This window comes from Dromaius novaehollandiae, unplaced genomic scaffold (assembly GCF_036370855.1).
Source record: "Dromaius novaehollandiae isolate bDroNov1 unplaced genomic scaffold, bDroNov1.hap1 HAP1_SCAFFOLD_41, whole genome shotgun sequence".
In the NCBI taxonomy this organism is placed as follows: domain Eukaryota; kingdom Metazoa; phylum Chordata; class Aves; order Casuariiformes; family Dromaiidae; genus Dromaius; species Dromaius novaehollandiae.
Genome location: NW_026991492.1, coordinates 1,562,164 through 1,632,368, shown reverse-complemented (window position 1 = coordinate 1,632,368; position 70,205 = coordinate 1,562,164). Strand labels below are relative to the sequence as shown.

General features: G+C 53.0%; 3 protein-coding genes across 3 annotated transcripts; 1 reads left to right on the top strand and 2 right to left on the bottom strand.

Moving 5' to 3' along the window:
* Positions 1 to 10,885: 10,885 nt before the first annotated feature.
* LOC135326949 (olfactory receptor 14A16-like) lies at positions 10,886 to 33,460 on the top strand. The gene is made up of 2 exons (XM_064504591.1): positions 10,886 to 11,633; positions 33,396 to 33,460. The coding sequence occupies exons 1-2, from the start codon at positions 10,886 to 10,888 to the stop codon at positions 33,458 to 33,460; spliced, it is 813 nt and encodes a 270-aa protein (XP_064360661.1).
* A 7,683-nt stretch (positions 33,461 to 41,143) lies between these two features.
* Positions 41,144 to 41,698, bottom strand: LOC135326948 (olfactory receptor 14A16-like; the record flags this gene model as incomplete). The annotated part of the gene is made up of 1 exon (XM_064504590.1): positions 41,144 to 41,698. A coding segment is annotated over one exon (555 nt), but the record flags the coding sequence as incomplete, so codon positions are not given.
* Positions 41,699 to 58,452: 16,754 nt separating this feature from the next.
* LOC135326947 (olfactory receptor 14C36-like) lies at positions 58,453 to 63,402 on the bottom strand (the record flags this gene model as incomplete). The annotated part of the gene is made up of 2 exons (XM_064504589.1): positions 58,453 to 58,635; positions 62,881 to 63,402. Coding segments are annotated over 2 exons (705 nt in total), but the record flags the coding sequence as incomplete, so codon positions are not given.
* Between the last annotated feature and the right edge of the window lie 6,803 nt (positions 63,403 to 70,205).

The following is a 70,205-nucleotide window of genomic DNA, read 5'->3' as shown; positions in this document are numbered from 1 at the left end:
CCCTTTAGCTCCCAGTTATGTTCCAAAACTTGCTTTTAAATCCTTCAGGAACATCTCTCGATGGTGCCAAAGGCTGTGAAATATTTAAAATGAGGCACTGGAGAGGTCACTTCTGTGCCCCTGCACCGACAGGGCTCTGCACTGGGCAGACCTGTTTAGGAAGCTGGGGTTTGGGGGGTTGGCATTTTTCAAGCAGAGGATCAAAGTCACGTGGCATCTCACATGACAGCACAAAGCATGACCATGCGCTGAGATACTCTGGTGAGCCTCAAAACTGGTATCTACTGTGGGCCACTCTTTTTGTAGCAGTAGGATGTAGGACAGTATGGGACAGGATGCAGCCTTCCTCCTTGAGGCACCAGACCAGGCTCTTAGCTCTTCAAAGTCCTCAGCAAGTTTTCTCGGTCTATGGCGATGGCACCCCCACCTGTTCCCAAGCTGCTCCCCCAAACAGGCTGTCTTTTGGGTGCAGAGCTCTGACCCCCATTTGCAGGAGGACAGGGGCTGTGGCCACCTGAGGACAACATCTCTGAGCCCAAAACATTCTCTGCCAAGTTGGCAGCATGAAAGGATGCAGGGGGAAGGAAGAGAGGTTCTCCCAAACAAGTATATGCTTTGGGTTTATTACAGGGTGAAGGGTTCATTTCCCATGTGGGCATTTCCAGCAGGCTCTTGAGAGCCCCACGGGGGCTGCAGGACACCGCAGCCTTGAGGACACAGGACCCCTTTCCTGACAGAGCCAGATCCCAGAGGGGGACCCACTCCCAGGGAAACGTGGGTCATGGATTGCCTCCTGCCATGAGGGGGTGTAGCCAGCCCCACAGGAGCCTTGGTGCTCAGGGCAGCCCCATCCCCAGGCCCCAGGAGTCCTGCCTGCCATGTTGTCCCCTAAGCTAGGCAGGACACTCAGGCAGGGCTCTTATGGCAGCCCCCACCCTGTCCAGCCACCCTCACAGCCCAGGATCTGCAGACATTTTTGCAGTTAACAGTCTCTGTGTGACTCATCAGCAAGGAGCTCCTGAAGCCCTTACCCTTGGTGCAGAGCTGCAGGAGTACTGCAAACAAGGAACTGCGTTCTGGGCTGATGGTCTTGGTCCAGCAGTCCCCCATCTCACTTGCCCACTTGCCCTCACCTCTTCTGTCCATCCAGGGAAAAAGGATGCTCTTTCCGTCTTGTCAAGCAAAACCCTTCTTCAAGCTGCTCCTCTGCCTTTCAGCGAGGGGCCCCAAGGCAGCCCGCTGCCTCCTGTCCCCATGCCTTGCCATGGAGCAGCTCCAAAGAGCAGCAGTGGGGAGTGCATGGGCAGTGCCCAGCAGCTCCTGGCCCTCACAGGGAAGTGAGGACACTGCTGCGGCACCAGGGAGACCTCCCTGTGATGCAGCACATCCCACTGTGACCTCAGCTCGTGTTATCTGGGAGCTCAGTAGGTCACTGCCATGGAGATGGCACAGCCAGGGAGAGAGCAGACAGATTTTCCCTCCCCTCCCCTTCCTTCACCCCAGGTATTTTCCAAAAACTTGCTGATAAATTCTCCAGGAATTTCTCCAGATAGTGCCAGAGGCTGTGATATATCTAAAAGGGGGGCACTGCAGAGGTCACTTCTGCAGCCCTGCACTGTTAGATCTCTGCACTGGGCAGACCTGTGTGGGAAGCTGGGGTGTGGGGGTTGGTTTAGGGTTTGGCATCTTTCAAAGACGAGATCAAAGTCCTGTGCGTTGAAACAGCACAAAGTGTGACCACAAACTGAGATGCTTTGGTGAGCTTCAAAACTGGTTTCTACAGTGAGTTGCTCTTTTTGTAGAAGCAGGATGTAGGACAGTATGGGGAGAGGATACAGCCTTCCTCCTTGAGGCACCAAAGCAGCCTCTTTGTTTTTAAAAGTCCTCAGCAAGGTGTCCCGGTCTGTGGTGCTTAAGATAGAGATGAGATGCCAGAAAAGAGCAAACGTGCCCTGAACACACCTCATCCTGAGAGCTTTATCTGGGACCCTGGTTCCTGCCATGCTTCATAGCTGCAGTTACTGTAACGCATGAACATGATGCTGCCAATTAATAAGAAAGAAAAAAATATATATGGAAGTGGTAAAAATGTGTGAAGTTATTGAAAAGAGGATTTTTTTGTCAATTATCACATTGAGTTATTTCTTGAGAGGATTTCAGCTTATGGCTAGAATCTCCTTTTGGGGCTTGATTCATCTGACCACATAGAGAGGCTGCTGCTGCCTGAGATGCCCTGGGATGGCTGTGTTCCCACGTGGTGCTGGAGATTTTGGAGGTGGCTCCTATGGGACCTTTGCTTGTCATTAGGAAATGTATCTTAAAACAACTCAGTTGAGAAAATCTGTTTCCCTCCATTGACTAGGAAGGAAAGTCCCGACAACTGGGTTAGACAGAGACATCTGCACTGGCGGGTTCTGGCATGGAGTGAGATCAGCCTCCTCCCTGTTGTCCCCTAAAATGAAGTCACACTTCACTGACTGTGCAGGGAATGAAAAGGGCGTGTGGCTAAATGTTTTAGGGACTGCTTTAAAACATCACAGTAACACAGGTATGTTGAGATTTGTGCAAATTTGGTCATCCAGAAACGGACGAAGCTGATCACCTTGCTTTCCTCATCAGTCGAGAGAGCCTGACACCTCAGAGTGTGATGTGCTCTGTGCAAAGAGTGAGGAGTGGCATGGACAGCTGTGGACAGGGGTAGTTTTCTGAGCACTGGGCTTTGTGTGAGACACAAAAATATCTTGTTTAGTGGTGCAGGCCTGATTATAGCAGAACTGTTTAGAAAATGACATTAAAAATGAAACAAGAAAGAAATTAGGACAAAGATTCAAAGTAAAGAAATGTGTTGTCATACTTTCCAGTTTTTCTTTTTTTTGTGTGTTCTTATTGCCTTTCTTCATTTGTTCTGTTTCAGTATACTAGTCTTCTGGGGTGATTATACGTTTTCTTTTTATCTGAAAAGGAAAGAGATTTGTCAGAACTGGGCTTGGATGCAGTCACAGGGTCATGGATTTCAGGTGCCCTGGTCCCCTCTGCCCAGCCTCCCTCTGCAGCTCCCAGGGGCTCCGGTCTCCTGCAGGTCCCCTGTGAGAGCTGCCAGGCCCAGACAGGTCCCTCAGAGACACCGGGGCCTCTCCAAGTGCCACTGGGTGCTTGTGGTTGGACACCTGAGCTGGGCCTGGAAAGGAGAAGAACTGTTCTCAACATTTAAAAAAAATATATATATGAAAACATTTTCATCAGCTGGGATGACTGAATAATTTTAATAAAATGTCAATGTTTTCCCGTGATGACATAATGGAAACTTTAAGGAAGGGCGTGAATCTTGGGAGAAAAATGTTGATCTGCCCCCTAACTTGTGTTACCACTGCTCTGTCTGTTATGCTGCGGTTTTAACCTCACTAATCTTTCACCTGTTTCCACGTGCCCTGATGAAATTGATCATTTCTAAAGTCAATTTTGCATCAGATCATCTGGGCATATGCACTTTCCATAGTTTCCCAGTCTTCCTCCTCCCCTTGCTCTTTATCATTCAGATACTTCTCTACTCTCCAGTTGCTGCTTTAAGCTTCTGGGAGTCTAAAGTTTGCATCATCTTTCAGCAGTCTAATTGTCTCTTCAACCAACTCCTTCATTGTGTGTCTGTCCAGCCTTTCCTATCTGTTTGTGAAGAATGTTTCAAGGAAGGTTGCCCCTTGTAGACTGTGGACCTCACTGGAGGCAACTTAGTTTGGTCGCAATTAAGACAAATCCTTCTGTGTCTGTTTACAGCCAGTTCACTACTGAAAGCAGGTGGGAATTGGTGCACATGAGCTGTAACATTCAGCTACACCCTTGAGTGGAAAAAGGTTAGATTTTTAACAAGGGTGATCCAAGTCCCCAGTGGCTGGTGAGAGAAATGGCAGGGCTGGGGAGGTGGAGAGGAGTATTTCCCATGGATGTCTGCCCTCAAGGATGCTGCTTTTCCTCCATGTCCAGACAGCATTAGGAGCCACTCTGGATCAATCTCAGTTGGAGAATGTGGATATCACTCTGTTCTGTAAGGTGAAAAATAAGGAAAACTTTAAAAGCAGGCATCTTTTTTTTTTTTTTTTTTTTTTTTTTGATGCTCATTGAAATCTTTCTCTTGTCAATACACTCCTGAAACCTCTCCAATTAGCTACACAAGACTTGAAGAGCTGAAGAAAATTATGGAAAGAGGCATGGCTCCTTAGGGATTTTTGCATTTTAATGAGCCCCATGGTGTATTTGGTGCTGAGCCCATGAACCTCCGATGCTGAGACTGAGCAGACTTCTCAAGAATTCAAGTCAGAAGTCAAGTTTCCAAGTTTCTTGGAGTGTTAATGGGTCCCACTGAGGCCCATTACCAAGAAAGCCTCCCCAGGGGCTGATTACAGCACAAACTTGAAGGCCCTGATTGCAGGCAGGCAAAGGCAATGTGCAGGTGGCTCTGATGCCAAGTCAACCTGGATATGTGTTATCAAGCAGAATGGCCAAGCCCCACGGCCAGTCCCAGCGTAGGGTGATGCTTTCCCTCCCATGCTGCTCAGGGCTCTTGCTGAGGGCACTGTCAGGGTAGGGGAGGTGCGCAATGCCTAGTACAGGACACAATACAGCTCCGTGGAGGCGAGGAGGCAGCAAGGCCTCAGTGCTGTAAGGAAACGTCATCTTCTCATTGGCCACAGTGGCAGAGACACTAGCCATAGCAAGGGGGACAAAGACCTCAGTTCTTTCGGAGGCTTTCAGCCTTGGCATTGCACTCTGTCATCTCCACCACAGACTGTCCAAAGCTGTGCCAAAGCTGTACCTGTTTCCCTGCAGCCTGTAGACACCCAAAATTCTTCCCCACCTTGCTTTCACTGCAGGATCTTCCCACCTTTACTGAGACCCCTCTGTCCTTGCTGGCTGCTCCTTGAAACACAAAGCCAGGGGCTGATCACAGAGTCCCTCTGGGTGTCCTGTTGTAGCACAGCACTACCCTACAGGTGACATTCTTGTTACCTGAAGGGCAGTCTGAACCTCTCAAGATGCAGTTTGTGGCTTTCCCCTTCTCATGCTGCTTCCCACTACCAAGAAAAGCTCCAGCATCTCTGAAACCACCCTTCAAGCAGTCACAGGCAACTACTGTACTGGCCTTATCCTCCCCTTCACCAGGCTAAAGCATGCCAGGTCCCTCAGCCTCTCCATACAGGCCATGTGCTTCATAAGCACAACCCCATCTTGGAAGACCTCCTCTGGATCCTCTCCAGTTGCGCCCCATTCCTCCTGCACTGGGCAGTCCACACTGGGACACACTGTTCCAGACATGGCCACACCAGTGCTGAGTCGAGGGGTGTAAGAACTGCCCTTGCCTGGGTGGCCATGCTCTTCCTAATGCAGTCCTGTATGCAGCTGGCCTCATTTGTGGTGAGCACGCATCACTGGCTGATTTGGCATCACTCGTAAGGTCCAGGGCCTTCTCCTCACGGTCACTCCTCCGCTGGTCAGGTCTCTGCCTGTCCTGATGCATGTGTTGTTCTGCCCCACTGAGGAGCCTTTCAAACAGGACAGGATGTGGGGTATACCTCTGCATATCCCACCTTTACCTGGCTTCCCAGTAAAGCATGACCCCTTCATGAAAACCCTCGGAACTCCATCATCCAACCAGCTTTTTGCCCATCTGGATGTCTACTGCACATCCACTACTCTCCTTTCCTCCACAAGTGCAGGTCTTTCATCACAGAAGGCAATCAGGTGGGTCAGGAATGATTTACCTCCAGGAAATCCATGCTGACTGTTGCCAGGCACCTTCTTCATGTGCTCAGAAATGTGATCAGAGAGGATTTGCTCCATGACACACTCCTCACCAGAGTGAGTGTGAATGGCCTGCAGCTCCCTGGTTTGTCCTTGGGGCCTTTTTTGAAGATGGGCACAGCATATTCCTTTTTCTGCTCACTGGGACCTCCCCTGATCTCCACAACCTTTCCAAGATGACAGAGAGCAGTCTTCCTGTCATAGCAGCCAGCTCTCTCCATGTCCATGGATGCCAGCCTTCCAGTCCCAGAGACTTCTATGGGATGACTTCTAGAGACTTAGGCACTGCAGGTTGGTTTTCTCCTCAGGACTCCTGACTTGAGCCCACAACAGCTGACAACAGCTCAGGAGACCTTGTTGGTGAAGGCTGAAGCCAGCAAGGACTTGACTTCCCCAGACCTATCTACCTCTGCTTTTGCTAGGATCCCTGCCCCATTCTGCAGTGAGCCCACATCTCCTTGTTGATTCTTTTACTGTCACTGAAGCAGTAGCAGCTCTTCTTCCTGTCCTTCCCATCCCCTGCAAGTGTCTCTGTCCCAGGGGAGCTTTGGCTTCCTTAACACCATCCCTACTTTGCTGGACAATATTTCTAAACTCCTCCTTTGCAGCCTCTGCCTTCTTCCCCTTTCTGTATGCTGCCTTATTGCCCTGGAGCTCACGTGTGAGCTCCCTGTTTAGCCAAGCTGGGGTCCAGAGATGTCTACCAGCTTTACAAACTGTTCAGGTAGAGCATTCTTGTGCCTGATGGATGTTGTCCTTACCTGCTGGCTTTCCTGAGCTCCTCAGCCCTTCAGAGCTGCCTCCCTTGGTCCATCCCATGGAAGAACTCCATACATCCAAGATGCCCCTTCACACATAGGGAACCCCCTCCTCGACTTCCCTGGTGGTCTCTCCTGAAGAACTTGCACCCTGCCATTGAAGGACTCCATCATGTGAGTGGTCCCACCACATCTCTGGTATTCCAACAATGTGGCAGTTCTGTGATAGCATAAACATCTCCATTTGCTTCTGCCTGCACCCCAGGCTGCATGTCTTTGCATATGTGTTGGCTTCAGCACCTCAGCTGTGGTGCCTGCTGAAGATTTGTCTCAGGAAACATGTTACCAAGGACCTCATGTATGCAAAGGCTTTGATTGCAAGTGGTGACATGCTGGCATGGATAGCAGGTGGCAATGTAGTGGTGAAAGGAGGTTCCTACTGAGAGAGCAAACTCTGCAGTGCCCGAGGCAGGGAGAAGCAGAGCTGGGCTATGCAGCCCTGGCAGGAGAGGGCTTTGCTGCCTGAGCTGACTCTGCAGCACTTTGGGGCCTGTGACAGAGGTGAGCTGATCTCCAGGCAGGACAAGATGCAACTGAAAAAGCCCCTGGGCCTGGGCAGCCTGTGATCCAGCCACCCTGAGGACACCGTGAGCCCAGTGCCTGTTCTTATCATATTGAGGAGTGAGGAGACATTCAGGGGGAGGAGAGCTAGAAGGCTTTGAGAGGGTAGAGACTAGAGTGGAGACCTTGGTGTGATGGGCCTCTCCCATTTATGAAGTGCACTTGGATGCAGGCAGTGCAGATTTTGACTAAAGACAGTGGTGGGATTCATTTGCTTGGGCACAGGCAGGAAACCTGAGATGCCCTGGGACACTGGCCCAGCAACCACTCTGAAGGGGCATCGTTTTCCTGTAGGTCCCATGCTGTATCTAGTAGGAACATGTGGTTGTCCTGGACACCCCAAGCATCTGAAATGGCCCCGCAGGCCTATTTCTGTGTCATTAAATCAAGTGTCTGCACTGAACCACAATAGCTGTTTTTAGCATTGGGATCTTCAGATGTCTCAGCTCCCCAGTGAGATGAGCTTTAGTTGTAGTAGGCATCCAGGGTCATTTGAGACGACCAAGAAGATTCCCCAGCTGGCCCCCACCTCATGCTCCAGAAGGATGTGGGTCTCCCAGTCACTCCATCAGAGCAAGCAGAATCTGGCACATGCCTGGGACCACCTCTGTCTCTTCCAATGTCCCCAGGTGTTTGTGTGTGAGCAGTTGACTCCCACCCTCCATCTCCAGTGATTCCAGTGGGAGCTTAGACAAGGAGGCTCCCATGCAGACACCTCTGTTGTGCTCACTTTGGCTTGATAAGGGGAATCTCACCTTCAGTATGTTTGTGGGGTTCACAGGAGGGATCTGAATCCCACTGCATCCCAGGGGCTTCTAAACTGGCATGAGATGCCCAGATTGACTCATCTGAAACAACACCTGAACCCTGTGTCCATGAGCTCCCTTCTTGTCCCTTTTCTAGGTGTCCTGCCTAACTAACAGACAGGAATAGGGGCTTCCAGAGTGGGACGTTTCCACTTATCACAGATAGCCATCCTCTGATGAAATAAATTGCAATGTTGGAATCTGTCTTTCTCCACTCTTTACTAAAGGAGAATAAGTGATTATTTTAGTCTACTTCAGTGAGCATTTCCCAGGAGGAGGGAGCACAAGGGACAGAGAAATTCAGGCCTTCAGCTGGGCCTCTGCTCCTGAGTGGGGCCAGGCTCCTGGGATGGAGGGAGCTCATGGCAACCTGGCAGCACTGCCCAGACACAGCTGTGTGCAGGAGCAGCTCCTCTGCAAGGAGCAGCAGGGCTGCGGGCACTGCCTGCTGCTGCTGACATGAGCTGAGAGAAGGCAGCGAGAAGTGCAAGGCAGTGTGGAGTGGGAGGACAGAGGAGAGCTGCTTGTGGGAGAAATCTTCACAGCCCTTGACACGGTAAGTCTCTGGCTGCAGAGCAATGCTACTGCGGTTCCTGGAGGGGTCTTCTGAATGCAGTCCATCCTATAATTGGTAGATTGAGTCATGAATTCAGTGACCTCTGGCAGGACAAGTTCATTCTCCTGTCAAGAAGGCCATGCATGGGTCAGAGGTGCCACCAGCTTGAACTCATGCACAGGTTATGTCCAAAGAGTCTTTTCAGAGGACGATCAAAAAAAGGCTAATTGAAAGGGAAGGAGTTTTCCTTCTAGTAAAAGCTCATTAGTACTACTAAAACTAGAAAGAATACATCCTAGTTCTGGCAGGGAGAAAAGAGAAAAGAACTTTCTGGTTTGGCAAGGAACATGGACTCCCAAACCTTCACTCTCAGAGATCAATAGGTCTGTGAGAAACTCCAGCAAACCCCTTCAGCCCCACCTCAGCCTACAGATAGCACCGGCAGCACCTTTATTGCCTTATAAGAGTTTTTCTGACCTGCTCCTTAGGACCTGTGAGAACAGAGATACCTGTGCCCAGTGCCCTGTCCTAGGTGGTTTCTGTAGGGCAGAACTGAGCATGCTGAGGGTGGGATGGGGTCTGTGAGCACTGACTGGGAAAGGATGCTGGGACAGAGAAAGAGCTGCCAGCAGGGACAACAGTGCCAGGCAGCAGAGATGGGCAGGGAATGGGAGGGAACTGCCAACAGAATCGTCATGGGAGAATGGATTTGAGCAAGTCTTGGTCAGTCCCTGCAAGGCAGACAGCTTCCTCTGAGCAAGCCTCCCATGTCTCCTCTCCCACCCAGCAGACCCTCTGCCCTGACAGCCATGGGGTCCAGGCCATGAGCCGCCTCCTCTGCAGCCAGACCTCCAGCAGAGGAGAGGGGCCTCTCTGCTGCCACGGGCCTGTTTACTGCTGCCCAACAAAGGGGCTGAGAGCGACTGCCCTGCGATGTCACCGTCTGTGAGGTGGCATGTCCAGCTGGGTAAGGTGAAGGCTTTCCTGAGTGCCCATCTGCCTCTCTCTCCTTGCCTGCCTTGGCAGCAGGATCATGATGTTGCTCCATGCTGCTCCTGTTTTTCTCTCGGGCTCCTTGGGGTCACTCCCTGGGGGGGGTGGGGTTCAGCTGCAGTTCTGACACCTGTCTGCAAGTTGTGCAAGAGAGGGGTCTGCTTGGGAGTGAGGTGTCCGCAGCCTCCTTCTAACCTGTGTGACTCCAGCAAATGCAGTCTGTGGGGCTGGGAACTGAGCTGACTCTCCCTTAAGGAGAGCCCATCCTCAGTCCTGATGGTCCTTTGACCATTCCCCTGTCATGTCCTGCCAGACTTTGAGCTGCCCTCCAGAAGGACACCGCTGTTTCATAGCATCTCTGTGATGTCCGAGAGACCCCTGAAGAATCTGTAGAGATCCTGAGAGTATGGAAATGGTGTTGGGAAACTGCATACAGGCAGCTGAAAAGAGCCCTGTGTGTCCTTGCCTAGAAGGGGAGTGTGGAGACCTCCCCCTGGTGCCCTGAGAAAGGGAGAAATGGTTGGACAGCTGTGGTTTTGAAACTGGACTCCTCTGCTCCTAGCAGTGGCTGGGGTTTTTTTTAGGGCAATGTATGAGAGTGATGGTCCTCCAGCTCAAAGCAGTATGAGCACAGGACAGCTGGGAACAAGGCTAGCAGACAGACAAGCTGTCCTCACTCTGTACCAAGTGGCAGTGAATCTTTTTGTTTTCAAGACTAACAGTAGAAATGCTGAGAATTTCTGCCTTTGAGGAACACTCCCAGGGGGGACAGGGACATCTCAGAGAAAATAAACATTATTAAAACTTCCCTAAAACTCTGTTCCTCAGCTGTCATTCTTTAGGGCAGGTAGTGAAGACACTGAAAAGCCATTCCACATGACGAATAGATTTTATTTGACAGAAATTATGAGTGTCAGAGCTGTTGACCCCTGTTCCCATGTTCCCACTACTGTGCAGAAGGACTGAGTGCTCTGCAGCCCATGGGCAGAGGCTTCTGCTCCTCACAGCACACTCAGCCAGCATAAACCAGAGCTCAAGCAAGGTGCCTGCTCAGTGATCCTCCCCAGAAAAGAGAGAAGTGATGTGGTGTTTTCAAAGAGAAATGTTACTTTCTTTTTCCTGGGAAGATCTCTCCTAACTTTTCAATGTCGTTTCCTCCTTAAACAGTCCCGAAAGCCCAGTGGGACCAAATGACCAACGGCAGCTCCTTCAACGAGTTCCTCCTCCTGGCGTTTGCAGACACACAGCAGCTGCAGCTCTTGCACTTCTCGCTCTTCCTGGGCATCTACCTGGCTGCCCTCCTGGGCAACGGCCTCATCATCACAGCCATAGCCTGCGACCACCATCTCCACACCCCCATGTACTTCTTCCTCCTCAACCTCTCCCTCCTGGACCTGGGCTCTGTCTCCACCACTGTCCCCAAATCCATGGCCAATTCCCTGAGGGACACCAGGGCCATTTCCTACCCGGGATGTGCTGCCCAGGTCTTTTTCTTCTTTTTCTTATGTTCAGCTGAGTTTTCTCTCCTTACAGTCATGGCCTATGACCGCTTTGTGGCCATCTGCAGACCCCTGCACTACGGGACCATCATGGGCAGCAGAGCTTGTGTCCAAATGGCAGCAGCTGCCTGGGGCACTGGTTTTCTCAATGCTCTCCTGCACACTGCTAACACCTTTTCCATACCACTCTGCCAAGGCAATGTGGTGGAGCAGTTCTTCTGTGAAATCCCCCAGATCCTCAAGCTCTCCTGCTCAGACTCCTACCTCAGGGAGGTAGGGCTTCTGGTGGTTAGTGGCTGTTTAGGCTTTGGGTGTTTCATTTTCATTGTGGTGTCCTACGTGCAGATCTTCACTGCTGTGCTGAGGATCCCCTCTGAGCAGGGCCGGCACAAAGCCTTTTCCATGTGCCTCCCGCACCTGGCCGTGGTCTCCCTGTTTCTCAGCACTGGCACATTTGCCTACCTGAAGCCCCCCTCCCTCTCCTCCCCAGCTCTGGATCTGGTGGTGGCTGTTCTGTACTCGGTGGTGCCTCCAGCAGTGAACCCCCTTCATCTACAGCAGGAGGAACAAGGAGCTCAGGGAGGCACTGAGGAAAGTGATCCAACGGGTACAAGGTCAGCACCAGTAGCTGTCCCACATTCATTCACTCACCAGGATATCTGGCATCAAGGATGTGTGTTGTGCATTTATTTCTTTCTTACTTTTCTCTTTTACATCTACAGTAAAAAACAAAGAAAACTATCCAGTTCATGTCATGTCTGCTCTGGAATCTCTCCTTTGAATCTGACCCAGAGACCATGTTGAAACAGGAAGCCAGGCTTCCCCCTTCATCAGCAGAGGTGGGGGAACCTCAGAGCCCAGTGGTTTGAGCTCCCTCGGATGCCCCCAGTGCAATGGGTTTCCCTTTGCAGTGTCTCTTTCAGCACTGACACCAAGGATGCTCAGAGGCCCAGAGCCAGGCTCAGATGAGCACTGACAGGGTGAGACCAGAAGTCCGATGTCCATTAGGAGAGCCCAGATCTCCTAGCCACACTCAGGGTGTGACCTCACACCCTTCTCCTGCGAGGGTGGCAGAGAGCTGTCACCATGGGCTGGTCCTTTCCCTCTTCAGTGCTCCAATATTCACAGTGGAGTGGGAGCAGAAGGGAGGAGAGTCTGGACGCGGCTTGTGGCGACAGACCCTCTGCTCCTCAGGACCATCCCTACTACTCCCTACATCCCTACTGCCACAGCAGGCATATCCTTGCTGTAGCTTTGGAGTGGGGGCTGCAGCTTTCCTGGAGAGTCGTCCACCAACAGCAGCAGGACTTTCTCTTTTCAAGGCTGTTCTCCTAATTTCCACACTGTCCTGCTGTGCTCTCGTGTGTGTACGTGGCCTAAGGACTCCTGTGACATGGTGCTTCCTTGTGCATTTCTGTGAGCTCAGGCAGGACCAGGCCCTGGGCACCCTTATGCCACACCTGGCCTCCAGAATAACATTTCCATAGTAAAGGGGGTTCTCCTGTGTGACGTGCCTGAAGTCTGGCGTTTCTTCAGAAGATGGAGTCAAAAATATGTTCAAGGGATTGCACCACTGCAGGGTCTGGTGTTCTGCTTGCGAACTCTGTGGCCTCTGGGGAATGAGCTCAGAGTCCCTGGGTGATCTGTTAGGGACCGAGGGTTGGATTCAGAGCTTGTTTCTCGGTGACCAGTGCCAGTGGAGATGGGGAATGGTCTCTGAATCGCCTGTGCCAGGCTGTCCCACAGCTGACAGTGCTGATGAGAGATGCCCATCCTTCTGGAGGGCAATCTGAGCCCCCAGGAGAGCTCACGGGGTCTCCAGGGACAGTGTGTGCCTGGGGGTGGGCAGTGAGTGGAGCCTCACAAAGTGAGGGATGGTCCACAGTGGAGTAACCAGAAGGTAAAGCACTAAATCCAGGTATGTAGGGGGAAACGAGGGCTCTGCAATCGCTAGAGAGGTGGTGGGGACCCAGGAGGCCCAGGGAAGGGGCACTGGAGAGTGATTCCTGCAGCCTCAGTGAAACACCACAGGCTGGAGCTAGTGCCCACCCAAGCACATCTCCTGCCATTGCAGGTGCCCTGGGGTCACTCTGAGCACCATCCATGAGCACAGACAGGTGCCAGCAGTATCAGTGGTGGTGATCCCTGTCCAGCTGGGTCTGATTCCTGCCCTGACCAGCATGGCCAGAGCTGAGTCAGGAGTCACCCCGTGGCCCCACAGCTCACTCACTCTGCAGAGCAGCACCACCAGCCTGGGGCCCTGCAGGGAGCACAAGGCAGGGGTGCAGGAACCACCAGGCCAGCATGGACACACTGACCTGGGGAAAGGCTCTCTGGGAAGCAGGGATGCCCCAGGAGAAGAGCAGGGCAGCATTCAGAGATAGAAAACGAGAAGGAGAAACAGGTTTCTCTGGTCACCAGCCCAAAGCAGGCTGCTGTGTCCCTGGGGCAGCAGGAGTTGCTGGAGAGGTTGCAGGCAGACAGGGAGGGAGATCTGCTGGGCACAAGAGCAGGGGAGGCAGAGAATGTCCTGCCTCATTGCAAGGCCTCGTCCCCCTTGCCAGGGAGATGCTGCCCTTGTCCTTGGGCCTGACCTGAGTTATGCCGTGGACAGGCCTGTGCCTGGCCCTGCAGCTCTTGGATCCTGACCTGACCCTGTGCCCATCCCGCTGACCTGACTCCTCATCTTTACCTTGCACCTGCCTCCAGACTACAGTCAGGGAAGCCCTGGCAAGGGAAGCTGGGATTGAGCAGATCCCAGAGAAGGCTGTAGGTACAGAAGGTGACTATATATGCCCACAGCAGCAACCCTTGCCTGACAGCCAATTTAAAGGTGCTCCATATGGGAAGCAGAGGCAGGAGCCGAGGGTGCTGGCAAGGCAGGCAAGGCAGAGCCCCACCGACGGGAGATGCCATTTCCCAGTGCCAGCAAAAAAAACAGCAGAGCAGGTTTGGGGATGGTACCCGGTGTCAGGCACAGTCCAGCGATCACCAGACAAGACTGTAGGGCTCCAACCCGCCCTGCTTGGTGCGGGAAGTTGGGTGGAGACCTCCAAAGGTCCCTTCCCACTGAAACTCCTCTGTGACTCCATGAATTCTTGTTCCTCAACCTCTGCTCTGGCATGTCTGGCAGGGGGATGAGAGCTACTAGAGCAGGGCAGAATGAGCCCAGCTGGGAGAGTGTCGGGGGGAAGATCCAAAGGTGCCTGGCTCAGCCCCGGCTTTGGAAAACTCCCTCATGCATCGGGAGAGGGTCCATCTGCCTCTTCCACCCTGCCCTGTGCTCCCCTCCCCTCAGCCAAGGTGGAGTCCAGCATCGCCTGGGGACTCTCTTCCCCATGAAGAGGAGAGGGAGGGCCTTCCCCAGCCCCACACTGCCTTTCCCACCCCCAGCCTTTGCAGTTGCATGTGCCTGGCTCTGCCCACTTGCTTTCACCACAGTCACGGCTGCACTGGAAGCCCATGAAAATCCCGGAGCTCCACTCCTGTCCAGTGCCCCAGCCATGCAGCCAAGGGCAGGGGTCCTTGCTCAAATTTCCCTGCTCCTCCCCATGCTCTGGGCACCATTCATGCATGGGAGCTGCCTGCTGGCATTTTGCCTCTTCCAGGCCCTTTCCAGCACAGCCCAGACCCTCCCCAGCTCTCCCCACCTCCCCTGCCCTCTCCCCAGCCCACCCAGCAGAGCAGCCCAGGCTGGGGTGGCCCCACAGCAGTGCCTGTGGCAGGGGGCTGCAGAGCTCTGGGCACTCACCCCACAGCCCCAGCCCCTCTGACGGGCACAGCAGCTGCTGGGGGGACAGGGAGGGGTGTCAGCCTCCCCATCAGCCCCACACCTGGGGACCAGCAATGGCACAAGGAAATGGAGGCCAGGCACTCCATGTCTCCACTGCTCTCGTGACCAGAGATCCTTGACCCTGGCTGCCTGCAGCCCCTCTGGGCAGCCCCTCTCCCCAGCACAGCACTCACTGCCCACTCCAGGCACACGCTGGCCCTGGAGATTTCCTGTGCTCCCTGGGTGGCTCCATATCCCTTTCCAGCAGCATGGGCATCTCTCACCAGCCCTGTAATATTTGAGACAGTCCCCAGCAGAGACCTCTTGACCACTCACCGCCCTCAGGGTCACTGGGCCCCCACAGGGGAGGGCTGAATCCAGCCCACATTCCCTAACACATCACCCTATGAGCACATCCTCCTTAGCCCATGGAAAACCCAGGCACAGCAACAAGGTAGTAGAAGGATGGAGTGGACGACAGAAGCAACAGTGACTCTTCTCTCATAGACTACTTCTAAGTGGGGATCTCATTTGTGGGAAGTAGTAAGTCAGCTAAATAAGCAACAAACTCCCACAGGAAGTCCCATAGATAAGGGGTTTGTGTCAGCAGCTGCATGAATTCCTGTTAAAACAGAAAGAAAACCCTATCAAAGTCCTGGAGATGAGGCTGTGGTTAAACATCCAACTCAGGGATCAATATGGGTGACAGTGCTCTTTTACCATGGAAAAGGAGGATGGGATGCTGTAGACACCGAAGGGAGTGAGTTAGCCATAAGTGAAGCTTGGATTATGTCCAAGACCTAGTTGTCTACTCTTGCAGGGAAGTGTGGTGTTACCTGCTAACCGTGGGAACACTGATACCTGGAAAAAAACACCTGAAACGTGTCTCTAACAGGTTCTCTCTTTTCACGTTGCCCATGGGACAACCTGGTTATTGAAGATCAGTCACAACTCATCTTTAAAACTATAGTTACAAGAGAAATACCATCTGTAATAGCACGAGGTCAAGGACTGATAGCCATAACATTACACTGACCCTAAGATCTAAAGTTGGTCTAAATGTAGCTATATGTAATCACACACGGGATGGGAAGCTGCACCTGGTCATGACAACAGAGTGAGATGGGTACTACAGACATGGAAGGCAACAAAAGCCATTGTAATGTGACCTATGTTTTTGACCAAATCACCACACAAGTTACTGGTTAACTTCTCACATGACTGAACAAATGATGGCTTTTTTTGGATCCATCTAATAAATCAGTACCACTTGGAGTAACCTTCCATCAACTTGACAGCTTTCTCAGACAAAACACCAAGGTTACTCAACATCTGTTGGAAACTGGAAAACACTTGGAAAGGGAAGGAACGATGAAATATGATACAATGAACTGATTTGGTTAGTAAACGTGTCCAGGGACAGAGCAGCCTGCCCTGAGCTGACACACATAGAAGCAGGTTTTCATTTATTCCTCCCTGCAAGCCTACAATTGTTCCTTTGCTCTTCTCGAGAGACGTCCCTGTTCTCCAGAGAGCCTCTCCTCAGATCAGTGTGTCTGTGCTGGCCTCGCCGGCCGTTCCTGCACCCCTCTGCTGTGCTCCCCAGGCTGGCGGTGCTGCTCTGCAGAGTGAGCAGCTGTGGGGCCCCGGGGTGACTCCACACTGGTCGTGCTGGTCAGGGTAGACCCGGCTGGCCCAGCATCACTGCACCTGACAAACCCTCCCCAGGTGTCTGTGGCTGTGGAGGATGCTCAGAGCAATCACAGGGCATCTCAAATGGCTCAGGATGGGGTCAGGTGTGTCATTAGATCCAGCCATGGGTTTTCACTGTAGGTGACATGAACTTCTCCTGAGGCTGCCTTCCCTGTGCCGGATGAGCCCCCACTGCCTCTCCTGAGACTGCAGAGCCCTGATGTGGTGCATTCCTCGGTTTGGCCCTTCACCTTTGGGTGACTCCACTTTGTTTTGGGAGTCTCCACTCACTGCCCATCGCAGGCACGTGCTGTCCCTGGAGATCCCCTGTGCTCTCCGGGTGGCTCCATGTTCCCTTCCAGAAGGATGGGCATCTCTCACCAGCCCTCTAATATGTGGGACAGTCCCCAGCAGACACCACTTGGGCACTCACCCTCTCCAGGGCCACTGGGCACCCACAAGGGACAGCTGAATCCAGCCCTCATTCCCTCACACATAACCCCAGAAGAGTTAGTGCGCCTTAGGCTATGGAAAACAAAAAGCACAGCAACAGGGCCTTTTCAGGTGCAATTCCCTGAGCACATTCTTGGTTCCAGCTTTGGAAGAAAAGCCCAACCTTCGGTCACTGTGCTGATGAAATCCCCTTTTATTACAGAGATGCTGCAAGGGAGGCCAGCTCTGACACAGTGGTAGGCAGATTTACAGAAAGCCTCTGGGTCAGACAGATGGGGTTTGTGCCTCTGGAGAAGAGAGATGAATTCAGACATTGCTGAACAAACACATTTATCACAGATAGAATGCCCAAACCACAAATGTTCCCTGAGATCTCTTGGAAATCACTTGTGAAGAGAGATGGGCAGCTTATTGCTGATGAACTAGTACCACTTGAATCAGTTTCCTCAGTGCCTCCTTGAGCTCCTTGTTCTTCATGCTGTAGATGAGGGGGTTCACTGCTGGAGGCACCACCGAGTACAGAACAGCCACCACCAGATCCAGAGCTGGGGAGGAGATGGAGGGGGGCTTCAGGTAGGCAAACGTGCCAGTGCTGATGAACAGGGAGACCACGGCCAGGTGCGGGAGGCACATGGAAAAGGCTTTGTGCCGGCCCTGCTCAGAGGGGATCCTCAGCACAGCAGTGAAGATCTGCACGTAGGACACCACAATGAAAATGAAACACCCCAAAGCTAAACAAAGACTAACCACAAGAAGTCTGACTTCCCTGAGGTAGGCGTCTGAGCAGGAGAGCTTGAGGATCTGTGGCACTTCACAGAAGAACTGGCCCAGGGCATTGCCTTGGCAGAGTGGTATTGAAAATGTGTTCCCAGTGTGCAGCACAGCATTGAGAAAACCACCGCCCCAGGCGGCTGCTGCCATTTTGACACAAGCTCTGCTGCCCATGATGGTCCCGTAGTGCAGGGGTCTGCAGATTGCAACAAAGCGGTCATACGCCATGACTGTGAGGAGATAATACTCTGCTACAAATAAAAAAAAGAAGCAAAAGACCTGGGCAGCACATCCCGAGTAGGAAATGGCCCTGGTGTCCCACAGGGAATTGGCCATGGATTTGGGGACAATGGTGGAGATGGTGCCCAGGTCGAGGAGGGAGAGGTTGAGGAGGAAGAAGTACATGGGGGTGTGGAGGTGGTGGTCACAGGCTATGGCTGTGATGATGAGGCTGTTGCCCAGGAGGGCAGCCAGGTAGATGCCCAGGAAGAGCGAGAAGTGCAAGAGCTGCAGCTCCTGTGTGTCTGCAAATGGCAGGAGGAGGAACTCGTTGAAGGAGCTGCTGTTGGACATTTGATCCCACTGGGCTTTCAGGACTGTCTAAGGAGGAAAAGACATTGACAAGTTAGGAGAGATCTTCCAAGGAAAAAAAAGTAGCATTTCTCTTTGAAAACACTGGACTGCCTCTCTCCTTTTTGGGGAGGATCACTGGGCAGGTACCTTGCTTGAGCTCTGGTTTGTGCTGCCTGAGTGTGCTGTGAGGAGCAGAAGCCTCTGCCCATTGACATGCAGAGGAGTCAGTCCTTCTGTACAGTAGGGGGAACATGGGAACAGGGGTAAACAGCTCTGGCACTCATAATTTCTGTCAAATAAAATCTGTTTGTCATACGGAATGGCTTTTCAGTGGAGGGCAGAACTGAGCACACAGAGGGTGGGATGGGGCCTGTGAGCACTGACTGGGAAAAGCTGTTTGGACAGAGAAACAGCTCCCAGCAGGGACAGCTCCAGGCAGCAGAGATGGGCAGGCAATGAGAGGGAACTGCTAACAGAAACATTGTGGGCGGATGGAGTTGAGCAAGTCATGGTCAGTCCCTGCAGTGCCGACACCTCCCTCAGTGAGCTCAGTTCTGCCCTGCAGAAACCTACCAGCAGCAGGACACTGTCCAGGGGCATCCCCATGTTTGCAGGTGCTAAGGAGCAGGTCAGCTAAACCCTGATGAGGGCAGCAAAGGGGAAGCTGGTGCTGTCTATGGACTAAGGGATGGGTGAAGGGACCTTCAGAAGTTCCTAGCACACACACTAGCTGCTCTTTGAAACTGTTAACGAGTCTCAGTCTGTTGTCCAAGCCTGACAGCTCCATTCCCATTTTCCCCTTGCCAGGTGGTAGCAAAGTTAAGGCATCATCTCAGGAAATTGGCTTCTCTTTCAGGAAATCCCTGCCTTCACCTTCCTTTTGAAAAGTCCCCTCTGAAATGTCCTGTGCATGAGCTAGAGCTATGAGCAGCCCTGACCCATGCAGCACCCTCTCAATAGGAGAATGAACCTGCCCTGATGGGGATTGATCCTCTCAGCCAGAGCTTCTCCCTACTGTGTTGTGAGAAGTTCCCTGGGCAGGCTGAAATGCTGACCCTCGCAGGTGACAGTCACTGCCCTGGCAATGCAGAACTCTGGGTCGCAGGGACACTGCTCTGACTTACAGCCCTGGGCAGACCTGGGTGCACACTCCAGCTTCTCACACCTGCAGCTTCCCTGGAAGAAGGGAGCAGGATGCCCTGTCCCTGAAATGGTGTGGCAGGGAATCCCTGCTCTGAAACACCTCCTCCCCCTGCTCTGCTGCAATGGACAAGCCAGGAGAGATAAGCTAAAAATCCTCTCAGTCATGGGATGGAATGGGTTTAGAAGATCCCTCCAGGAACCTCAGTAGTATCACCCTGCAGCCAGAGACTTACCGTGTCAAGGGCTGTGAAGATTTCTCCCACAATCAGCTCTCCTCTGTCCTCCCACTCCACACTGCCTTGCACTTCTCTGTCTTCTCTCTTCTTATGTCAGAAAAAGCAGGCAGAGCCCACAGCCCTGCTGCTCTTTGCAGAGGAGCTGCTCCCGGACGGAGTTGTCTCTCAGCAGTGCTGCCAGGTTGCCATAACCCCTTTCGGTCCGAAGAGCCTGGGTCCGCTCAGGAGCAGGGGCCCAGTTGCAAGCACGAATTTCTCTGTCCCTTGTGCTCCCTCCTCCTGGGAAATGCTCACTGCAGTAGACTAAATAATCACCTACGCTCCCTCTCTGAACACTGAAGGGAGACTGATTCCAGCATTGCAATTTGTCTCATCAGAGCATGGTTATCTACAAGAGGAGGAAACATCCCACTCTGGAAGCCTCTATCCCTATCCCTTACCTAGGCAGGACACCTAGAAAAGGGGCACTAAGGGAGTTCATTTACCTATGATTTAGGTGTTGATTCAGATAAGTCAGTCTGGGCACCTTAGGCCATGTTAGATACCCCTGAGGTGGAGTGGGATTCAGATCCTTCCTGTGAACTCCACAAAACACAGAAGGTGGGATTACCCTTACCAAAGCTGAAGTGCGCACAACACAGGTGTCTGCATGCGAGATCCTTGTCTAAGCTTTACTCACACACAAACACCTGGTGAGATTCGAAGAGACAGAGGGGGTCCAAGACATGTGCCAGTGCCTGCTTGTTCTTATGGAGAAACTATTAGACCCTCCATCCTTTTAGAGCATCAGGTGGGGGCCAGGTGAGGAATTTCCTTGGCCATCTGAAATGATCGTCGATGCCTCCTGCAACTAGAGCTCCACTCACTAGGAAGCTGAGACACAAGCAGATCCACACAATGCAGACAGCTAATGTAATTCAGCGCAGACCTTTGATTCAGTGACATGAAGAGAGGACACAGGCAAGGCCATGTGTGAAGCCTGGGGTGTCCACCACAACTACATGTCCCTAGCAAATGTGGCATGGAACCCACAGGAAAGCCATGTCCTTTTGGAGCGGTTGCTGGGAAAGCACCCCCGGGCCTCTCCGGTTTCCTACCTGTACCCAAATGACTGAATCTCACCACTGCCTTTAGGCCAAGTCCATCCCATCTACATCCAAGCATGCTGCATAGACGGGAGGCACATCCCGTCAAGGCCTCCACTCCACTCTCTGCACTCTCAAACACTTCTGACTGTTCTCTCTGTGAACAACTTCTCACTCCCAGATGATATGAACAGGGATTGTGCTAATGATGACCTTAGGGTGGCTGCATCGCAGGCTGTCCAGGCCCCAGAACTTCTTCAGAGGCACCTTGTCCTTCTTGGAGATCAGTTCACCTCTGTCACTGGTCCCAAGGTGCTGCAGAGTCAGCTCAGGCAGCAAACCCCTCTCCTGGCATTCCTGCACAGCCCAGCTCTGTTTCTCCCTGGCCTTGGACACTGCAGGGTTTGCTCTCTTAGTGGGAACCTCCTTTCACCATCACATTGCCACCTGCTATCCATGCCAGCACATCTCTGCTCTGAAGTGGGGCCACTGCACACATGGTGCCTTTGGCTCTTGACGACATGTTTCACCATGACCAGTCTGCGCTCTGTGCCACAGCTGAGGCTCTGCAACCCAAATATACACAAATACATGGAGCCTGGGGCACAGACAGGAGCAGATGGAGATGCACAAGCCAGATGGGCAATAAGGGTGATGCTTTCCTGGATCTGGAAATTACAAACAAGGGGGAACTGATCAGGGATGGGATAGTGTCAGCCTTGCCTACAGCTACCATGAGAAAGTGGAGTCCCAGATCCTGAAGGGAGAGGGGAAGGACAGTAGCAGAGTACAGACCCTGGACTTCAGAGACTTTGGCCTCTTCAGGGGGCTGGTGGGGCGTCTCATGGGAGTCAGCTCTGAGGGGCACAGGAGAAAAAAGAAAAAAAAAAAAAGAAGAAGAAGGAATCATACAAATCACAAAAATCCCCCTCCCCCAAAGACCAGCATATTAAAAGAAAACAAAACCAAGAAGGGTAAAATGAACACAAGGCATTGTAAAAGTTGAAAAGTGTAACAAAACATTTTCTTTGTATTGGATCATGTTCTCAATTCCTTTCTTTTTCAATTTTTATTGACATTTTCTAAATATGTCTTCTGTAATCAAGACTATACCATGACAGAGTTATTCTGTGTCTCGCACAACATCCAGTGCCCCTGAAACAACTCCCTCCCCAGGGCTGTCCATGCCACCCCTCACTCTGGACAGAGCATGTTGCACCCTGAGGCATTGAGCTCTCTCAACTGACAGAGGAAAGCACGGTGACCATCTTCAGTGAAATGATCTATTTTTGGATGACCAAATTTGCACAAATCTCAACATACCTGTGTTACAGTGACATCTTAAAGGAGTCCCTGATCATCTAGCTACACTCCCTTTTCATTCCCAGCAGGGCAAATGAAATGTGGTTCTGTCTGAGGTGACAACAGGGATGAGACTGATCTCACCCAAAGCCAGACCCCATCAGTGCAGATACCTATGTCTAATCCAGTTCTCTGGACTTCCCTTTCCAGTCAAGGGAGAGAAATAAAGTATCTCACTGTAATGGAAATTAGGCTAACCGGCCACCATAACAGGGCCTGACCCCAGGTTCCCGCAGAAAAGTTCAGAGCCAAATCAAAGCAAATTAAATAATTAATTTTTAATGATGCGTGTGCAGTAGTTACAGCTCGAGCTGGGTGCCTCCAAAGAGGGACCCCGAACAAAGAAATACCTGAGCAATTATAGCTTTTTCCAATTAAGTTTCCCACCCCTCATGTGGTAGTTCAGACCAATAGTAATTTTTAGGTCTGGGGTCTCCTGCTCCTTATTGGGTCTCATCGTTGTCCCTAGGCAGGCTGTTTTTCTCCCTTATCTTTACTGTTGTGGTTTCTGCAGACGGTTGTACCTCTGTTCTTGTTGGGTCTTACTGTTGTCTCTCAAGGTCCTGAGGAGGAGGAGGAGGTGATTCCAAATCATTACAATGAACACTGCCCCAGCAGTGAGCTGAGGCTTTGTCCCTCAAGGTCCTGATGCCCTGCACTGGTCTTATTTCAAAACCTTGACACCCTCCCTTTCGGAGTGTGAGACGCAGGAATGCAGACTGCTTGTAACTTCCTTATCTTCCCAGCTGGAACCAGCTCTGAGGCCCTTTTCTTCCTGGACTAAGTAAAAGTGCATTATTTTATCTGAGTGCGGCCTAAGGCTTCAGCAAATTTAGCTTCTCATGCTAAGCAAGTTTTATAGAAGTTGTGCTAAGCGGCTACCTCTAGACAGTTTCAGTTCGCTATTCCTTAACAGCACCGCACATGGTGGCAGCCAGGGCACCCCCAAAGGCCCCAAAACACACACACAGACCAACTCTCCAGCCCTTCCATCCCTTTCCAGTCCTCCAAGGCCTTGCAACAGGCCCTTCCTCTCAATAGCCAGGCACAGCCCTGCACTGCTCACTTCTCACCTCCAGGAATCAAAGGAGACAGATGTCCTTCAGATCTGAGAGAAAAATCTCACAAGCCCCCTGGTATTTTGGTGGGACAGAATTTTCTGCAGCACACAGACACGGGAAATCAGATTACTGATCTCACTGCTCACACCAGCACTTCATTCATTTAGCAGCATAAAAATTGTAGGTGGACTCCTTCATCCACCAGTAGCAGGCTGTAAACCTATACTTAGCAAGAAGCACAAAGTCAAACTCCATGTCTACATTTACCAGAGAACATCATCCACATTTTAAATGTAGCATTACTAATTCACCATGATGGAGTGGAATAAGATTTGTATCAGACGGTGTGGAATTTTATTGTCTACTTCTGCTTGATTGATCAGTTGCATTTCTATATTGCTGTAGAGCTCCGCAGGTGTCAACCCCTCCTCCCGGCACACTCACCAAACCCAGAAGTGACCTCACTGCCAACATCCAAGCCATGGGCCTTCTCCTGGCCTATCAGCTGCTCAGATAGAAGTGACCTCACAAGTCCATACCCCAACCAGGTGCCTGCTGATGGCCTATGGGCTTCAGAGGCAGAAGCTGCCTTGAAATAACATGCCCTGCCATGAACATGCTGCTGCCCTGCCAGGTACTCTGACCCAGGAGACCTCACAATCTGCTTCCACACCCATCTACCTGCTGCTGCCCTACCAGGGACTCAGGCAGAAGTGACCTCACAGGAAAATACCCAAGCCATTAGCCAAGTGTGAGCCCTGCAGAGACAAGTGACCTCATAGCGACTCTCCCAGCAAGGTGCCTCCACACAGTCTACCAGGCACTGAGACAGAGCTGAGCTCACAAACGTCTCTTCACCACGTGCCTGCTGCTGGCCTCCCTGCTGCTCTGGAGGAAAAGACCTCCAAGTCAGTTCCCAGCAAACGGCTTGCTACTGGCCTATCACAGACGGACACACAACTGATCTCACCAGCACATTCTCCACTTCACAGCCTGCTGCTGGCCTATCGGCTTCTCACCCAGAAGGCACCTCACAGGCACCTTTACAGCCAGGCGCCTGCTGCAGCCCCAGAGGCTGCTGGGACAGGAGGGACCTCCGAGTCAGTTCCCAGCCAGGTGCCAGCTGCTGCCTGCCAGCTGCTCTGTCTGCAGTGACCTCTCAAGGCACTTCCCAGGCAGGGCCCTGCTGCTGGCCTATCAGGGACTCAGAAGGAGATGACCTCACAGTCCCCTTCACAGCCATGTGCCTGTCCCTGGCCTACAAGCCTCTGAGACAGCAGCTACCTCACGATAACTTCCCCAGCCATGCGCCAGGTCCTGGCTTATCAGCTGCTCAGGCAGAAGTGAGCTCCAAAGCCCAGAGCAAAGCCACGGGCCTCCTGCTGCCTGTCAGCTACTGACCAAGAGCTGATTTGACACTGGGGATCTCCTGGCCCAGCTCTCGCAGACAGTCATGACCTGAATGGCCTCCCTGATTCACCTTGTGGCCTCACAACGATCACAGTGCAGCAAAACACCCACAATGCACCAGTTACTGCCTGCCCCAAGAGCACATCAGCTCCTGCCTAGGTAGCACCTACACCTGGCCCGGGAAAATTAGCAATTGCAGAAAGGCCTGCAAGTAATTCTGGGCAACATCTCCTAACAGGAGGATTGCATGGGAGCAGCAACCATGGAGCTGGAGACAGCAGGGCCTCACGTCCCAGGCAGAGGCAGAAGCCTTCCCGCAACTCCCATGTCTGGTTCCTGCCCCAGTGCTGAACACACCCAGCAAATCCTCCACACCCCCAGGACAACAAGCACTCTCCTGCTTGGGGCCCTGACACTCTGAGACACGGGCAAGGACTGCGGCCAGGGCATCTCAGCGGGGGAAACCAGCAGAGCCGGGATTCAGCAGCTCTGCAGCCCAGCCTGGGAGCAGGGCTAATGGCACCAGCCAGGGCAGCACTGGCCGCCCAGCAGCTGCCAAGGCCCTGCAGGAGCCCAGCAGCTCCCAGCACAGAGCTGCTCTGCAAACACCCTCCCGGCTGCTGCCAGGGCCGCAGGGCTGCGGCCCAGCAAGAGGCCCGGAGCAGCCGCAGCGGCTGGGGCCCAGCGGGACCCGCAGGGACAGCCTCTCTGCGAGCCCTGGGAAACGCCCTGTTCAGGCCAAAAGCAAGCCTGGGGCAGGGTCCTGGGGAGGCCACCAGCAGCCTGCTGCACTCCCATTGGCTGATGGAGCCATCAGTCCAACCCAACCCGCCCTCCTCCCCTTGCTGGCCAACAGGAGGACAGCACTGGGGGCGATGCCATGGCAACGCTGCAGCCCTGTGTGACCCAGCGGGCAGCTCCTCCCCTTCCCTTCCTTTCCCTCCCCTCCCCCCACCCCCACAGTGGGGCGCCATGTTGTGGGCAGCAGCGCGGGGTGTGGTGGGGCATGGTGGGGCCTGGGGGCAGCCAGGCGCCGCTGTGCCCGGGCAGTGCGGGGCCCCGGGGCCTGGCCGCTGCCCAACAGGGGCTGGGCACTGTCGCAGGGGCCCCGCGGGGCTTCTGGCTGCCCTGCGCCCGGGGGCCGTGCCGGGTGCAGGGAAGCAGCCCTGGGGCTGGTGCTGGTGCGGGGGCCCTGGGCATGGCTGGGGTGCCGGAGCCTGCAGGCAGCATCTGGCAGGGCAGGGCCCTCTGTCCCCTGGGGCCCTGGCCCCCTGCCTGCAGCAGCCCTGGGGGTCAGCAGCTCTCGCGCTGTGCCCGGCAGGGCTGGGCCACGGCCAGGCAGGGGCTGCTCTCTGCGGGGCTGGGCTGGGCCCTGGCATGTTGCTCCACAGGGCTCAGGATCCTATGGGGGCACAGAGCAGTGATGGGGGGCAGCAATGGGGAGAGCAGCTCTGGGCCTGCTGGTGGTGTAAGGCCTGGAGGAGGGGTCAGGTAGATGGCCCTGTTGGACCCCCCCCCCCCCCCAGCACTGCCCACTATGACTCAAAGAAGAATGCTTGGGATCAGCCAGGACTTGTGGGGTGGCAATGGCACCCCCACCTGTTTCCAAGCTGCTCTCCCAAGCATGTTTTCTTCTGGGTGCAGAGGTTTGATGGCAGTTTGTGGGACGACAGAGGCTGTGACCATCTGAAGATGGCACCTCTGAGGCCAAAACATTCTCTGCCAAGCTGCAGGCAGAAGAGGCTCCATGGGGAAGAACAGAGGTTCTCCCAAACAAGTAGGCTACTAGGATTTATTACAAGGTGAAGGATCCATTTCCAGCAAGGGCATTTCCAGCAGGCTCTTGAGAGCCCCACAGAACTGCAGGACACCCCAGCCTCTGGATTGCAGCACACCTTTCCTCTCAGAGCCAGATCCCAAAGGGGGACCCACTCCCAGGGAAACCCAGACATGGATTGTCCCCACCCCCACAGGATCATTGGGGGTCAGGGCTGAGCCCCAAGACCCCAGGAGTCCTGGCTGCCACATTGTCCCCCCAGCCAGTCAGGACTCTACAACAAGGCTCTCTTGGCAGCCCCCACCCTGTGCAGCCAGCCCCACAGCCCAGGATCCACAGCCCTTTTTACAGTTAACAATCTCTGTGCGACCCCTCAGGAAGGAGCTCCCAAAGCCCTTACCCTCATTGGAGAACCGCAGGAGCACTGGGAACAAGGAGCTGTGGTCTGGGCTGGTGGTCATGGACCATCAATCCTCCATCTTGCTTGTCCCCTTGTCCTTGGCTCGCTTCTCCAGACGAGGAGGAAGGACGCTCTTCCCATCTCATTACACAACACTCTCTGATGTGCCCTTGCTCCTCTGCCTGTCAGTGAGGGGCCCCAGCATGGCTCCCATCCTCTCTCCTTGCCACAGAGTGGCTCCAAAGGGCAGTGGCAGGCAGCACATGAGCGGTGCCCAGCAGTGACCAGGCCTTGCAGGGAAGTGAGGGTACCCCTGTGGCACCATCAGGGAGACCTCTGTGTGAGGTGGCACATCCCACTGTGACCTCAGCTCATGTCATCAGGGGGCTCAGGAGGTCCTTGCCATGGAGATGGCACAGCCAGGGAGAGAGCAGACAGATTTCCCCTCATATCCTTGAAAGCAGTCACCTCCCTTCACCCCAGTTATTTTCCAGAACTTGCTGATAAATCCTTCAGGGATGTCTCCAGATGGTGTCAAAGGCTGTGAAATATCTATAATGGCACAGTGGAGAAGTCACTTCTGCACCCCTGCACTAACAAGTCTCTGCCCTGGGCAGACCTGTGCGGGAACCCAGGGCTTCAGGGCTGGTTTAAGGTTTGGCATTTTTCAAAGCCAGGATCAAAGTCATGTAGGATGAAAAAGCACAAAGCGTGGCCACGGGCTGAGATGCTTTGGTGAGCCTCAAAACTGGTTTCTGCTGTTGATTGGTCTTTTTGTCGAAGTAGGTTGTAGGACAATATGGGTGAGGACATGGCCTTCCTCCTTTAGGCACCAAAGCAGGCTTTTTGTTTTAAAAGTCCTCAGCAAGGTTTCTCCATCTGCAGTGCTTAAGATGAAGATGATAGGGCAGAGAAGAGTCAATGTGCCCTTAACACCCATCATCTGGAGGGCCAGCCCAGGGAGCAAATCTGGGGAAGTTTTCCCTTTTCCCATGCATTTTGCCCAGCTTTCCTTCTGGCTGAGCCTAGGGAAAGCCATTTCTCCTGCCTCAGCCTCAGCTGGACCTTGGGCTTTTCAGTGTCACCTCAAAGCAGTGCTTCTTGCCTGGGGGTCACTAAGGCTTCTGGCACCCTGGACATATCTAGCTGCCACCCAAGCTCTCCTGGGGGTCTGTACAACCCTGGCACCCTGGATCTCCCACAGTTATGACCCTGGCCATCTCAGGACATGCCCACACACTGCAGGGCTGCTGTCCAGGCTCCAGTGCAGAGCCTGTCAGGCAGTGCAATGCCTCAGGACCTGCAATTGGGATCATTCAGAAGTTGGTGAGTTGACCAGCTCCCACCTCAGCAGCTGCTGAAGCTTGAGAACGTCCCTACAACCAACCTTCCTGCTCTTCCTAGTCTCTGCACAGTCCCAGGGTGACTCTTGCAGAAGGGAGACTCCATCCCCCTTGAATACTGTCAGAGACAGGGCTTTCCAAGTCACTGCCAAAGGAAGGACTCCTTTACTTCTTTGGGTTGCTCATCCAGCCTGTGACACCTCCTCTGTGACGCTGTGAGCCCAGCTGTGCACCCTGAGGTCTCTGCCCTGTCTCCTCGGTGTCTGCCTAAAGTGTTGCCAGTGCACCAGGGCCATGGGAAGTGTTGCTTTAGAGAGCTCACTTGAAGCTGTGACATGTTGTGGAGCTGAAGGCCTGACAGAGGCTAGCCTGGGATGTGGCCATGCCCCCATGCTCCCTCCTGCTCCTGTCCCGAGGACCCAGGAAGGTCCCAGAATTGAGAGCAGTGGGTTTGGTGTGGGTGGGCTGGGTTTCCCTTGACATGCCTGAGTCCTGCCTGGGTTGCTCTGAGGGCCCAGTAAAATCCCTCTTCTCTAGGGGCTTGCATAGAGTGTTTTCCAGACTTCTGTACAGAAACATAACTTGGCCCAAGATGTCAAAGAGCAGCACAGCCCCCGGCATGGTCCAGGACCCCCAGGAGCTGTATGGCTCTCTCTTCTGTTTCCACATGTCCTGATTAAATTAACAATTTCTAAAATCCCCTTTACAGCACAGTCTCTGGACATTGTAACACTGTAACTCCTTCCATCACTCTCTGTTCATTCCCATACAACGCTGCTGATTTGCGCTTTGGGGAGTTTAAAGCTTGCTCTGTCTTTCAGTAGTTTGTTCCCATGGGCAAGTCTTTCATTCTGTTTCTATCTAGCATTTCCCATCTATCCAAAACATTTCTAGTCCATCTGTCCCTTGTGGACCTCATTGGAGGCAGCTTAAACTTAGCATAAGCTTGAGAAGTGTAATTATTTTTAGGAAACTGCATCATGATTTTTTTTTTTTCCTGGCTTGCAATTAAGAAAATTTCTTCTGTGTCTGTTTGCAGCTCGTTCTCTAAGGAAAGCAGGTGGGAACTGGGGCATATGAGCTTCAACATTCAGTTGCAGACTTCAGTGAAAAAAGTTAGACTTTAACAAGAGCAACGCAAGTCCCAGGTGGCTGATGAGGGCAATGGCAGGGTTGGGGAGATGGGGAGGAAGATTGTCCATACTCTGGGACACTGCTTTTCCTACATGTCCTGACTTCCTTAGGAGACACTCTGGATCTATATCATTTGGAGAATGTTGCTGTCACTTATTGTGAAAGCTGAATAAGAATACTAATCATAAAAACCTTAAAAAGCAGAAATACCTTTACACTATGCTCTAACTGAAGTCACTATCATTCCGCTACACTGCTGAAACCAATTAGCCATACATTACTTGAAGAAAATTATAGAGAGAGACGTGGTTCATTGGGGCTTTTTGCATTGTAATGAGCCCCAAGGTATATCTGGTGCTGAGTCCATGACCCTCAGCTATTGCGAGGAGATGGAGCAAAATGTTGAAGTCAAAGTCAGAAGCAAATCCCAAACTGTTGTAGAGCATGAATAGATCCCACTGAGGGCCAATACCAGCAAAGACTCACTGGGGGCTGATTAGAGCAGAACATTGCAATCACCAATTACAGGTAGGCAAAGGAAATGTGCAGGTGGCTCTGATACCATGTTAACCCTTGATGTGTTTTTCAAGCAAAATGGCCAAGCATGGACACTGAGAGCCTGGGAAGGGAGATCCTTTCCCACACGTGTTTTCCATGGCTCTTCCTGGGGTCAGTGTGCAGGTGGGAGTGTGCAATGCTGAGTGCAGGACAATGACCTGAGACCTGCTGGGCTCCCCAGGGGACAAGGGGACAACGAGGCCTTGCTGTCTACTCATAGGCCTCAGTGGCAGAGACACTAGCCATAGCAAAGGGGACAAAGACCTCAGTTCTTTTGGAGGCTTTCAGCCTTGGCATTGCCCTCGATCATCTCCACCACAGGCTGTCCTAAGCTGTCCCAAAGCTGCGCCTCTTTCCCTGCAGCCTATAGACACCCCACCTTGCTGTCACTGCAGAATCTGCCCACTGTTTCTGATGTCCCTCTGTCCTTGCTGGCTGCTCCTTGAAGCACAAAGCCAGGGGCTGATCATGGAGTCCCCCTGGGTGTCCTGTTGTACCACAGCACTACCCTACAGGTGACATTCTTGTCACCTGAAGCGCAGTCAACCTGCAGTTTGTGGCCCTTCCCCCTTCTCATGCTGCTTCCCACTACCAAGAAAAGCTCCAGCATCTCTGAAACCGCCCTGTCACAGGCAGTCACAGGCAATGACTGTATTGGCCTTAGCCTCCACTTCAGCAGACTAAAGCAGCCCAGGTCCTTCAACCTCTCCGTACAGGCCATGTGCTTCATGAGCACAGCCCCATCTTGGCAGACCTCCTCTGGACCCTCTCCAGTTGCTCCCCATTCCTCCAGCACTGGGTATCCCACAGTGGGACACACTGTTCCAGATGTGGCCACACCAGTGCTGAGTCGAGGGGGATAAGCACTGCCCTTGCCTGGGTGTCCATGCTCTTCCTAATTCAGTCCTGTATGCAGCTGGCCTCATCTGTGGTGAGCACGCATCACTGGCTCATATGGCATCGCTCGTGAGGTCCATGGCCTTCTCCTCACGGTCACTCCTCCTCCGCCAGTCAGGTCTCTGCCTGTCCTGATGCACGTGTTGTTCTGCCCCACTGAGGAGCCTTTCAAACAGGACAGGATGTGGGGTATACCTTTGCATACCCCACCTTTACCTGGCTTCCCAGTAAAGCATGACCCCTTCATGAAAACCCTCAGAACTCCATCATCCAAACAGCCTTTTGCCCATCTGGATGTCTACTGCACATCCACTACTCTCCTCTCCTCCACAAGTGCAGGTCTTTTATCACAGAAGGCAATCAGGTGGGTCAGGAATGATTTACCTTCAGGAAATCCATGCTGACTGTTGCCAGGCACCTTCTTCATGTGCCCAGAAATGTGATCGGAGAGGATTTGCTCCATGACACACTCCTCACCAGAGTGAGTGTGAATGGCCTGCAGCTCCCTGGTTTGTTCTTGGGGCCTTTTTTGAAGATGAGCACAGCATATTCCTTCTCCTCCTTATTCAGACCTCCCCTGATCTCCACAACCTTTCCAAGATGACAGAGAGCAGTCTTCCTGTCATAGCAGCCAGCTCTCCCCATGTCCATGGATGCCAGCCATCCAATCCCAGAGACTTCTATGGGATGACTTCTGGAGACTTGGGCACTGCAGGTTGGTTTTCTCCTCAGGACTCCTGACTTGAGCCCACAACAGCTGACAACAGCTCAGGAGACCTTGTTGGTGAAGGCTGAAGCCAGGAAGGACTTGACTTCCCCAGACCGATCTACATCTGCTTTTGCTAGGATCCCTGCCCCATTCTGCAGTGAGCCCACATCTCCTTGTTGATTCTCTTGCTGTCACTGAAGCAGTAGCAGCTCTTCTTCCTGTCCTTCCCATCCCCTGCAAGTGTCTCTGTCCCAGGGGAGCTTTGGCTTCCTTAACACCATCCCTACTTTGCTGGACAGTATTTCTAAACTCCTCCTTTGCAGCCTCTCCCTTCTTCCCCTTTCCGTATGCTGCCTTATTGCCCTGGAGCTCACGTGTGAGCTCCCTGTTTAGCCAAGCTGGGGTCCAGAGATGTCTACCAGCTTTACAAACTGTTTGTGTGGAGCATTCTTGTGCCTGATGGATGTTGTCCTTACCTGCTGGCTTTCCTGAGCTCCTCTGCCCTTCAGAGCTGCCTCCCTTGGTCCATTCTATGGAAGGTCTCCATACATCCAAGCTACGCCTTCACACATAGGGAACCCCCTCCTCATCTTCTGTGGTGGTCTCTCCTGAAGAACTTGCACCCTGCCATTGAAGGACTCCATCATGTGAGTGGTCCCACCACATCTCTGGTATTCCAACAATGTGGCTGTTCTGTGATAGCATAAACATCTCCAGTTGCTCCTGCCTGCACCCCAGGCTGCATGTCTTTGCATATATGTTGGCTTCAGCACCTCAGCTGTGGTGCCTGCTGAAGATTTGTCTCAGGAAACATGTTACCAAGGACCTCATGTATGCAAAGGCTTTGATTGCAAGTGGTGACATGCTGGCATGGATAGCAGGTGCAATGTGATGGTGAAAGGAGGTTCCCACTGAGAGAGCAAACCCTGCAGTGCCCGAGGCAGGGAGAAGCAGAGCTGGGCTGTGCAGGAATGGCAGGAGAGGCGTTTGCTGCCTGAGCTGAGTCTGCAGCACCTTGGGGCCTGTGACAGACTTGAACCAATCTGCAGGAAGGACAGGTTGCCACTAAAGAAGCCCCTGGGCCTGGGCAGCTCGTGATCCAGCCACCCTAAGGACACCGTGAGCCCAGTGCCTGTTCTTATCATATTGGGGGGTGAGAAGACATTCAGGGGAAGGAGAGCTAGAAGGGTTTGAGAGGGTAGAGACTAGAGCAGAGACCTTGATGTGATGTGCCTCTCCCATTTATGAAGCATGCTTGGATGCAGGCAGTGCAGATTTTGCCTAAAGACAGTGGTGGGATTCCTTTGTTTGGGCACAGGCAGGAAACCTGAGATGCCCTGGGACACTGGCCCAGCAACCACTCTGAAGGGGCATAGTTTTCCTGTAGGTCCCATGCTGTATCTAGTATGGACATGTGGTTGTCCTGGACACCCCAAGCATCTGAAATGGCCCTGCAGGCCTATTTCTGTGTCACTGAATCAAGTGTCTGCACTGAACTACAATAGCGGTTTTTAGCATTGGGATCTTCAGATGTCTCAGCTCCCCAGTGAGATGAGCTTTAGTTGTAGTAGGCATCCAGGGTCATTTGAGACAACCAAGAAGATTCCCCAGCTGGCCCCCACCTCATGCTCCAGAAGGATGTGGGTCTTCTAGTCGCTCCATTAGAGTAAACAGACACTGGCACATGCCTGGGACCACCTCTGTCTCTTCCAATGTCCCCAGGTGTTTGTGTGTGAGCAGTTGACTCCCACCCTCCATCTCCAGTGATTACAATTGGGGGGTGGGGTTAGACAAGGAGCTCCCATGCAGACACCTCTGTTGTGCTCACTTCAGCTTGGTAAGGGGAATCCTGTGTGTTTGTGGGGTTCACAGGAGGGAACTGAATCCCACTGCATCCCAGGGGCTTCTAAACTGGCATGAGATGCCCACATTGACTCATCTGAAACAACACCTGAACCCTGTGTCCATGATCTCCCTTCTTGTCCCCTTCTAGGTATCCTGCCTAGTAAAGAGATGGAAATAGGGGCTTCCAGAGTGGGACATTTCCACCTCTCATAGATAGCCAACCTCTGATGAAAGAAACTGCAGTGTTGGAATCTGTCTTTCTCCACCCTTTAGGAAAGGACAATGAGATGATTATTTTAGTCTACTTCAGGGAACATTTCCCAGGAGGAGGGAGCACAAGGGACAGAGATATTCAGGCCTTCAGCTGGGCCCCTGCTCCTGAGTGGGGCCAGGCTCCTGGGATGGAGGGAGCTCATGGCAACCTGGCAGCACTGCCCAGACACAGCTGTGTGCAGGAGCAGCTCCTCTGCAAAGAGCAGCAGGGCTGCGGGCACTGCCTGCTGCTGCTGACATGAGATGAGAGAAGGCAGGGAGAAGTGCAAGGCAGTGTGGAGTGGGAGGAAAGAGGAGAGCTCGTTGTGGGGGAAATCTTCACAGCCCTTGACACGGTAAGCCTCTGGCTGCAGGGCAATGCTACTGAGGTTCCTGGGGGGGTCTTCTGAACCCAGTCCATCCTATAATTGGTAGATTGAGTCATGAATTCCGTGACCTCTGGCAGGACAGGTTCATTCTCCTGTCAAGAAGGTGCTGCATGGGTGAGGGGTGCCTCCAGCTTGAGCTCAGGCACAGGTTATGTCCAAAGAGTCTTTTCAGAGGACGATCAAAAAAAGGCTAATTGAAAGGGAAGGAGTTTTCCTTCTAGTAAAAGCTCATTAGTACTACTAAAACTAGAAAAAATACATCCTAATTCTGGCAGGGAGAAAAGAAGAAAGAACTTTCTGGTTTGACAAGGAACATGGACTCCCAAACCTTCACTCTCAGAGATCAATAGGTCTGTGAGAAACTCCAGCAAACCCCTTCAACCCCACCTCAGCCTACAGACAGCACCAGCAGCACCTTTATTGCCTGATAAGAGTTTTTCTGACCCACTCCTTAGGACCTGTGAGAACAGGGATACCTGTGCCCAGTGCCCTGTCCTGGGTGGTTTCTGTAGGGCAGAACTGAGAACACAGAGGGTGGGATGGGGTCTGTGAGCACTGACTGGGAAAGGATGCTGGGACAGAGAAAGAGCTGCCAGCAGGGACAGTGCCAGGCAGCACAGATGGTCAGGGAGTGAGAGGGAACTGCCAAGAGAATCATCATGGGAGAATGGATTTGAGCAAGTCTTGGTCAGTCCCTGCAATGCAGACAGCTTCTTCCGAGCAAACTTCCCACGTCTCCCCTCCCACCCAGCAGAGCCTCTGCCCTGACAGCCATGGGGTCCAGGGCATGAGCCCCCTCCTCTGCAGCCAGACCTCCAGCAGAGGAAAGGAGCCTCTCTCCTGCCACGGGCCTGCTTACTGCTGCCTCACAAATGGGCTGAGAGCGACTGCCCTGCAATGTCACCGTCTGTGAGGTGGCATGTCCAGCTGGGTGAGGTGGAGGCTTTCCCAAGTGCCCATCTGTCTCTCTCTCCTTGCCTGCCTTGGCAGCAGGATCATGATGTTGCTCCATGCTGCTTCTGTTTTTCTCCCGGGCTCCTTGGGGTCACTCCCTGGGAGGGGGGGGGGGGGGTGCAGCTGCAGTTCTGACACCTGTCTGCAAGTTGTGCAAGAGATGGGTCTGCTTGGGAGTGGGGTGTCCGCAGCCTCCTTCTAACCTGTGTGACTCCAGAAAATGCAGTCTGTGGGGCTGGGAACTGAGCTGACTCTCCCTTAAGGAGAGCCCATCCTCAGTCCTGATGGTCCTTTGACCATTCCCCTGTCATGTCCTGCCAGACTTTGAGCTGCCCTCCAGAAGGGCACCGCTGCTTCATAGCATCTCTGTGATGTCCGAGAGACCCATGAAGAATCTGTAGAGATGCTGAGAGTATGGAAATGGTGTTGGGAAACTGTATACGGGCAGCTGAAAAGAGCCCTGTGTGTCCTTGCCTAGAAGGGGAGTGTGGAGACCTCCCCCTGGTGCCCTGAGAAAGGGAGAAATGGTTGGACATCTGTGGTTTTGAAACTGGACTCCTCTGCTCCTAGCAGTAGCTGGGGGGTTTTTTAGGGCAATGTATGAGAGTGATGCTCCTCCAGCTCAAAGCACTGTGAGCACAGGACAGCTGGGAACAAGGCTAATAGACAGACAAGCTGTCCTCACTCTGTACCAAGTGGCAGTGAATCTTTTTGTTTTTCAAGACTCACAGTAGAAATGCTGAGAATTTCTGCCTTTGAGGAACACTCCCCATGGGTGACAAGGACATCTAAAAGAAAATAAACATCATTAAAACTTCCCTAAAACTCTGTTTCTCAGCTGTCATTCTTTAGAGCAGGTAGTGAAGACACTGAAAAGCCATTCCACATGACGAATAGATTTTGTTTGACAGAAATTGTGAGTGTCAGAGCTGTTGACCCCTGTTCCCATGTTCCCACCACTGTGCAGAAGGACTGAGTGCTCTGGAGCCCATGGGCAGAGGTTTCTGCTCCTCACAGCACACTCAACCAGCATAAACCAGAGCTCATGCAAGGTGCCTGCCCAGTGATCCTCCCCAAAAAAGAGAGAAGTAATGTGGTGTTTTCAAAGAGAAATGTTACTTTCTTTTTCCTGGGAAGATCTCTCCTAACTTTTCAATGTCATTTCCTCCTTAAACAGTCCTGAAAGCCCAGTGGGACCACATGACCAACTGCAGCTCCTTCAACGAGTTCCTCCTCCGGGCATTTGCAGACACACGGGAGCTGCAGCTCTTGCACTTCTCGCTCTTCCTGGGCATCTACCTGGCTGCCCTCCTGGGCAACGGCCTCATCATCACAGCCGTAGCCTGCGACCACCGCCTCCACACCCCCACGTACTTCTTCCTCCTCAACCTCTCCCTCCTCGACCTGGGCTCCATCTCCACCACTGTCCCCAAATCCATGGCCAATTCCCTGTGGGACACCAGTGCCATTTCCTACTCAGCATGTGCTGCCCAGATATTTTCATTTGTCTTTTTCATGTCATCTGAGTATTCTCTTCTCACAGTCATGGCCTATGACCGCTACATTGCCATCTGCAGACCCCTGCACTATGGCACAGTCATGGGCAGCAGAGTTTGTGTCCAAATGGCAGCAGCTGCCTGGGCCAGTGGTTTTCTCTATGCTCTCCTACATACTGCTACCACCTTTTCAATACCACTCTGTCAAGGCAATGCTGTGGACCAGTTCTTCTGTGAAATCCCCCAGATCCTCAAGCTCTCCTGCTCAGATGCCTACCTCAGGGAAACTGGGCTTCTTGTGGTTAGTGCCTGTTTAGTCTTTGGGTGTTTCATTTTCATTGTGGTGTCCTACGTGCAGATCTTCACAGTCGTGCTGAGGATCCCCTCTGAGCAGGGCCGGCACAAAGCCTTTTCCATGTGCCTCCCACACCTGGCCGTGGTCTCCCTGTTTCTCAGCACTGTCATGTTTGCCTACCTGAAGCCCCCCTCCATCTCCTCCCCAGCTCTGGATCTGGTGGTGGCTGTTCTGTACGTGGTGGTGCCTCCAGCAGTGAACCCCCTCATCTACAGCATGAGGAACAAGGAGCTCAAGGAGGCACTGAAGAAATTGATCCAACGGGTACAAGGTCAGCACCAGTAGCTGTCCCACATTCATTCACTCACCAGGATATGCGGCATCAAGGGTGTGTGTTGTGCATTTATTTCTTTCTTACTTTTCTCTTTTACATCTACAGTAAAAAACAAAGAAAACTATCCAGTCCATGTCATGTCTCCTCTGGAATCTCTCCTTTGAATCTGACCCAGAGACCATGTTGAAACAGGAAGCCAGGCTTCCCCCTTCATCAGCAGAGGTGGGGGAACCTCAGAGCCCACTAGTTTGAGCTCCCTCGGATGCCCCCAGTGCAACGGGTTTCCCTTTGCAGTGTCTCTTTCAGAACTGACACCAAGGATGCTCAGAGGCCCAGAGCCAGGCTCAGATGAGCACTGACAGGGTGAGACCAGAAGTCCGATGTCCATTAAGAGAGCCCAGATCTCCTAGCCACACTCAGGGTGTGACCTCACACCCTTCTCCTGCGAGGGTGGCAGACAGCTGTCACCATGGGCTGGTCCTTTCCCTCTTCAGTGCTCCAACATTCACAGCGGAGTGGGAGCAGAAGGGAGGAGAGGCTGGATGCAGCTTGTGGGGACAGACCCTCTGCTCCTCAGGACCATCCCTACTACTCCCTACATCCTTACTGCCACAGCAGGCATATCCTTGCTGTAGCTTTGGAGTGGGGGTTGCAGCTTTCCTGGAGACTCGTCCACCAACAGCAGCAGGACTTTCTCTTTTCAAGGCTGTTCTCCTAATTTCCACACTGTCCTGCTGTGCTCTCGTGTGTGTACGTGGCCTAAGCGCTCCTGTGACATGGTGCTTCCTTGTGCATTTCTGTGAGCTCAGGCAGGACCAGGCCCTGGGCACCCTTATGCCAGACCTGGCCTCCAGAATAACATTCCCATAATAAAAGGCATTCTTCTGTGTGACATGCCTGAAGTCTGGCCTTTCTTCAGAAGATGGAGTCAAAAATATGTTCAAGGGATTGCACCACTGCAGGGTCTGCTGTTCTGCTTGCAAACTCCATGGGCTCTGGGGAATGGGCTCAGAGTCCCAGTGTGATCTGTTAGGGACCGAGGGTTGGATTCAGAGCTCGTTTCTCGGTGACCAGTGCCAGTGGAGGTGGGGAATGGTCTCTGAATCGCCTGTGCCAGGCTGTCCCACAGCTGACAGTGCTGATGAGAGATGCCCATCCTTCTGGAGGGCAATCTGAGCCCCCAGGAGAGCTCAGAGGATCTGCAGGGACAGTGTGTGCCTGGGGGTGGGCAGTGAGTGGAGCCTCACAAAGTGAGGGATGGTCCACAGCGGAGTAACCAGAAGGTAGAGCACTAAATCCAGGTATGTAGGGGGAAACGAGGGCTCTGCAATCCCCACAGAGGCAGTGGGGACCCAGGAGGCCCAGGGAAGGGGCACTGGAGAGTGATTCCTGCAGCCTCAGTGAAACACCACAGGCTGGAGCTAGTGCCCACCCAAACACATCTCCTGCCATTGCAGAGGCCCTGGGGTCACTCTGAGCACCTTCCATGAGCACAGACAGGTGCCAGCAGTATCAGTGGTGGTGATCCCTGTCCAGCTGGGTCTGATTCCTGCCCTGACCAGCATGGCCAGAGCTGAGTCAGGAGTCACCCTGTGGCCCCACAGCTCACTCACTCTGCAGAGCAGAGAGGGGCCCTGCGGGGAGCACAGGGCAGGGGTGCAGGAATGGCCAGGCCAGCACAGACACACTGACTTGGGAAAGGCTCTCTGGGGAGCAGGGATGCCCCAGGAGAGGAGCAGGGCAGCATTCAGAGTTAGAAAACGAGAATGAGAAACAGGTTTCTCTGGTCACCAGCTTGGGGCAGGCTGCTGTGTCCCTGGGGCAGCAGGAGCTGCCGGAGGGGCTGCAGGCAGACAGGGAGGGGGATCTGCTGGGCACAAGAGCAAGGGAGGCAGAGAGTGACCAGCCTCATTGCAAGGCCTTGAGCCCTCGACAGGGAGCTGCTGCCTTTGTCCTTGGGCCTGACCTGAGTTATGCCGTGGACACGCCTGTGCCTGGCCCTGCACCTCTCGGATCCTGACCTCACCTTGTCTCCGTGCCACTGAACCGACTCCCCGTTTCTGCCTTGGACCTGCTTCTGTACTACAGTCAATAAAGCCTTGGCAAGGGAAGCTGGGACTGAGCAGATCCCAGAGAAGGCTGTAGGTACAGAAGGTGACCATATATGTCCACAGCAGCAACCCTTGCCTGACAGACAATTTGAAGGTGCAAGGAGGGCTTCGGATTTGCACCCCCTACCCAGGTACCACTGCACAGAAAGTCTGATCTGGATGAAAAAGCAAGCGCAGGCACTGGGGTCTGATTTTATGATACACAGTTAGGAGAGCAGGCTTTTCTGTGTCAGAGCTCGAGTGTTTACGCACCATTTGTGACAGGGATCCTGCTACAAAGAGGATGTTGTCAGGAGCAGCAAGAGCAGGTCTGCTCCATGTGGGAAGCAGAGCCGGGAGCTGAGGGTGCCAGCAAGGCAGGCAGGGCAGTGCCCCACTGATGGGAGATGCCATCCCCCAGTGCCTGGAAAAAAAGAGCAGAGCAGGTTTGGGGATGGTAACCAGGGTCAGGCACAGTCCAGCGATCACCAGACAGGACTGTAGGGCTCCAACCAGCCCTGCTTGGTGTGGGAGGTTGGGCTGGAGACCTCCAGAGGTCCCTTCCCACCAAAACTCCCCTGAGACTCCATGAACTCTTGTTCCTCAAGCTCTGCTCTGGCATGGCTGGCACAGGGACAAGAGCACCTAGAGCAGGGTAGAATGAGTCCATCTGGGAGAGTGTCGGGGGGAAGATCCAAAGGTGCCTGGCTCAGCCCCGGCTTTGGAAAACTCCCTCATGCATCAGGAGAGGGTCGGTCTGCCTCTTCCACCATGCCCTGTGCTCCCCTCCCCTCAGCCAAGGTGGAGTCCAGCATCACCTGGGGACTCTCTTCCCCATGGGGAGCAGAGGAAGGGCCTTCCCCAGCCCCACACTGCCTTTCCCACCCCCAGCCTTTGCAGTTGCATGTGCCTGGCTCTGCCCACTTGCCTTCACCACAGTCACGGCTGCACTGGAAGCCTGTGAAAATCCCGGAGCTCCTACCCTTGACCTGGCATACACCCTGAACTTGGAGCCTGGCTGCCCACAAAGGCATCACCTGTCCAGCGCCCCAGCCGTGCAGCCAAGGACAGGGGTCTTTGCTCCAATTTCCCTGCTCCTCCCCGTGCTCTGGGCACCATTAACGCATGGGAGCTGCCTTCTGGCATTTTGCCTCTCCCAGGCCCTTTCCAACACAGCCCAGACCCTCCCCAGCTCTCCCCACATCCCCCGCCTTCTCCACAGCCCAGCCCAGTGAAGCAGCCCAGGCTGGGGTGGGCCCGTAACAGTGCCTGCTGCAGGGTGCTGCAGAGCTCAAGGCACTGACACTACAGCCCCAGCCCCTCTGCAGGGCACAGCAGCTGCTGGGGGGACAGGGAGGGGTGTCAGCCTCCCCATCAGCCCCACACCTGGGGGCCAGCAATGGCACAAGGAAATGGAGGCCAGGCACTCTGTGTCTCCACTGCTCTCATGACCAGAGATCCTTGACCCTGGCTGCCTGCAGCCCCTCTGGGCAGCCCCTCTCCCCAGCACAGCACTCACTGCCCACTCCAGGCACACGCTGGCCCTGCAGATCCCCTGTGCTCCTTGGGTGGTTCCATATCCCCTTCCAGCAGCATGGGCATCCCCCACCAGCCCTGTAATATGTGGGACAGTCCCTTGCAGACACCTCTTGACCACTCACCCTCTCCAGGGGCACTGGGCACCCACAAGGGACAGCTGAATCCAGCCCTCGTTCCCTAACGCATCACTCTATGAGCTGATGCCCCGTAGCCCATGCACAACCCAGGCATGGCAACAGGGCTTTTTTGGGTGCAATTCCCTGAGTGCCTTCCTGGCTCCAGTTTGGGAAGAAGAGCCCAGCCTTCAGGCACAGTACTGAGAATATCCTCTTTTATTACAGAGATGCTATCTGAGATGCCAGCTCTGACACAGTGAGGGGCAGATTTACAGAAGGCCTCTCAGTCAGACACATGGGGTTTGTGTCTCTGGAGAAGTGGGATGCGTTCAAACATTTGTTCACAAACATGACTGTCACAGAGAGAACACTCAAAACCAAAGAGTTGCCTGAGATGAATTGGAAATGATATGTGAAGAGAGATGTGCAGCTTATTGCTGCTGAACTACTACCACTTGAAGAAGTTTGCTGAGGGCCTCCTTGAGCTCGTTGTTCCTCATGCTGTAGATGAGGGGGTTCACTGCTGGAGGCACCACCGAGTACAGAACAGCCACCACCAGGTCCAGAGCTGGGGAGGAGATGGAAGGGGGCTTCATGTAGGCAAACATGACAGTGCTGACAAACAGGGAGACCACGGCCAGGTGCGGGAGGCACATGGAAAAGGCTTTGTGCCGGCCCTGCTCAGAGGGGATCCTCAGCACAGCAGTGAAGATCTGCACGTAGGACAGCACAATGAAAACGAAACACCCAAAGAATAAACAAAGACTAACCACAATAAGCCCAAGTTCCCTGAGGTAGGAGTCTGAGCAGGAGAGCTTGAGGATCTGGGGAACCTCACAGAAGAACTGGTCCACGACATTGCCCTCACAGAGTGGAACTGAAAATGTGTTCGCAGTGTGCAGTACAGCATTGAGAAAACCACTGGCCCAGGCAGCTGCTGCCATTTTGACACAAGCTCTGCTGCCCATGATGGTCCCATAGTGCAGGGGTTTGCAGATGGCAACAAAGCGGTCGTAGGCCATGACTGTGAGGAGAGAATACTCAGATGACATAAAGAAGACAAAGAAAAAGACTTGGGCAGCACATCCTGAGTAGGAAATGGCCCTGGTGTTCCACAGGGAATTGGCCATGGATTTGGGGACAGTGGCGGAGATGGAGCCAAGGTCGAGGAGGGAGAGGTTGAGGAGGAAGAAGTACATGGGGGTGTGGAGGCGGTGGTCGCAGGCTACGGCTGTGATGATGAGGCCGTTGCCCAGGAGGGCAGCCAGGTAGATGCCCAGGAAGAGCGAGAAGTGCAAGAGCTGCAGCTCCCGTGTGTTGACGAATGCCAGGAGAAGGAACTCAATCAGGGAGCTGCCATTGGACATTTTGCTATCTCCAGGCATGGGGGACTGTCCAAAGAGGAAAAGACATTGACAAGTTAGGAGAGATTTTTTTCAAGGAAAAATAATCCCCAGAATGTTCCAGTACTCATACAACCCCCCCCCCCACACACACACATTCCTTCTCTCTTTACTGAGAGGATCTTTGTGCAGCTCCCTTGCTTGAGCTCCACTTTGCACTGGCTGAGCTTGCCTTGAGGAGTAGAGACCTCTGCCCGTGGGCTCCAGAGGACTCAGTCCTGCTACGCAGGAGTGGGAACAGGGGAACGGCGGTGACTAGCCCTGACAGTCACAGTTCCTGTGAGGTGAAAGCCACTAACCATGTAGAAGAGCTTTTCAGAGTCTTCACTCCCAATTCTGAAGGATGAGGTTTGAGGAACAGAGTTTTAGGGATTTTGTAGGGATTTTATTTTCTTTTAGATGTCAGCCCTAGGCAGTGTTCCTCAAAGGTAGAAATCCTTGGCATTTCTACTGTGAGTCCTGAGAAAAATGGATTCACTGTCCCTTGTTGCAGAGGGAGGACATCTCATCTGTCTATTAGTCTCATTCCCAGCTGTCCTGTCCTCTCACCTCTTTGAGCTGGAGGATATTACCCTAAAAAGAAACCAGTCCCTGCTGACTGCAGAGGAGTCCAGGTTCAAAGTGCAGGTCTCCAACCTTCTCACCCTTTCTCAGGGCCCCTGAGGGAGGTCTCCACAACCCCCTTCTAGCCAAGGACACACAGGGCTCTTTTCAGCTGCCCACTTACACCCTCCCACGACCATCTCCATACTCTCAGCATCTCTGCTGCTCCTTCATTTGTCTCTCAGATATCAAGAGATGCTACGAGACATCTGTGCCTTGCTGGAGGGCAGCTCACAGCCTGGCAGCACAACAGAGAGAAACAGTCAAAGGACTGTCAGGACTGAAGGTGGGCTCTCCTTAAGGGATAGTTAGCTCATTTCCCAACCCCACGCACTGCATTTCCTGGAGCCGCACAGCTTAGAAGGGGGCTGGGGAAACCTCATTCCCATGCAGATCCCTCTGTTCCACAATTTGCAGCCTCGGTGTCTGAACTGCAGCTGAAACCACCCTAACCCCAGGGAGCTCAAAAGCAAGAACAGAAGCATCATGGAGAGGAGGAGAAACAAGGAGCAACACCATGATCCTGCTGCCAAGGCAGGCAAGGAGAGAGAGGCAGATGGGCAGTCAGGAAAGCCTTCACCTTATCCAGCTGGGCATGCCACCTCAAAGACGGTGACATTGCAGGGCAGTCGCTCTCAGCCCCTTTGTCCAGCAGCATGAAATGAGCCCGTGGCAGGAGAGAGGCCCCTCTCCTCTGGCAGAGGTCTGGCTGCAGAACAGGACGCTCATGCCCTGGACCCCATGGCTGTCAGGGCAGAGGCTCTGCTGGGTGGAGGGGAGACACAGGGGGCTTGCTCAGAGGAGGGTGTCTGCATTGGAGGGACTGACCATGGCCACAAAGGTGCTGCTGGATGTGGAGCTGAAGGGGCTTGCTGAGGTTTCTCACAGACCTATTAATCTCTCAGAGTAAAGGGTTAGGACTCTCAGGTCCTTACCAAAACAAAACCAAAAAAAGCAACCCCCCCCGCCCTTTCCTTCACTCTCTGCCAAAATTAGGGACCTGAAAGCACAGACACTAGAAGGAAAGCTCCTTCTCTTTCAAGTAGCCCTTTTCCTGACATTCCTCTTGAAAAGCTGGGGGTTGCTCCTCCCACCCAAAGCTTTGTCCTGCAGCACCATAGGGAGCTCCCCGGGCAGGCGGAGTGCTGATTCTTGCAGGCGGCAGAGTCACTGCCCTGGGCACACAGCACCCTGGGGCGCAGGGACACTGCTCTGAATTACAGCCCTGGGCAGACCAGTGTGCACACCCCGGCTTCACACCCGTGCAGGGTCCCTGGAAGAAGGGAGCAGCATGTCCTGTCCCTCTGCCTGTGTGTCAGGGAATCCCTCCTTTGAAGCAGCTCCTCCTCTGCTTATGCACCGGAGGAGCCGTGAGAATGATCCTTAAAAAGCCTATCAGTCATGGGATGGGATGGATTCAGAAGACCCCTCCAGGAACCTCAGTAGCATTGCCCTGCAGCCAGAGACTTACCATGCCAAGGGCTGTGAAGATTTCTCCCACAAGCAGCTCTCCTCTCTCCTCCCACTCCACACTGCCTTGCACTTCTCTCTGCCTTCTCTCATCTCATGTCAGCAGCAGCAGGCAGTGCCCGCAGCCCTGCTGCTCTTGGCAGAGGAGCTGCTCCTGCACACAGCTGTGTCTGGGCAGTGCTGCCAGGTTGCCATGAGCTCCCTCCATCCCAGGAGCCTGGCCCCACTCAGAAGCAGAGGCCCAGCTGAAGACACAAATTTCTCTGTCCCTTGTGCTCCCTCCTCCTGGGAAATGTTCACTGAGGTAAACCAAAATAATCACTGATGCTCCCTCTCTAAACAGTGTAGAGAGAGTGATTCTAGCATTGCAATTTGTTTCATCAGTGGATGGTTATCTGCAAGAGGTGGAAATGTCCCACTCAGAAAGCCCCTATCCCCATCTCTTTACTAGGCAGGACACCTAGATGGGGACAAAAGCAGAGCTTGTTTCCCCATTGTTCAAGTATTGTTGCAGATGAGTCAGTCTGGGCTTCTTGGGCTGCTTTAGAAGGCCCTGGGCTGGCGTAGGATTCAGATCCTTCCTGTGAACTCCACAAAAAGCAGCCAGGAGGTGGGATCGCCCTTGCCCAGGCAGAAGTGAGCACAGCATGGATGTCTGCATGTGAGATCAGGAGTCAGCTGCTCACACACAAACACCTGGTGACACTGGAAGAGGACAGAGGTGGTGCAAGGCATGTGCCAGTGTCTGCTTGCTCTGATGGAGCAAGTGTGAGGCCTGCATCCTTCTAGAGCATGACTTGGGAGCCAGGTAGGGCATTGCCTTGGCCACCTGAAATGATACTCGATGCCCACTGCTCCCAGAGCTCCACTCACTAGGAAGCTGAGACACAGACAGATCCCGACATTGCAAACAGCTGATGTCATCCAGTGCAGACACTTGATTCAGTGACACAGCAGTAGGCCTGCAGGGCCATGTTGGATGCCTGGGGTGTCCAGCACAACCACAGGTCTCCAGCACATACAGCATGGGAGCTATAGGAAAGCCATGCCCCTTTGGAGTGGTTGCTGGGCAAGTGCCCCAGGGCATCTCAGGTTTCCTACCAGTGCCCAAACAACTGGATCCTACCACTGCCTTTAGGCCAAGTCCATCCGATCTACAGCCAAGCGTGCTTCATAAATGGGAGATGCACATCACACCAAGGTCTCTGCTCTAGTCTCTGCCCCTTAAAACCTTCTAGCTGTCCTCCCCATGAACCTCTTCTCACCCCTCAGATGATATGACATGGGAATGGGCTAGTGATGACCTCAGGGTGGCCAAATCACAGGCTGCCCAGGCCCAGGGACTTCTTCAGAGGCACCTTGTCCTGCCAGGAGATGGATTCACCTCTGTCACAGGCCCCAAGGTGCTACAAATCACCTCAGGCAGCAATCTCTGCTGCCAGGGCTGCACAGCCCAGCTCTGCTTCTCCCTTGCCTTGGGCACTGCAGGGTTTGCTCTCTTAGTGGGAACCTCCTTTCACCACTACATTGCCACCTGCTATCTACGCCAGCATGTCTCTGCTCTGAAGTGGGGCCATTGCACACACGGTGTCCTTGGCTCGTGGTAACGGGTGTCACCATTACAAATCTGTTCCCTGTGTCACAGTTGAGGCTCTGCAACCCAAATATACACAAGTGCATGCATCCTGGGGCACAGAGAGGAACAGATGGAGATGCACAAGCTGTCACAGGCCTGAAACATGGTTGAAATAACTGAAATGTGGTGGGACAGCTCGCATGACTGGAGGGCTGTGATGGCAGGGTACAAGCTCTGCAGGCAAGATGGCTAGGGAAGATGGGCAGGGGGGATGCCCTTGGTGTGAAGGGACATCTCAGATGTATGGAGCTCTTGCATGGGATGGACAAGGGTCAGGGCTCCAGAGAAGAAAAACAGCCAACAGTGGATGGGGGTTAAGTGAGGGACTGCTTGCAAGAGCCAGTCCCATACAAGTCTTTGGGGCTGGATGGGCTGCATCTGAGCACACTGAGAGGGCTGGCCTATATAATAACAAGGCCAGTCTCTATCGCCTTTGAAAGGTTGTGTAGGTCAGGGAGGTCCCAGTGGCCAGAAAAAGGAATAGGTTGTGCCCATCTTCAAAAAAGGCCACAAGGATAAGCCAGGGAGCTGCAGGCCCTTCAGCCTCACTTTGGTGAGGAGTGTGTCATGCAGCCAATCCTCTTGCCTCACATTTCTGGGCACATGAAGAATGTGCCTGGGAACAGTCAGCATGGTCTTACTGAAGACAAATCATTCCTGCGCAAGCTGATTGCCTTCTGTGATCAAAGACCTGTGATTGTGCAGGAGCAGAAAGTACTGGATGTCATTTACCATGATTTTAGCAAGGTGTTGGACCCTGTCTCCACAAATATTCTTGAATACAAGTAAGGCTTTACGATAAGATGGGTAGAGAACCCAGTGGGTAAAAAAGCTGGTTGGATGATCGAGCTCAAAGGGCTTTTTGGTGTGGGTCATGCTTTACCAGAAAGCCAGGTAAATGTGGAGTATGCAGGGGTCTGTATTGGGACCTGTCCTGTCTAACAGGTTCATCAGTGACCTGGAGCATGCAACTCTCATCACTGTTGTAGATGGCACCTAATCAGGAAGAAGAGTCATTTGTTTGAGGGCTGCCATTCAGAGGGACCTCAGCAGGCAGGTGGAATGGGCTGTCAGGAATGTTGTGAAAGTGCAGGTCCTGCACCTGGGGTAGACCGACACCCTGCAGTGATTAGGCCTGGGGAGTGCCTGGTTGGGCAGCAGCTTTTTGGAAAAGGACCTGGGAGTCTTTGTGGGCAGGCAGCTGAACATCAGCCAGCAGCGTGCCCTAGAAGCAAAGGAGGCCACAGTGTCCTGGGCTGCATGAACAGCAGCACAGCCAGGAGATCAAGGGAAGTGATTAGCCCCCTCTACTCAACACTCGTCAGAGCCCATCTAGATACTGCATCCAGCTGGGCTCCCTGTAGAACACTGTTGATCACATGGAGTGAGTTCAGTGGCAGGACCCAAGGTGGTTGGGGGCTGGAGCACTTGCCCTGGGAGGAGAAGCTGAGGGAACAGCTTTGTTCAGTGCAGAGAAGGGAAGGTTTCTGGGGGAACTCATAGCAGCTTCCCAACCCAAGGTTGGCACCAATAAAGAACAAGGCTTTTACAGCAATTCATGGCAGGAGAATGAGAAGCAACGGTCATAAACTGACACAAGTGCAGCCAAAATTGTGGATAAGGAAGAAAAATCAGTGAGGATCCTAAAGCATTTGAAGAAGGGTCCAGAGAGGTTATGGACTCTCTGTTCTTGGAGGCTTTCAGGACGCAGCTGGACAAAGCCCTGAGGAACTTGGTGTGAATTCAGTGTTGATCCCTATGTGAGCAGGAGGTTGGACTAGAAACCCCTCAAGGTCTCTTCCGACCTGAATGATTTGGTGATTTTGTCATCTCTGGCAATAGCTACTACAATTCTTGCAGTCAGGAATTCTTTTCCTGCACAGAGGTTAGCACCTGACATGGCCTCCCCAGAGCCAGGCTCTCCTAGTGGTGTGAGTTGCCTCTTGGGCCTGAAAGGTTTTAAGGTCAAGGGTTAGTTATGAGTGACTGCTTGTCCAGAGCGAGCCCTCTTCACAGCCTACAACACCTGCACATTACAACATGATGCCAAATGAGTATGACATATGCAGAAAGTCACGGTAGGAGGGTGATTGCACTCTAACACCCATGAGGTCCTTTGCTGATCCAAAAATATCCAGAAGGATTGGAAGAGCCTTAAACCTCTTGGGCACACATAGCTAATGCTGACTTTGTCACTATGGGAGGCTGAGGGAGCTGGGTTTGTTCAGCCTGGAGAAGAGAAGGCTTTGGGCAAACCTAATAACAGCCTCCCCATACCTACCAGGATGTCACCAAGGAGATGGAACCAGCCTCTTCACTGCTGTGCATGATGTGAGGGTGAAGGTCAATGGGCATTAGCCGAAACAAGAGAGGTTCAGGCTGGGTGTAAGGAGAAACTTTTAACCAATCCAGACAGCCAAGCACTGGGGCAGGTTGCCCTGAGAGGCTGTGCCATCTCCATCCTCAGAGGTCTCCAAGTCCTAAATGAGTAAAGCCCTGAGCACCCTGATCGGACCTCATAGCTGACCATGCTGTGAGAAGGAGGTTGGGCCAGAGACATCCTGAGGTCCCTTCCAGATGGAATGATTCTGCATTTCCTTCCGCCCCAGGTCTTCTCTTGACCTTGGGAAAACATTCAGCTTGCCTGTGATCATGGAAGCAGATCCCACAAAAGTATGACCAGATCAACTGCATGCTCCTTCTCCTGCTTTAGTTAGAGTCATGCAGATTCAGGACTGCTTAGCAGCTACCCACAAATAACCTTGAATTTTCTTTTGCTTTGCCTTTTATTGCATTTTTCCCTCTTTTCCACCTTCCAAATTCTTCTCTTTTAACATCCTGATACCCTCCCATGCTGTCAGCCAGTCGCAGTTTGCCCTGTCTCCATTGGCCCTGGATTTTCTTGCTTCATTCAGCTTTCTGAGATAGTTGCCATGGTGGTCCCTACCATTGCCAGCAGTCCCTTTAAACTGGTACCTCCTTTTATTATGTGTAGTGTCCTGCAGTTCCTCCTGCCGTTATGCTGTCAGAGGCACCGCAAGACAGGATGAGGCATCTGCACACACACCTTAACAGCTGACAGAAGGGAGCTTCAGTCCAGAGGGGCCTTGAGAAACTTGGGGATTTGGCCAACAGAAGCCTCAGGATGTTGTACAAGGAGCAGTGACAGGTCCTGCATCAGATGGCAGGACAGCCTATGGATCAGGACAGGCTGGGATATGACCGTCAGAGGAGTGACCCTGCGGAGAAGGGCTTGGACATTATGAGGGATGCTGTATGAGCCAGGGGTGCACGCTCACTGCAGATGAGGCCAGCTTCATACGAGGCTGCTTCAGGAAGAGTGTGTGCACCCAGACAAGTGGAATTATTATGCCCCTCGGCTCAGCACTGGTGTGGCTGCATCTGGAATAGTGTGTCCCAGGGTGGGCTGCCCAGTCCTGGAGGAATGGGAAGGAAGCAGAGAGGGTCCAGAGGAGTTATCGTTCTGAAGCACATGGCTCATATGGAGAGGCTGAGGGACATGGGTTTCTTCAGCCTGGTGAAATGGAGGCAAAGGGCAGCAGTATAAAAGGCACGAGAAGGGGAAACCAGGCTAAAACGGGAACTGACAACTGAGCTCCAGGGCAATAAGGCAGCATACAAGAATTGGAAGGAAGGAGAGGCTGAAAAGGAGGATGTCAAAAACATTGTCCACCAAAGTAGGGATGGTGTTAGGGAAGCCAAAGCTCTCAGAGGGTAGACAGTTGCAAGGGACATCAAAAGCCTGAAGAAGAGCTGCTACTGCTTCAGTAAGGGTAAAGGATAAAAAGGAAAACGTTGGCTCTTTGCTGAAGGGGGCAGAGAATCTCGTAACAGCAGATGTAGGTAGGTCCGAGAAGCGCAGTGCCTTTTCGGCTTCAGTCTTCACCAGCAAGGTCTCCCTCACTGTTGTGCCTAGAGTCTGGTCTCCAGATGAGAAAAGCAACCAACAGTGCATGAGGTCTGAGTGAGGGACCTGCAAGAACTCAACCCCTACAAGTCAGTGGGATTGGAACGACTGCATCCAAGGACATTGAGAGAGCTGACAGCTGTCACAGTAAGTCTGTCCTCTATCGCCTTTGAAAGATGGTGGAGATGGGGTGAGGTCCCAATACCTGCAGAAAGGCAAACGTTACATCCATCTTCAAAAAAGGCCCAGAGGACAAGCCAGGGAAAGACAGGCCTTTCAGCCACAATTGGTGAGGAGTGTGTCATGGAGTGAGTCCACCCATTTTTGGGCACATGAGGGAGAAGAAGGTGACAGCGAAGAGTCAGCATGGATTTACCCAGGGTGAATTGTGCCTCACCAACCTGATTGCCTTCTATGATTAAATAACTCTATTTGTGGTTGGAGAGTAGAAAGTGTCTTTCAACTTGACTTTTGCAAGGTGTGTGAAACTGTCTTCCACAATATTCTTGTGGAACAGATTTTGGAAATTCACAGTCTAGATGGATGGACAACCAGATGTCTAAAGAACCTGTTGGATGATCAGGCTCCAAGGGCAGTGGTGAATGCGTAGTACTCTTCTTGGAGGCCAGGGAGAAGTGGAGCACGCAGGTGCCCTGTGACAGTGGAAGTAGACCAGCTTTCTTGTCCTCCTCCAGGCAGAATTATTCAGATGCAGGGCGTCTTGTCAGGAATCCCCAAGACCAGCCTGATCAATCCTTTACTTCACTTTTAATATCCGTGTTTTTTTTTTTCTCCCCCCCCTCCAAGTATGTCTTTTTTACCATCCTGATCTCTTGCCCTACAATCAGTCCATTCCTGCTTACCCTTAACCCATTGGGGCTGTTTTGGATTGTGTTTCTTCTTCCTTTGTTTTTTCTTTTTTTTTTTTTTTTTTGACACAGAGGAGCTTCAGTCCCGAAGGTTCTTGAGAAACTCAGGTGATTCGGATAACAGATACCTTATGGAGATTTACAAGAGAAGTGTCAAGTCCTGGGCCTAGGCGGGAAAGACCCTGTCCATGACGAGAGGTTCAGGGACCTAGGCTTCTTCAGCCTGCTGAAGTGGAGGCGAAGGGCAGGAGAGTAGGAGCCTGTGACTGCTTGAAGGGTGGTTTCAGAAATGATGGAACTTTTCTTGGTAGTGGTAAACAGGAGAAGAAGGATAAAAAGCCACAAACAGCAGCTTGTGGGGTTTAGATGTGACATTAGGAAAAGGAAATGTCACTTGTAGGACAGTGCTGTGGTGCAACAGGTCACCCAGAGGGAGTCTGTGATCAGCCCCTGGCTTTGTGTTTCAAGGCAAAGCAAGTGAGCACAGGAAGACATCAGGAAAGGCTGGGAGATCCTGGAGTGAGAGCAAGGTGGGGAAGCAGGTTGGGTGTGTACAGTGTGCAGGGAAACAGGCACAGGCATGGAAAAGCATAGGACAGCCTGTGGTGGAGATGGACAAAGGCACTGCCAGGGTTGAAAACTTCTAACAGAGCTAGGTCTCTGTCCTGTTGGCTATGGCTGTTGTCTCTGCCACCAAGGCCCATGAGAAGATGCCATTCCTTAAAGCACTGTGGCCTTGCTGCCTTCTTGTCCCTTCAGAGCCCAGGAGGGGATGTATTATGGTCCTGCACGCAGCATTGCACACCCCCACCCATGCACTGCCCCCAGGAAGAGCCCTGAGCAATACACGATGGAAAGGATCACCCTACCCAGGGGCTGGCTGTTAGTGCCTGGCTGCTCTGCCTGATAACACACATCCAGGTTGACTTGGCATCAGAGCCACCTGCACATTGCCTTTGCCTACCTGCAATCAGGGCCTCCAACTTTCTGCTCTAATCAGCCCCCGGGGAGACTTTGTTGGTAATTGCCCACAGTGGGACTCATTAACGCTCCAAGAAACTTGGGATTTGCTTCTGACTTCAACTTCTTGAGAGGTTCCTTCAGTCTCTTCTCAGCATCTGCGGTTCATGCGCTCAGCACCAAATACACCCGAGGGGTCATTAACATGAAAAACCCTCTAAGGAGCCATGGCTCTTTCCATAATTTTCTTCAGTTCTTCAAGTATTGTGTGGCTAATTAGAAAGTTTTCAGGTGTCTATTGAGATTAGGCAGATTTCAATGAGCACCTGAAGAAGAACGATGTCTGCTTCTGAAGCTTTCTTTATTCTTCAGTTTTCAGAATAAGTCATACCCACATTCTCCAATTCATACTGACCCACTGGGTCTCCTAATGAAGTCTGGACATGTAGGACAAGCTGTATTTTTGATAGGAGACACGTATGGACAACCTTCCTCCCCAGCTGCCCAGCCCTGCCAGTTCCTTCATCAGCCACTGGGGACTTAGAGCACTCTGGTTAAAATCTAACCTCTTTCCACCCAAGGCTGTAGCTGAATGTTACAGCTCATGTGCACCAATTCCCCACTGCTTTCCTTAGAAAACTAGCCACAAACAGGCACAGAAGGATTTGTCTTTATAGCAAACAAACAAAAATAAAATTCGAAACAGTTTAAGAAAAGATAAAAGACACTCCTCAACTCTAGGCCAAGTCCAAGCTGCCTCCAGGGAGCTCCACTGCCCACAAGACATCACCTTCCTTGAAATGTTTTTGACAGATAGATAGGAAAGGATAGACAAGACACAGAACAAAGGAGGTGGCTAAAGAGACAATGAGACTGCTGAAAGACGAGGCAGGCTTCAGACTCCCAGAAGCTCAGAGCAGCAACTGGAGAGTTGAGAGGTATCTGAATGGATAAAGAGCAAGGGGAGGAGGAAGACTGGAGAAGTATGGAAAGTGCATACACCCAGATCGTCTGAGCAAAGAGGACTTTAAATATGATTGAGTTAATCAGGACACATGGAAATACGTGAGAGATCACTGAGATTACATCCACAGCTTAACAGACAGAGCAGTGGAAACACAAGGTCAAGGGCTGATCAATATTTCTTTTCCCAAGATTGAGACCCTTCCTGAAGATTTCCACTATTTCATCATAGCAAAACATTGACATTAACATTAGCCAGTCATTTGAGCTAATGAAAGTGGTCTTGTGTTTTTGAAATGTTGAAACAATTCTTCACCTGTCCAGGCTGAGCTCAGGTGTCCAACCACAAGCTCCCAGTGGCACCTGGAGAGGCCCCGGTGTCTCTGAGGCACCTGCCTGGGCCTGGCAGCTCTCACAAGGAATCTGCTGGAGACTGGAGCCCCTGGGAGCTGCAGAAGGCCTACACTATTAAAAATACTATTTATGTGTCTCGCACAAGTCCAGTTCCCCTCAAACCACTCCCTGCCCAGGATCATTCTTGCTGCTCCTTGCTCTTTGCACACAGCGAGTCACACCATGAGGTGTTGCACTGTCACAGCTGATAGAGGAAAGCAGGCTGATCAGCTCAGTGAAAACACTCTATTTATCAATGGCCTAATTTGCACCAATCTCAATGTACCTGTGTTAGAGTGATGTCTTAAAGGAGTCCCTACACATCTAGCCGCAAATCCTTTTCATTCCCTGCATTGTCCTGAAGTGCAACTCTATCTGAGGTGACAACAGGGATGGGAATTATCTCACCTAATGCCAGACCCCTTCAGCGCAGATGTCTCTGGCTAATCCAGTTGTCTGGACTTCCCTTTCTAGTCAATGGAGCAAAATAAGTTGTCCCCCTGAGAGGTCTGGAGATGCCTCTCCTGGTGACCAGCTAATGCTCCAGAAAGGTCCCCATAGTTCCTGAGTCACATTTCCCAGCACCACATGGGAACACAGCTACACAGGGCATCTCAAGCAGCAATGGCCTCTGTATGTGTCTAGAAGGGCCAGAATGTAAAGTTCTCGTCAGCCTTAAATGTATTCAAAAAATAGCTCTATGCAAGAACTGAAAAAAAATCTTCATTTTCAGAACTTTAAACATTCTAATGACTATTTTCTTTCTTTTTGATTGGCAGCACCATATGCATGCGCTGCAGAAATTACCCTATGTGAGTTTACATGTGTATACCTATGTCTATGTTATTCTTCATGATACACTTCCTGGCAACCCTCTGAATGGAGAAACTTTGTTCTGAGAAATGACTGCATTCAAATTGACATGTCTCCTCTCTCTTCTTCTGCCTCTCTGTCCTCTCTTCCTCTGCCTAGTGTGTCTTTACAGAGGGCTCATGGCCCCTCTGCCCTCCAGGGAAGTCTCCTGGGGGATCCTGCCAAGCACATCCTCAGTTAGCTGAAATCAGCTCTCCTGCAGCCCTGGGCTGTGATTCGGCTTCTTGTCTTACGTCTCCACCATCCCACAATCTTTGCAGCTATAGCTGCCCTCAACCTTTACATCCCCATCCAGGTCTGCTTGTGACTGACAGAGTCCAGCCGGTGTTGGCTCATTGATTGCCTGTGCCAAGAAACTGTTCTCAGCACTCTTCAGGAATCTCCTGGGCTGCTTGTGTCCAGGCCCACTGCCCTCCCAGCAGATTTCAAGGGGGTGAAACTACCCTGTGAGAGCCAGGATCTGGGACCATGAGGCTTCCCCCAGCTGCCTGCACAAGGTTTCAGCTACGTCCCTTCCCTCCTCAGGCAGCCGTTAGCAAACACAGGATGTCACCCAGGCTGCTGTGTCCTCTTCTCCTTCCTACAAGGTCTCCACTGGCTCATCACCTGCTCCAAGGCAAAGGTCTCTGCACTCCAGCCACCCCTTTGCACAGAGCACACCTGCACCTCCTCACCACCCCAGCAACCATGTCCATCCCCCTGAAGAGCTAAACTACTGCTGGGCACCAAGTGACCATAATGCTCCTGAGGTTTGGTGACCACCAACCCCATACTCAAGAGATGACGGCTCTCCGGTTCCAGGGTTATTTCTTTGTGTGGAAATTGCAGGTCCAACCCTGCACTCCCGGGCATGGCTCACATGGGGAGGCAGGCTTGGGGGTGCAGCCGTTGCACTCTAAGCACATGCGGCCGCTCCATGGATTCCCCTTGGAAACGAGCATATGGGATAGAGCCACGGCGTGGGTGGTCCTTGAGGCAGGCAGTTGTCTGATGAATGTTTTTGCTCCAACCCCTGAGAAAACCAGAAGAGGACAATCTGTGCAGCTGCTCTTTGAGCAGCCTGTTCATTTGCTCTGTCAATCCTGCCCTTTGCAGATGGCAGGGTATGTGATATGTCCAGGCTATTCCCCGCTCTCCAGACCAATTCCCAACATCACTGCCTGGAAAGTGAGTGCCCTGATCACTTTGGATTTCCATTGGGGAACCACATAACCCAGTCAAGACTTCTAATGCCTTAACGGTGTGAGCCTGGGTGGCTGTGGTGCAGGCGTGGGTGTACATAGACCAGAGCAGGTATCTACAGCGGTCAGGACATATCTGTGCCGCTGGCTCTCTGCTAACGGTCCAATGCAGTCCATTTGCCACTCCTCGCTAGGCTTTTGTCCTCTGCAGATATACCCCTTACTGGTCCACAAGCGCTGTGGAGCTAAGCAGGTGCAATGGGGGACAATGCTGCCAGGACCCTGCTTGTGCCGCTGGCAGCTCCCCCTCCATGCACGCTGCTGGTGGGGCAGTGGGTGTCGGGGATCCCCCTTGCGCTCTCCTGGGATCCTGGGGCAGAGCTCCCATCCTACTGAGCTCCTCTCTAGTAAAATAAACCGCCTCTGCCCCATCATCCCACAACCTTAACAGCCACTCTAAGAACCCTTCACAGGGCGGCTGCCTGCAGCGCCCTGCACATCCTGCAGCTCTGAGGCTTTAAAATCGTCGGTAGTTGTGGTCCCTTGTAGATTGGCTGCATTTGGTCCAGTGAGCAGCTGCTCCACCACCAGCCGGGCAGCTGTGTCCACCTCCTGCTCTGTGTCTGACTCCGAGCTGGGGGCCTCGTCAGGGTCGCAGACATTCCCATCCCAAGTTTCTGGATCCCAATGCACTTTTCGCACCAGTGGCCTGCACTGCCAGGGGACGGACATCTTGCCAACCCCCCTGTCACCACCAGCAATTTGCAATGTGGGTGGCCAGAACAGCAGGTTGGTGGTACAGCTTCTCAGCTCCATCTGTGGTTGCAGTTGCAACCTCCTGGGTAGGTTGGCGAGCCTCCTTAGCGGCTTTGAGATCGCTTCCCAGCTGCCCATTTCCCTGGTGCTGCATCAGTAACGCCTTGTCCAGGGTGCAGAGAGCAGTCAGGAGGATCCACCCCAGATCCCTTGTCGCCTTTCACACTGCCAGCCCTGCTTTTTCCAGCTGGAGCTTGGAAACCAGTTCCAGGAGCCGCTCTGGGGATACTCCCAGCTCACTCTCTAGCTCCGGCCATGCGGTGGGGCGACTCACCCCGCCAGCCTGTGAGCCATGGGTAACCACCAACCCGTAGTGGCCACCCAGGAACGTGGCTCCCCGCCTCCCTCTTGTCCTTTCACACCCAAAGAGGCATCTCCACACTGGTCTCCTGCCGACTACGCCAAATGTGACCTCAAGGCAGGCAAGAGAGGGTTGGATACCAGCAGAGAGGGACACTCAAGGTTCATAAGGGGTTAAACAGGATAGATTTAATAAAGGACTTACACCACAGACTGAAGGAGGAGCCCCGGGAACCGTGAGGAGGGATTGCTGATGGGAGGCTGCTGGAGGCATGGGTCGGATGCGTGGGTCGGACACCCAGGCAGGGCTCGACTCATTGTATCCTAAGGGCCCCTTAAATCTACTAGAACCATTTCCCTATCTCAGCTGTGCTAACCTTGAGAAACTGCTGTCCGGGAAGCAGTTAGATGTTGTTGACAAAAGGAAATATGCATGCCTGGCCGTGATGGGAATTTGGTCAGTGTGTAGCTTCACACGCTGGGCCTGCTGCCACGTACTCTGCCAGTCCCTGACTCCTCACCAGGTCTTCCACAGGTGTTCTCACTACAGTGGGGAATGGCCAGTGCTGGAAATGGCTGGTACAAGGGGTTGGGTGTGGGAGGAGTTTCCTGGGACAGCTTCTCCTCTCTGTTCATGCAACAACAAGCTGGGCTGGGTCTTTGGTCTGACAGACCCTGCTTGAGGCCCCCCACAAGATGAGGATGGTCTACAGGCCCAGTAGATGGTCTCAGGATCTCCTCTGCACGCTCCCTGCCAGCCCTGCAGAGGACCAGGAGAGGGCTCGTCCTGCCAGGGCTCACGGCAGCATGTCCAGTCCTCCAGCTGGGCATGGAGCCTTGTCTGGGTGTGACTTTTGGGGTAAGGACCAGGCTCTCTGTGCCACCCCTCACTCTTTGCACAGAGCGAGTCACACTCTGTGGTGTTGAGCTCTCTCAACCGATGAGGAAAGCAGGGGACCAGCTTCAAGGAAATGCTCCATTTTTGGATGGCCAACATACCTGTGTTACTGTGGTGTTTTAAAGGAGTCCCGAAAACATCTTGCCACACTGCCTTTTCCTTCCCTGCATGGTCAGTGAAGTGTGACTTCATTGTAGGGGACAACAGGGAGGAAGCTGATCTCACCCCATGCCAGATCCTGTCAGTCTCTGTCTAATCCAGTTGTCCAGACTTCCCTTTCTAGTCTATGGAGGGAAATAAGTTGAGATGTTTTGAGATACATTTCCTAACCGCAAGTTTAGGCCCCGTAGGAGACAGATCAAAAACTTCCAGTACCACATGGGAACAGAGCTACCCCAGGGCATCTCAGGCAGCAGTAGCCTCTCTGTGTTGTCAGATGAATCAAGCCCAAAAAGTAGATTCCAGTCATAAGTTGAAATCTTCTCCAATCTTTTCCAACAACTTTGCAAAGCTTTTACCATTGCCAAATATTTTTTTCCTTTTTATGACTTGGTAGTACCATGTTCATGCACTAGAGTCATTAGTCCGTCTATGTGAGTCTCCATACCTATATACACATTCTTCATCAAAATACATTTGCTGCCAATACTCTGAATGGAGAAAGTCTGTTCTGAGGAACTGCTTTATTTAAATCGACAGGTTTCAGATCTCTTCTTCTGCCTCTCTGTCCTTTCTTCTGTCTCTGCCTCTTCTCTCTTTACAGGGAACGGTTCACTGAATCACAGCCCTTGGGGTGGACGAGACCTCTGGATTTCATCTAGTCCCAACCCCCCGGTCAATGCAGAGGGAACTAGATGGGGTTGCTCAGGGGCTCCCTCCACTTATGCATTTTCCACAAAGGTGCTGAGAGTGCGCTCCATCCCATGGTCCAGGCCATTAAAAAGATGTTAAACAGTCCTGCCCCACATGTTGATGCCACAAGGAACTGACTGCCCCTTGGAACTTGTACCACTGAGCACAGCGTTTCAGCCTGATGGTCCAGCCAGTCTACCATCTGCCTTATTGTCTATTGATCCAGAGCAGATCTCAACAATTTGCCTATAAGGAGACTACGAGGGACTGTGTCAAAGGCCTTGCTAAAGTGAAGGTTCACAAAATCCCCTGCTTTCCCCTCGTGCACAAAGCCATTAGCCCTACGATAGGAGGCAATCAGGTTGGTCAGGCATGGTTTCCATTTCCTCTTGGTCAACCCATGCTGCCTCTTCCAACCCTTCTCCTTCATATGCTTGGAGATGGCTTTCAGGAGGATTTGCTCCATCACCTTGCCAGGGTTGGAGATGAAGCTGACCAGTTTATTGTTCCCCAGATCCTCCCTATTGCCCTTCTGGAAGATGGATGTGGTCTGCCTTTTCCTAGTCATCAGGAACCTCCCTGATTACCCTGACATTTAAAAGATGATCAAGAGCAGTGTTGCAATGACTCCAGCCACTTCTCGCTGCACCCTGGGGTGCTTCCCGTCTGGTCCCATGGACTTGTGTGTGCCCACTGGACAAAAGTCCTCCCCAGCTGCATCGTCCTCTGCCATGGGTGAGGCTTTGCTAACATAGATGCTGCCAAAGGCCTCGGGGGCCTGGCAGTAGACAATACCAGTAAAAGAAGAGGTAAAAGAGGCAATGAGCACTTCATCCTTTCCCCGTCTTTGTCACTAGGTCCTCTGCTCCACTGAGCAGGGAGACCACATTTTCCTTGGATGGCTGTCAACATCCTTCTCATTCTCCCCTCACCACGGAGGGGTCCAGGCAATGGACTTTTATGTGGTTAAAGGTGGATGCAAAGAATTTCCAGGGTGATGTAGAGAAGTCTGAGGCAGTGCCTCCCAGGCTGCCCTTACAGTCCACAGGGAGGAGGAGGTGTTCACCTGCCTTCTTTTAGATGGTCACATAAAACACAAATGACTCCTGTCCCAGAAACATTAGCTCTGTGCTTAAAATAGGGCCTGAGGTCACAGGCTTTTAGGATAATTCAGGTTGAAGGGGCCACAGGAGGCCTGTAGTGCAACCTACTGCTCGCAGCAGGGTCAGAGAGAGGGTCAGAAACCAAAAAAAAAAATGCCCTTGCCAAAGGATTTCTGGGGTGATAGAGCAGGAGAAGACAGTAGAGGGTTGATGGGGTGGTATAAGTCTCCTGGACAAAAGGGTTTCCTTTTTCCCTTTCTCCAGAGAATTAAATCCTGAGCTTTCCAGAGGGAAGAAGCTGGGACACTAACTTTGCCACTAACAGGGAGGCGGAGAAGCTCCTGAGCCCCTTACAGACAGAGGCTGGTCCAAAGGCCACCACCCCCATGGCACCAGACCCCCAGGCATGCCTGCCTTGCTGCTGGGCACCCTCCAGCCCCAGGCAGGAGGTCTGCGGGGAACAGCGTGGGGTCTGCAGCCTGCAGCCCTGGCCACCCAGCAGGTGTGGTGGGACCCCACTCCTCTGGATGAGACTGGGCTCTGCTGCATTTCCCCAGTGTGAAGACTGTGTTCCCTCCAGCTGGGAATTCAGCCTGGCAGGGAGGGCCAACACAGGAAACACAATCTCTGTTCCGGGATGTGAAGAGAGAGGGGAGGGCAGAGGGGGATCTGCTCTTGCCCCAGGCAGTGATTCCCTCCCTGCAGCCAGTACAGCCCTGCTCATGCCCTGTAACCTGTGAGCCCAGGAGATGGGACTCCCATCTGCCCTGGCTCTAAAGATTTCTCAGCCCTCAAGACCCAGGATGGAAAGCACCGCTCTGGGGACACCTCAGCAGTCGAAGGGGCTGAATGCCTGACATGTTCCTGAGAACTTTTCTGCAGTCTTCTGCACTGGTTTGAGGCCTGTTGCCCATGGAGCAGAGACTCCTTTTGAGGATGAACTCACTCCCTGTGTGACTCTGAGGACAGAGTTGACCAGGCAGTACAAATGCCAGCAAGGCCTCAACCCCACAGCAGTGTCCCCTGCCCAGGACTCCTCCTTCCAGCCCCTTCCTCCTGGAGGATTTGGGTTGGGAGGGACTGCTGGAGATCTCCAGGATCACAGTCTGCTCTGAGCTGGGCTAACTTTACAGTTAGATCAGGTTGGTGAGTGCTTTCCTCTGGAGAGTTTTTAAAAATCCCTGGGCCCTTGCTCCAGTGCTGCTCAACTACCATGGTTATTTCTTTATTTTTTTTCCTTAATCTCATCTGAAATTTTCCTTACTGCATCTTCTCCTTGCTGTCTCTTCTCCTTTCCTCCCCTTGGCCCCCAGCCAGACCATCCCATCTGCTTTGACCAAGGACAATCGCAGCCTCACCTCCAAGCACAGCCTTGCTGGGATCTCCAGGGGCCGTGCAGGTGGGCCGTGGTGGCCAGCTCCAAGCAGAGCTATGTGCTGCAGGTCCCTACATGGTCTCAGAGGAGAGTGTAGGGAGACATAACGTGACCCAGGGCAGAGCCTGTGGGCTGACACCAGGGCAGAGCTGAGATCAGCAGGGGTGAGAACAGCAGACCTCCAGCAGCTCCTCTCCCTGCCTGTGCAGGGAGTGACACACCCAGCAGTGCGCCTGAGAGAGGACAGTGACGCAGGACGGAGGGCACCGTGAGCTGCGTTACTGGGCTCCAACCACCTGTGCTGGGTCTGGGAGTCCTGGCAGCCTGTGCCGCTGGCTGCAGCCCTCGAGAAATCCCTGACTCTGCTAGCAGCAGTGGTTCCCCTCCAGGACTGTCGGGAGCTTCTGGAGTGTCGTGGCTCCTGTCTCCCTCCTGTCCCTGCGCTGGCCCAGCCCTGCTGCCCTCCGTGTGACCCCATGGCCCCACTGAGCAGGCACCGCACGGGACAGGGTGCGTTCAGGGTGGGGAAATGTCCCCCCAGCATGGTTCCCATGACAGCCCTCAGTGCCCCCTCCCCCAAGGCCCTCCTGCCCAGCAGCCTCCCACCAGTCCCCAGCCCCTGCCCAGCCCTCATCCTGTCCCCCAGGGTTAGCAGAAGGCCATGCTCCAGGGTCTGCTGGGGTCTGGGCCCAGGGAGAGAGGCCAAGCGGGGTGGTCATTCCCCCCACCCAGGTGCTGAGCCCAGCAGGCAGACGGAGCTGCTCACATTCAAAGATCAGCCCTCACCAGGACCATGGGGAATGGCCAGTGCTGGAGATGGCTGGTACCAGGGGCTGGGTGTGTGAGGAGTTTCCTGGGACAGCTTCTCCTCCCTGTTCATGCAACAAGCAGCTGGGCTGGATCTTTGCCCTGAAGCACCCTGCTTGAGGTCTCCCATGGGAGAAGGATGGTCTGCAGGCCGAGTAGACGGCCTCGGGATCTCCTCTGCATGCTCCCTGCCAGCCCTGCTGAGGATCCAGGAGAGGACTTGTCCTCCCAGGGGTCACAGCTGGACGCACGGTCCTCCAGCTGGGCATGGACCCCTTTCTGGATGTGACTTTTGGGGTGAGGACCAGCATGCAGGGTGAGGGAGATTGTCTCAAGGTCATGTGCTGGGGACAGGGCCTGAGGGACAGCAGCAAACTGAAATGGCTTCTGGGTCCTGCTTCCTTCAATGCAGGCTCCCACAAAGGATTCCAGACTTTTTTTTTTTTGGTGCCACCCGCCAGGAGGGACGATGGCACTCTGAGCTGGGAGGGTGGGGAGCATTAATCCTTCTTCAGGCACTGCCCAGGCCATGTGGAGCACCAGGACAGCGAGGACTTCTGGCTCTACACCGTAAGCTCACTTTAGTGTACTCACACTCTGAAAGTTTATTTTTTAAATGTACGTCAGCATTTTTCTCTCCAAGACACTTTCAAGCCCAGTTCCACTTCCTTCTAATTTCTCCCAGTCACTCCTCTGATCTTGCTGGCCATTCCCACACCCCCTCCCCTGCTCTGCAGGGCCCCAAGCTGCCGGCACTGCTCTGCAGAATGAGCAGGCTGTGAGGCCACAGGGCCATGACGTGACTCTGCACTGGCCGTGCTGGTCAGGGTGGGAGCAGACCCAACCAAATGAGGATCACAGCCTCTAATCCCTGCAGGGGGACTGCAGATGTGGCAGGTGCTTCCAACGACTGTGGAGCATTTCCAAGGGTGCTGGTTGTGTCCAGGTGTGCTTCTAGATCCTACCCATGGTATTTCACAGAGAGTGACATGAAACGCTCTCCAGGCTCCCTTCCCCATGCCAGCTGGGTCCCCACTGCCTCTCCTTTGCCTGTGGAAACCTTGTGCTGGCACTTTATCTTTGACTCCACCTTGGTGGACCTCTCACTTTGTGAGGCTCCTCTCACTGCCCACCCGTAGAACATGCTGTCCCAGGAGAGCTTCTGAGCTCTCTGGGCACCTCCAGCTTCCCCTCCAGAAGGACAGGCATCAGACACTGTGCTTTAACATGTGGCACGGCTCTGGGTATGTAAATCTGTGACCATTCATCCCCTCCACTGTCACTGGACACTGGTGGGGGAGTCCTAAATCCAGCCGTGGTCTCTAAGAGATCATTACGTGATCATGAGCTTTTTGCTTCTGAACCCATGGAGAATCCGATCAGCAGCAGCCCCTTTGGTCATGATTTCCTTGGGCCTATTCTTGACAGCAGCTTTGGAGGAAGCCCAGCCTTCAAGCTCTGCACCAGAAAGAACCTACTTGATTTCAGAGATACTGTGAGGGAGTCAGCTCTGACCCAGTGTTGGACACAATTTTATGTGGGCACCAGGGGAGACAGAGCAGTCTCAGTAAAGGTCAAATGAATCCAAGCATTTTCACAGCAACATGATAACAAATACTACTAATCATAGTAACAATAGTGAACAAACAATGCTCAGTCCTGGTATTGGATACCGTGGGAGTCATTTGTGGAGAGCTTTGGCAATGTTACCACTGCTGAAAAATGTCCATGAAATCACTTTCCTCAGGGCATCCTTCAGCTCCTTGTTCCTCATGCTGTAGATGAGGGGGTTCAGAGCTGGAGGTACCACTGAGTACAAAACAGTCACCACCAGATCCAGAGCTGGCGAGGAGATGGAGGGAGGCTTCAGGTAGGCAGTCATGACAGTGCTGACAAACAGAGAGACCACAGCCAGGTGCGGGAGGCACATGGAAAAGGCTTTGTGCCGGCCCTGCTCAGAGGGGATCCTCAGCACAGCAGTGAAGATCTGCACGTAGGACACCACAATGAAAATGAAACACCCAAAGACTAAACAGCCACTAACCACATTAAGCCCCACTTCCCTGAGGTAGGCGTCTGAGCAGGAGAGCTTGAGGATCTGGGGAACCTCACAGAAGAACTGGTCCACTGTGTTGCCTTGGCAGAGTGGTATTGAAAAGGTGTTCGCAGTGTGCAGGAGAGCATAGAGAAAACCACTGGCCCAGGCAGCTGCTGCCATTTTGACACAAGCTCTGCTGCCCATGAGGGTCCCGTAGTGCAGGGGTCTGCAGATGGCAATGTAGCGGTCATAGGCCATGACTGTGAGGAGAGAATACTCTCCTCCAAAGAAGAAGAAAACGAGGAAGACCTGGGCAGCACATCCTGAGTAGGAAATGGCCCTGGTGTTCCTCAGGGAATTGGCCATGGATTTGGGGACAGTGGTGGAGATGGAGCCAAGGTCGAGGAGGGAGAGGTTGAGGAGGAAGAAGTACATGGGGGTGTGGAGGCGGTGGTCGCAGGCTACGGCTGTGATGATGAGGCCGTTGCCCAGGAGGGCAGCCAGGTAGATGCCCAGGAAGAGTGAGAAGTGCAAGAGCTGCAGCTCCCGTGTGTCTGCAAACGCCAGGAGGAGGAACTCATTGAGGGAGCTGCTGTTGGAGATTTTGCTATCTCCAGGCATGGGAGACTGTGCAAAGGAGAAAAGACATGGAGCAGTTAGGAGAGAATCTTCAAGCAAAAAAGCCCCAGTTGTTGCAGTTCCCATACAACCCCCCACATTGCCTCTCTCTTTACTGAGAGGATCTTTGTGCAGCTCCCTTGCTTGAGCTCCACTTTGCACTGGCTCAGTGTGCTGCTGTGAGGAGCAGGGGCCTCTGCCCATGAGCTCCAGACGAGTCAGTCCTGCTGTACAGCAGCGCGCACAGGGGAATGGGGGTGACGAGCTCTGACACTCACAGTTTCTGTCAGGTGAAAACTACTCATCGTGTAGAAGGGCTTTTCACCGTCTTCTCCCCCCATTCTAAAGAATGTTGTTTGAGGAACAGAGTTGCTGGGATTTTATATTTTATTTTAGATGGTATTGTCACCCCTGGGGAGTGTTCCTCAAAGGTAGAAATCCTTGGCATTTCTACTGTGAGTCCTGAGAAAAACGGATTCACTGTCCCTTGTTGCAGCATGAGGACAGCTAGTCTGTCCATTAGTCTTGTTCCCAGCTGTCCTGTGCTCACACCGCTTTGAGCTGGTGGACGATCGCACTCATATGTTGCCCTGAAAGGAAACCAGCCCCTGCTGAGAGCAGAGGAGTCCAGTTTCAAAGTGCAGATCTCCAACCTTCTCACCCTTTTTCCAGGCACCACAGGGAGGTCTCCACACTCCCCTTCTAGGCAAGGACACACAGGGCTCTTTTCAGATGCCCATATACAGCCTCCCACCACCATCTCCATACTCTCAGCATCTCTGCACCTTCTTCATTTGTCTCTCAGCTATTACAGATATGCTATGAGACAGCTGTGCCTTTCTGGAGCTCTCAGCCTGGCAGGACACCACAGGGAAACAGTCAAAGGCCCATCAGGACTGAAGATGGTTTCTCCTTAAGGGAGGATCAGCTAATTTCCAAACACAACAGACTGCATTTCTTGGGGCTGCACAGCTTAGAAGGGGGCTGCAGACCCCTCACTTCCATGCGCTTGCAGTGGTGGTGTCTGAACTGCAGCTGAAAACCCCCCAACCCCGGACAGCCTGGGAGAAGAACAGGAGCAGCATGGATAGAAGAAACAAGGAGCAACACCATGATCCTGCTACCAAGGGAGGCAAGGAGAGAGACAGAGGGACACCCAGGAAAGCCTTCACCTTACCCAGCTGGGCATGCCACCTGGCAGATGGTGACGCTGCAAGGCAGTCACTCTCAGCCCCTTTGTCGGGCAGCACTAAACGGGCCCATGGCAGGAGAGATGCCCCTCTCCTCTGCTGGAGGTCTGGCTGCAGCGAAGGCAACTCATGGCCTGGACTTCATGGCTGTCAGGGCAGAGGCTCTGCTGGGTGGGAGCAGAGACGTGGGGGGCTTGCTCAGTGCAGTGTGTTTGCATTGGAGGGACTGACCATGACTTGCCCAAATCCATCCTCCCATGATGCTTCTGTTAGCAGTTCCCTCTCCTTCCTTGCCTGTCTCTGCTGCCTGGAACAGTCCCTGCTGGCACCTTTCTCTGTCCCAACATCTTTTCCCAGGCAGTGCTCACAGACTGCATCACACCTTTTGTGTGCTCAGATCTGCCCGACAGAAACCTCCCAGGACAGTGCACTGTCCAGAGGCACCTCTGTGCCTGCAGTTCATAAGGAGCAGGTACCATAAACCCCAGGGCGACCACAGAGCTGATGCTGATGCTGTCTGTAGGTGGAGGTGGGGTTGAAGGGGTTTGCTGAGCTTTCTCCCAGACCTCCTGACCTCTGAGAGGGGAAAGTGTGTGAGTCCCAGTTCCTTGCCAAAACAGAAAACTCTGCCAAAATTAGGGAGAAAACAGAAAGCACAGAGACCAGAAGGAAAGCTCCTTCCCTTGCAAGTAGCCCTCTCTTCCTCTTGAAAAGACCCCTTGGACGTGTCCTGTGCATGAGCTAGAGCTGTGAGCAGCCCTGACCCATGCAGCACCCTCTTGATGGGAGAAGGAACCTGCCTGGCTGGGGGTCAATCGCCTCACGCAGAGCTTCTCCCCACAGTGCCGTGGGGAGCTCCCCAGGCAGGTTGAGTGTGGACCCTTGCAGGCGGCAGAGTCACTGCCCTGGGCACACAGCACCCTGGGGCACAGGGATGCTGCTCTGAATCACTGCCCGAAACAGACCAGGGTGCCCACCCCAGCAGCACACCACTGCAGTATCTCTGGAAGAGGGCAGCAGGATGCCCTGTCCCTGTGACAGTGTGGCAGGGAATCCTGCTTGAAACATCTCCTCCTCCTGCTATGCCCTGGATAATCCAGGAGAGAGAACAACAAAAATGCTATCAGCCATAGTTTCTGCTGGGTTCAGAAGACCTTGCCAGGAACCTCGGCAGCATTGCCCTGCAGCCAGAGACTTACCGTGTCAAGGGCTGTGAAGGTTTCTCCCACAATGAGCTCTCCTCTGTCCTCCCACTCCACACTGCCTTGCACTTCTCTCTGCCTTCTCTCATCTCATGTCAGCAGCAGCAGGCAGTGCCCGCAGCCCTGCTGCTCTTGGCAGAGGAGCTGCTCCTGCACACAGCTGTGTCTGGGCAGTGCTGCCAGGTTGCCATGAGCTCCCTCCATCCCAGGAGCCTGGCCCCACTCAGGAGCAGAGGCCCAGCTGATGGCCTGAATTTCTCTGTGCCTTGTGCTCCCTCCTCCTGGGAAATGTTCACTGCAATAAACTAAAATAATCACCAATGGTCCCTCTCTAAGCACTGAAGGAAGACTGATTGCAGCATTGCAATTTGTCTCATCAGAGGAGGCTTATTTTCAAGAGGTGGAAATGTCCGATTCTGGAAGCCCCTATTCCTGTCTCTTAACTAGGCAGGACACCTAGAAAGGGCCAAGAAGGGAGACAAAGGGAGGCAGCTCTGAAGGGCAGAAATGCTCAGGGATTTGGACAACAGAAACATGCTGATAGTGTGCAAGGAGAAGTGGCAAGGTGTGCCCAGGGGGCAGAATAACTCCATGCCAAAATAATCACCTACGGTCCCTCTCTAAACAGTGGACAGAGACCCATTCCAGCATTGCAATTTGTCTCATCAGAGGATGGTTATCTAGGAGAGGTGGAAATGTCCCACTCTGGAAGCCTCTCTTCCCATCTCTTCACTAGGCAGGACACCTGGACAGGGACAAGAAGGCAGTTCATTGACACATGGTTCAGGTATTGATTCAGATGAGTCAATCTGGGCATCTCAAGATGGTTTAGAAGGCCCTGGGCTGGAGTGGCATTCAGATCCCTCCCATTATATTCACAAACACACAGGAGCTGAGATTCCCCTTCCCCAAGCTGAAGCGTGCACAACAGAGAGATCTGCCCATGAGCTCCTTGTCTAAGCTCCCATTGGAATCACTGGAGATGGAGGGTGGGAGTCAGTTGCCCACACACAAACACCTGGCCACATGTGAAGAGACAGAGATGGTCCACGGCACATGCCAGTGTCTGCTTGCTCTGTTGGAGTGACTGTGTGATCCCCACCCTCCTGGAGCCTCAGGTGGGGCCAGATGGGGAATTTCCTTGGCCATCTCTAAGGGCACTAGATGCCCACTCCCGTTAGAGCACCACTCACTATGAGACACATGGAGATGCCAACAGTGCAAACTGCTAATGTAATTCAGTGCAGACACTTGATAGAAGGACATCAAAATAGTCAGGCAGGTCCATGTCAGATGCCTGGGCTTCTAGCACAACTGCATGGGTGGGACCTATGGGAAAACCATGCCCTTTTGGAGTGGTTGCTGGTCAAACCTCCCAGGTTATCTGAGGTTTTTCTACCTGTGCCCAGGAAACTGAATCGCACCACTGCCTTTAGGCAAAGTCCATCCTGTCTGCATCCAAGCGTGCTACATAAATGGGAGAGGCACATCACACCAAGGTCTCTGCTCTAGTCTCTGCACTCTCAAACCCTTCTTGCTCTCCTCCTCATGAACTTCTTCTCACCCCCAGATGATATGACCAGGACCTGGGCCAATGATGTCCACAGGGTGGCTGGATCAGAGGCTTCCCAGGCCCAGGGACTTCTTCAGAGGCACCTTGTCCGGCCTGGACATAGATTCACTTCTGTCACAGGCCCCATGGTGCTATGAACCAGCTCAGGCAGCAAACCCCTCTCCTGCCATTTCAGCACAGCCCAGCTCTGTTTCTCCCTGGCCTTGGGCACTGCAGGGTTTGCTCTCTTAGTGGGAACCTCCTTTCACCATTCCATTGCCACCTGCTATCTGTGCCAGCATGGCTCTGCTCTGAACTGGGGCCATTGCACACACACCGTCTTTGGCTCTTGGTAACAGGTGTCACCATGACCAGTCTGCACTCTGTGCCATAACTGAGGCTCTGTAGTCCAAATATATGCAAATGCCTGCAGCCTGGGGTACACACAGGAACAGCTGGAGATGCACAAGCTGTCAGAGGTCTGAAACATCGTAGGAATGACTGAGATGTGGTGGGATCATTCACAGGACTGGAGGGCAATGCTTATAGGGTACAATCTCTTCAGGAGAGACTGTCAGGAAAGATGAGCGGGGGGATGCCCTTTATGTGAAGGAGCAGCTCGGGTGTGTGGGACTCTTCCCACATGGGATGCATGGGATGGACAAGGGTTTGGGAGAAACTGATCAGGGGTGGGATAGTCAGTGTGAGCCTGGCCTACCGTGACCATGAAAATGTGGAGTCCCAGATCCTGAGGAGACTGAGGAAGGACAGTAGCAGAGTACAGACCCTGGACTTCAGAGGAGCAGACTTCCTGGGCTGTTCAGGGGACTGGTGGGGGATGCCATGGGAGGCAGCTCTCAAGGGCCCAGGAGATCAGCAAAACCAGCAGGCCTTTAAGGACAGACCTGCCAAGCCCAAGGATGGGCCATCCTGATACTCGCTAAAACTAGCAGACACCTCAGAGGACCAACTTGGCTAAGCAGGGACCTTGCACCTTAGCTCCAGGGTACTAGGGCAGCATGCAGCAGGGGGAAGAAGGGAGAGGCAAAGGAGGAATTTAGAAATATTGTCCAGCGCCACAGGCATGGTGTTGGGGAAGAAAAAATCTCCCCTAGGATTGACACTTGCAGGGGATATCAAGGGCATGAAGATGAGCTGCTACTGCTCCAGTAAGAATCAAAGAATAAAAAGGGAAATGTGGCCCCACTGCTAAATGGGACAGGGAATCCTCTAGCAGCAGATGCAGATAGGTGTGAGGAACTCAACCCATGGTTAGCTTCCATTTCCACAAGCAAGGTCTCCTGGGCTGTTGTGCCTTGAGTCAGGACTCCAGAGGAGAAAAACAGCCAATGGTGGATGAGGTTAGTGAGGGATTCCTTGTGAGAACTCAAACTACACCAGTCAGAGGGGTTGGATGGGCTGCATGTGAGGATGCTGTGAGAGCTGACTGCTGTCACTGCAAGGCCACTCGCTACCATCTTTGACAGGTTGTGGAGATGGGGCAAAGTCCCAATGACTGGAGAAAAGCAATTGTTACCATCTTCCAAATTGTTATCCATCTTCCAAAAAGGCCACAAGGACAACCTGGGGAGCTGCAGGCAGTTCAGCCTCACATTGGTGAGGAGTGAGTCCTCTTGGATCACAGTTCTGGGCACACGAAGGAGAAGAAGGTGCCTGGGAACACTTAGCATGGATTTGCCCAGGGTAGATTGTGCCTCGCCAACCTGATTGCCTGCTATGAATAAAAAACTGTAATTGTGCATGGAGAAGAGTCAATGTCTTTTACCCAGACTTTAGCAAGGTGTCTGACACTGTCTCCCTCAATATTCTTGCGTGCATGTTAGAACGTTACAGTCTAGAAGAGTAAATAACCGGATGGGTAAATAGCTGCTTGGATGGTCAGGCTCAGAGGGCAGTGGTGAATGGGTAGTACTCTTCCTGGAGGTCAGGGAGAAGTGGAGCACTACAGGGTCTCTCCAGGAATTTGTCCTGTTTATCATCTGTATTAGTGACATGGAACAGGCAAAACTCATCATACCTGTGGATGACCCCAAAGTGGGGGAGGAGGGGACCAGTCATATGCTCGAGGGCTGCCATTCAGAGGGAGCTAGACAGGCAGGAGGAATGGGCTGTCAGGAACCTCATGGAATTCAACAAGGACACATGCCAGATGTTGTACCTCGGATAAACCAACACCCCACAGTGATACAGGCTGGGGCCTGAGTGCCTGGGGAGTGGTTCTGTGGAAAAGGACCCGAGGGTCCTGGGGGACAGGAGGCAAGACATGAGCCAGCAGTGTTGCCTGCCAGCAAAGAAGGCCAGAAGCATTGTGGGCTGTCTGAGCAGGAGCACAGCCAGGAGGCTGAGGAAAATGATGATCGCTTTCTAGTCAGTATTCATTAGACCATGTCTAGAATACTGCATCCAGGTTTGGGTTCCCACAAAAAGAGGCTGATAACTGGG

Excerpts from the sequence above, each read along its gene's own strand:
- LOC135326949 (XM_064504591.1), top strand. The coding sequence starts at position 10,886 with ATGTACTTCTTCCTCCTCAACCTCTCCCTCCTGGACCTGGGCTCTGTC. Across the intron at positions 11,634-33,395 it reads TGAGGAAAGTGATCCAACGG|GTATCCTGCCTAGTAAAGAG; the intron begins GTACAAGGTCAG and ends GTCCCCTTCTAG.